Genomic DNA, 72,089 nt, shown 5'->3' with positions numbered 1-72,089 from the left:
GGATTTGTCAAAGAAAACATGACTGGATTAGATTACTAAGTACATTACTTACTTGAGGTCCAGTAAGGTACCAGATTATTTTAGCCAGAATAAGCAGACACCAGGAATATTTATTTTTAACCAAAAGTAAAAATTACTATCCTCCTTTTTATTTTTTTTTAGATGATTAGGTAGCTCTGTTTTCCATTTGATCTCCAAAGCAGCCTCACAAATGAGGTGATGTTTTGTTATTTCAGAGCACCATTCCTAAAAAACAACACAACACAAAACAGAAGAAACCCTGTGTTTAAAATATTTCTTTGCAGTTCAGAAGCAATTTAATGCAGTATTTTTAGTTCTGTTTTGGTAGGTTCCAAGCTTTGGGTTACTTACTGTTGTTTCCAATATTGCCCCACAAATTTATTTTTATCAGATTCTGCTTTACCTGTTTTTCTTTGGTTTTGTTTTTTTTTTTTTTTTACTTTCTCACATTGTTGCTAGTGTTGGGAATAAATCAGAACAAAATCCACTTGCAAAATACAGCAAGACACAATGGATCTCTATTCCATGTTTACAAAGTAAAATCCTGATATTCATACTGTGTTAAATTTCTTCTCATTCTTCTACATATTAATTTTAGCAATATTCACGAAAGATTTTGAGACAGGAGAAAGGAGTGAATATTAAGATTTCTGTTAGTTAATATATACTAACATTGCAGGGGGCATTTATGTTTTATACTTTATAAAATGGGAGGTATTTCATGTTTCGGAGTTCTATTTTTTGAATTTTAATATAACTTTCATATAGATTGACAGTTTCTCATTTGTCATGTGCTATTTCATACTCCACCTTGCCCAAATGACTGTGGTTATTTGTCTTCAAGGTAAGTTCTGTTATAATCCCATGTTCCTTCTTGATTTTCCCTTTTCTTTTGCTTTTTTCTTTTTCCTGATTGGTAAGTCTCATGATTCCTCCAGTTAAGAAGAATCTTTCTTTCTATTTTGGATTGGAATGTCAAAACTTGAAAGAACTCTATTCTGTATAGAAGCTACAGCAGATGTTCATGTAGTACAGCTGTCCCTGAAAGTTAAAAGTATCTATGACAAAAAGTACTTGTTACCTATATTTTATATTACGTTGAACTGAAGAATAGCTCGTACAATGAAATTACAATCCTGGAAGCCTAAATTTTATAATTTCTCAGAATTAATATACATTTTCCTCTAGCTAGACAACTTCTTTAAAGCTGAACTGTTGTGAGTCTGCTTCCATTACTTATCTGACAAGGTATATTTAATTTTAATAGCAGAAAACTCTCCAGACATAAATAGAAAGTAATATTAAAATTTAATACAGCTTTTACTGGTAAAACCAACCTTAAAATGATTCTTTTTCATTATGATGCATTGTTATTGCTGTCACTTTTAGCCTTGTTCTTCCCATTCTTTCTGATCTTATTCTTTCTTGAAAGAAAGATAGTCTTTCAGTTTGGGGCTAACCTCTGCTATTCACAAATTCACCTTCTGGTTTTCTTCCTCATAAGATCTAAGTGTTTTGGGACATATTTAATAGAGTGCAAGACTAAAAAGTGACAGTGCTGAATCTGTGACAGTTCAACATATTACTCAGTCATTAGAGGACTCTTAAATCTTATTTAAATACTTTGACAAATTGAACAAATTTTATGACACATTCCCTGCCTTCTGCTGTGAGTCACATATAATCTTTTCTCTTGATGCTGTTACATTTAATATTTGGTGACCTGAATGTAGAACAGTATTACATCATACAGATGAGGTCATTAAGACAGTAACTTATTTTGAATCCTCTTCATACTTAACTCAGAACAGAAACCTAAATTCAGTTTCTGTAATTTTTAAGAGAAAACACCAAGTTCTGATTTAATTTCATACTGTGCAGGTAACCAACAAAATTCAAATTGAGATTGGTTAATTCATGAGGAATAAAGCATAGACAGAATATATATAGAGTGGTCCACCATTGTTTACCATAGTAAGGATTTTCCTTAGTGAAGTGTTTGACATTCTTATAACATCTTCATAGGCAAGCTGGAAAAACACAGGTTTTTCCTGATAATAGGCCAATAATGCACCCTTCTGTCAAAAAAGGCCAATAGAATCCTGAGTTATATTAGGCAGACCATTTCCATTCAGTCAAAGGAAATGTTCCTTCACCTCTGCTCAGCACGGGCAAGGTCACAGCTGGAGTGCTGTGTCCAGTTTGGGGTGCTCCAGCACAAGAAAGGTACGGTGTCCTGGTTTGAAAAGACAGATGTGTGCTAGGGAAGAGCAGGACCTTCCCTCGAAATGGAGCTAATAAATCCCTACCTCTGAATTAGTATAATTTTGGAATTAAGGGGCTCTCAGGCAAAGATATGGAGGTAGGAATAACAGTTCTTTACTAATATATAAATATATATACGTATATCACAAGGCAAACAAAACGACAACAGCTATGAAATGAAATGACCAGCAAACAGCCCAGGACCCCAGCAGCAGTTCTTCTGGCTGTGCACACCTTCCCTTCCCTTCCCTTCCCCTTCCCCTTCCCCTTCCCCTTCCCCTTCCCCTTCCCCTTCCCCTTCCCCTTCCCCTTCCCCTTCCCCTTCCCCTTCCCCTTCCCCTTCCCCTTCCCCTTCCCCTTCCCCTTCCCCTTCCCCTTCCCCTTCCCCTTCCCCTTCCCCTTCCCCTTCCCCTTCCCCTTCCCCTTCCCCTTCCCCTTTCCCTTTCCCTTTCCCTTTCCCTTTCCCTTTCCCTTTCCCTTTCCCCTTCCCTTCCCTTCCCTTCCCTTCCCTTCCCTTCCCTTCCCTTCCCTTCCCTTCCCTTCCCTTCCCCTTCCCCTTCCCCTTTCCTTTTCCCTTTCCCTTTCCTTTCCCCTGTGCTGCAGTTCCCATCCCACTGGCAGGCAGTGCCAGCAGCTCCCGGGGGCAGGGACAGATGCGGTGATCCCGGGGGGCCGCGGGAGCGCTGGGGGTGATGGAGGCTGTGTCCCCATGGGAAGGCTGGAGGAGAGGCTCTGCTCACGGATCCTCGGGGCGGTGTCGGTCCCGGTGTTCCGACAGGATGCTTGGAGGGGGCTGAGGCAGGAGAGCGTCCGAGCAGGGATGCAGGGTCCAGCACCAGCAAAGGCAGCTCCTGGTGTTGGGATGGCAGGCGAGGTTTTCCAGCAGCCGTCCTCGTCCCAGAGCCAAAAACGAGTGAGTGTCAGCAACTGCCCCCAGCTCTCCTTCACCTGCCCCTGATCTTGCGGTGTCCATCCACCTCCCAACCCCGTCCTGTGAGAGAAATTCCGAAAAAGAAACAGGGAGTGTCCTCCTCCCCCTGTCACTAGCCATCAGTGCTAGGGCCCAGCCATCAGGGCTGCTTAGCATGTCAGTGGGAAGAAATTCCACAGGCAGGGAGAAAGGAAAAAAAATAAAGAACTCGCAGCATATGGATATACAAACACAGTAGTAGACCACAAAGACAGTTAAGAGATTGGAACATAGAGGATAGCCTCACTCAGCCTGGACACAGACAGGGTTGGCAGATAGTCAGATCTTTCTCAGCTCTGTAGGTGGTGGAGCAGTTTGGTTAATTCCAGATGTAATAAACAACACATGATCTACCCAGTTATGGATACCTGTCCAGAGGTGAACATGCAACTTCTTCAAGGGACAACTGGCATTCAGCAACACAAGCTAGAGTAACAGGTCTGTGATGCCCTTCTTTAAGATTAACCATTCACTGAAACGGTTTGCCCACAAAGACTGTGGAATTCCATCCCTGATGAAATTAAAGAAAGGAGAGTTGCACCAACTGGCCTTTCAACCTTAATTATTCTGTGGGCTTTCATATGAGGAAAGGCTGAGATACTTGAGATGTCATAGTAACTTTCTAAAGAATTTCCCTCTTTGTTATCAACTAACTGTTTTACAATTTTTTTCTATTTAAGATTTACATATGACCAGGGAGGTCATTCTCCCCCTGTACTCAGCACTGGTGAGGTCGCACCTTGAGTGCTTTGTCCAGTTCTGGGCCCCTCAGTTTAGGAAGGACCTTGAGATGCTTGAGCATGTCCAGAGAAGGGAACAAAGCTGGTGAGGGGCTTGGAACACAAACGCTGTGAGGAATGACCAAGGGAGCTGGGGTTGTTTAACCTGGAGAAAAGAAGACTCAGGGGTGACGTTATCACTCTTTATAACTCCCTGAAAGGTGTTTGTAGTCAGGTGGGGATTGGTTTCTTTCACCAGGCAGCAACTGACAGAACCAGAGGACACAGACTCAAGTTGCCTCAAGGGAAAATTAGATTGGATATTAGGAAAAAGTTATACACAGAAAGAGTGATAAAGTACTGGGATGGTGTGCCCAGGGAAGTGGTGGAGTCACCATCCCTGGCTGTGTTTTAAAAAGACTGGATATGGCATTCAGTGCCATGGTTTAGTTGAGGTGTTAGGGCATGGGTTGGACTCGATGAGCTTGAAGGTCTCTTCAAACCTAGTCATTCTGTGAATTCTGTGAATTTTGTGAATATTCAAAATTCAAAAATGTTCATATTCATATAATTTGTTTTATTTTGTTTTAAATTCTGAAGGTGAGCATTCAGTTCCCAAAAAAAAAAAAAAGAAAGCAAAACAAAACCCCAAATAAACAAGTTTGGAAATGTCTCTTCTCCTCCATTTCTGAGACATAAAGCATATTTTCAGTGTCCTAAGAGATATTCATCACCCTCCCCTTGAAACAGCAGAAATACATATTTGAAGTAAAAGTCAACATTTTCTACTCTTAGAACGTCTTCTAACTGTGTAAGTCCCAGTTTATATATAATTACATTATTTCTGGTCTTATCCTTTCCTGCATTAAAATAAATAATTTCTGTCAGAAGAAAAGCATTCAAACTTACTTCATATATTTCTTAGACATAATTGTCAATCATTTTCTAAATCTTGCCACTTCTAAATTTGGTAAAAATACATTTGTCTACAATCATACTTTCTATAGTTTAAAAACTAAAACTAATATTTCAGCTCAAAGTTTGCCAGCCTTCGGTTCTACATATGATAGTCTTTAAGATTTACACAATAGTGAAATTTGACTATTGTTCAATAAGATCACACTTGGCATGCTTCAGTTTATCACCCATCATATATTTTGAGCATTTTCTCCAATTGGTTGTTTCCCATTTTCTAGTTGTGATTTTGATATTTCTTCACTGACCACAGAACTCTATCCACATCTTTATTAGATTTAATTGATTGGTGATTATTGATAATTGATAATTATAGGTTTTAATCATTCCTCCAATTTAATCAAGATGGTTTAAATTCTAGTTTTGTCCTCAGAAACTGCAACCATTTCCAACTCTGACCAGCAAATGGATTTTCAATGTCCCCTTTTTACTGTATTATTTAAATAGTTCAAACAGTTATTTAATTGAACCTGCTAGATGTACTGCATTTCATATAGAATGTTCTGCTAGTTTTCCACAGTGACACTGTTAACTATTCTTCAAAATACATGCTTTAAGTGATCTCTACAGTCATCTTAGTGCTGTGCCACCTAATTTTCTAAGTCTAATTATGAAGATGCCGTAAAAAACAAAATGTCAACCGGACCAAGTAAGTTACATTTTTCCATTTCTTCCTAAAAACTAAGCCAGACATTTTGTTGAAGCAAGGCTTAAAATTGTTTGGCTTGATTTGCTCTTGACAAATAATCAGTATAACTATTACTATAACACTAAACCAGCCCAAATTTGTCTTAGGATCTTAGAGTTCAAACAGCCGTGTAAGCAGGAAACAGATGTATGATCCCTGCTTTATGATATTTGTGAGTTAAATATAGTACAGAAGATAACAGATGCACTCAGACAGACCTGAGAATAGTCAGAAACAATAAGACAATATTGGTCAGTAAGAAAAGGAATTATCTGTGTGCAATAGCAGTCTAAGCTTAGTATTTTTTTCTGGATATATACTAATTTTTGTAATACATACTCACTTTTATTCCAAAATATCTGCATATACTTTTTAGTATTTTTTTTTTAACTTAAACACACTCCAAGACCTTTGAAGCCCAAAGAGCTGCTGCCAAAATTATTTCTCTTCTCTGTCATTCTGCCCATCTCTCTCCCCATACCCTTTGAAACATGTCAGTAATTTCCCATTATGCTCCAAGTCAAACTTACATCAGTTACATGGTTAGATTACTCCACATTTCTTGACACCTTGTCTTTACTTCCCACAATGCTACTCAAAGGATGGCAGCCTTTTTTGTATCTCTACATTTCTATAACAAATGTTACTTAACAGGATGTAGATTTCTAAATATATATGGGGAAAAATGTCAGAAGTGAAGCACTTGTCTACAGAAGAATGATCCAAAATGCCTAAATTTTTTATGTATTTAGTTGAAAAGGGCTGCAGCTCCTTTGTGCCTCTAAAGGATATTATTTAGATTTTCTGCTTTCCTTTGTCTCCAAAGGATATTTTTAGACTTCTGTTTTTCCTGTGTTTCTCTGAAATCCGGCTAATCAATATGGGGAGAATTTTGAATGACTGAAATTATTTTCTAGTGATCAAATATAAATAGATTTGTGGTTTTACCCCAATAGAAAGCTAAGCACCATAGAGCACCTCATTCATTCCCCCCGATGGGATGAAGGAGAGAATCAGAAAAGTAAAAGTGAGAAAAGAAGTGGCTAAAGACAGTTTGATAGTTAATGCACAAGTTGCACACATGAGCAAAGCAAAGAATTCATTCACCACTTCCCAGGCAGACAGGCAGGCAGGTGTTCAGCCATCTCCAGGAAACCTTACTGAACCAAACATCTCGTTCTTCCTTCTTTTTCATTAGCTTTTATTGCTCAGCACGATGTCATATGGTATGGAATATCCCTTTGATCAACTGGGGTCATCTGTCCCATCTGTGTCCTTTCCCAGCTTCTCATACACCACCAGCCTCCTCGCTGGTGGGGTGTTGTGAGAAGCAAAACAGCCTTGAAACTGAGAACTGCTTAGCAATAAATGAAGTATGAGTGTGTCATAAACGCTGTTTTGGTCACCAATCCAAAGCATAGCAACATACAAGCTTCTATGAAGGAAATTATCTCTATCCTATCCTATCCAAAACCAGCAGAATGCTATCTTATCTGTTAACTTTCAAAACGTACAGAAGTTAGTGGTATTACTTCTTGTTCCTTCCTTCTTACTTTTTCATATAATTCTTACTTTCTCTAAAGGATAAATTGCACTTTAAAACTTTATGGATTATATAGTCCTTCCTAATATGAGAGGCTCTAACCCTCATCTCCATAATCCTGAGGAAGGCATCTAGTCTCTTGGCTCATATAAGACTGGAATTCAATTTCATATGGATTTGAATGCAGTCAAAGTCGAAATTGCTCCTCTTATTCAGATGCATTGTGGACTTCTCTTTCATAATTAAGATAATTGAATCATGTTCACATTCAGTACTGGAAGCACTTTACATATGGATTTGGAGACTTTGTGTTTTTCCTTTCTGCTCATCAGACAATTATGAAGAAGTCAAGGAAGGAAAGCACATGGGGTGGTAATGGAGGCAAAAGGAAATACGTTTTTCCTGCTAAAGAAATGAGTTTTTCCTGCTAAAGAATTGTAGAACTGGGAAAGATTCCTGAAATTTTATAATTTTTACTTTTATGTCTTGCTTTAGACCAAAGATTTCTCTGTCAGCTCTTTTCTAATTGGATTGTGTCCAGAGAAGGACCATGAAAATGGTCCTGGATGATGACTGGAGCACTTATCCTATAAAGACAGGCTGAGAGACTTGGCAATGTTCACTCTGGAGAAGCAAAGGTATAGAGAGAACCTTCTAGGAACTTCCCAGCACTTAAAAGGAGCTATAAGAAAGATGGAAGTGTATTTTTACAAGACCTTGTAGTGATAGGACAAGGGGTAATGGTTTTAAACTTGAAGAGGGTATACTAAATTAGATGTTTGCAGCAAGTTTTTTACAGTAAGAGCAATGAGACACTGGAACTTGTTGTCCAGAGAAGTTGTGGATGTCCCATCTCTGTAAGCAGTCAAAGCCAGGTTGGATGGGACTCTGAGCAACCTAGTCTAGGAGAAAGTGTCTCTGCCCATGGCTATTATGTGCCTTAATTACAGTAATTGTTTGCTCAGACTGACCCTTAAGAATGGTTTCATGAGGAACACCATTTTCTACATGTTGCAGGGATGATGTCAAACTTTCCTAAAACAAACAAAACCTAAGAAAAATTGTCGCTGACTGCAGGGTCTCCTGAACTTGAGATCACCCACAACAGGACATTCAGGTGGTTTAGAATTCAAGTCTTCCCAGCTCGAGCACCAAAGAAGAGTCAGGAAGCCGTTTTCTGAGGTTTCCAAGGTTGTTTATTCTTTCTTATCTAAGAAATTCCTTCTCTAAGTAACAGAGGTCTGTGTAGCACGTCGATCCAAGGCACACTCTCTCTGCCCTTGGCAGGACTTATCTTTTATACCATAAATTATGTACCAAATGTTTACAATTACTTTCCAATACATGACACTTTTATTACACTGTCCAACTTTGTCCCAAACCCATCCAGTGATGCCATCCTGACTCAGAGGATGGATGACATGAAGAAGAAGAAGAAGAAAAGATGTACCATGCCCAAAATCCTCCATCTTAGCTTTAAACCCCCTAATATAAACATTTCTAAAAACTCACTTTTCTACCTTCTAACAATCTAATTTATACTCTACTTAATTTTTCTGACTTGTAATTCTTCCTGCAATGTTGATAATTTTTTCCAGGGACTAAAATCCAGTCCCAAGGGGTCTTTGGCACTATACCAAGATCTCTGAACTCCCTGCCTTAGGGGTCTCGAGGCACCCAGGGAAGCCAGGGGAACACCCTGGACTCCCACAAAAAAATGAATTAATTATAATGAATTATTAAATGCTAAAATATTTTGCTAAGCTTTGTCTAAAATGTCAAATAAAAGATGGTCTAGAAACAAAACTCTAACACTGAGGCTAAATGGCTCTGTCTGGCTTGCATCCATTCCATTAAGATGTACCGCTAAAGCAGATTCATTCTGCAGAGTTAGTTGGAGATTTCCTGAAGCATGGCAAGGATTGAGATAATAGTGGATAAGTAGGTGTCTGAGTTCCCAAATTCACCCCTTGATCCTCTACTTATGAGAAGAACTGAAGCATCATTTTATGCAGTAAAAATATGAATAACATGAGCATTAATCTGGAAAAAGTTATATTAATGTAGTGAAGTATTTTTTTCTATAGTAGTATTTTATCTATAAGAAAAGTGACGAAAAAATCTTATTCATGAAAGTTTGAGATTTTTTTGGGTTTTTTTGAAGAAACAGTCTCTAAAGGGCTTTTCTGTTACTTTTTCTTGAACACTCTTAACTGCTCTGTTTAATGCCCTTAGTATCCCCTCTGGTAAACACACCATGAAGAACTGTTTCAGGATGGGTACTATAGGTAAGACACTTCTTTTTGGAGTTAGCTCCATATATAGGTTTAAAAATCAGAGAGAGGTGGTATTTCACAATGCTGTAAGTTAAGAGTATGTGGAAAGCTACAGCTTTTCATTTTTTTTCAAATAGAGGGATCCTTGGCTTCTGCATTTCCTTTCCATATTTCAGGTTTAAATACACCAAAGTCCCATGTCCTGGTCAAAGCAGTGCAGGATTTTATTCAGTTAGACCACTGAAATGTCCACGATTTATTTATATATATTTTTAGGCAAGTGAGTAATTTATGGGCAATTTTTGAAGATTCGTGTCACGTACTGATATGCTATGATTGTTGCGACTATATTTCATTTTCTACCCCCTATATATGACTCTGGCTTCCTTTTCAGGAGGATGTTTCTACCAGGTTACAAGCAGTGTGAGGAAATTGAATTGGTATTTATAGTGATATGGACAAAAGATTCATAAATCTTATTAAAACCTATCAAAAAAGCACAGGAAATACCATCTCTTCTCTGAACTTCAAAGCCTGTCAAATTGACCTCTATGTATTTCTAATCCTAGAGTGTAATAAATGCCATTGAACATGTGGCTGACTTGTGACTGTAGGGAATCTCATAAAATAACTATTGCAATGGCCTGACACATCCAGAAAGTATCATCTTAGCCACTTAATCTAATATTTTTTTAAAAATATTTTAGAATCAACAGTATTAAAGAACTTAACTGAGGTTTAATGGGTATGCTAGGCTGTAGTGTCATCTAGATCGCTACACATGACTATTCTCATTTTTAAGTATCAAAATATTTAAATATCTTTCTTAGGAACTTTTGTGCTTGCTAGGTTTACAAGCATCTGAAAATGTCCCAGTCTAAAGCAGACTGATCTCTCCAGTAAAATGTTCCATATGAAAATATTATTTTCTGCCTAATCTGATTCAAGTCAGTTCATGTCCTTAAGCTGTGCAGAGAATTATTAAAATAGTATGATTAAGGTTTTGTTCAATTTGTCAAGTAGCTCAGTGTGATAGATATAAATACTGCCTGTTGGAGGAAGGAAATGAGTCGCATTGAGGTTCTCACTCCTTCAACAAGGATGTGGCCAATAAAATGCAGTAGATGAACCCATGTAGAATCCATTCTTCTTAGTTTAGATGTGGTGATGGTGTTAGAGTCCATCCTTTCAGTAAAATTTCAGCAGAATCATTTAGATGCATAGCAATTATTTATTTTCATATTAGGAAGTGGGTCTTTCAAATCCACAGTGGTTTTCAGATTAGAACCTGTTTCACAAAAGCACTTCCTTCTCTATGTTCATTCTTCATAATTTGCTTTTAAATTTTAATACTGTTTGTGTAAGACTATGTTCTATAGGAGCTGGAGAAGAACAATGGAAATTGTAACCTAAATGTTATGTAGGAAAAACCTGAAGTTCAGTCCCTGCTTATTTTATGCAACAATTGTAGATCCTACTTACAAATTTGCCAAATTTGTAAGCCAAATTTACTAAAGCCTTAGATGATGAACCTTCACCTAGACATCATTTACTTAGTTAAGTAGAAGGCAGACCAGGAGCTGGCTCAAGTCAGAAGTTAAGGAAGCTACAATCATCAGCAGAAGCTGCAACCTTTAAGAGATAAGAAAAGAAATACCTCACCCAGACATGACGAAAAGACCTAATGAAGAAAGGAAATACCCCTGACTCCAATAGTACTATTGATCAGAATTCTTGTGTGATGGGTGGGGAACTTCAGTTTAAGGGTTTAATTGCTGATGACTTTCTTCGTTCAAGGTCCCTATGGAGGAACACAGTTCAAGCTGTAATGCTGCTAATAAATTTTTTAAAAGTATTTTTATAGAGGAATCTAACTTTCAACTTATTGATTCTGTGGAATCCTAGAATAGTTTAGAGAATCTCACCAGCTGTTGTTGCTCTCATGGCAACTTCCATAGTATAATGTTGAAAAATAAATACTTGAGTCCCAGAAATGGGTTATCTCACTCATTCCCTTCTACTTCCTTATTTCAGCGAGTTTTTTGTTTTCCTAGTTTATTTCTTCCTTTTTTTTTTTCTCCTCTCTCCCTCTTTCCCCATCCCCCCACCTTTTATTTTTTTTTCCCCTAGCTATAAACACAAAACTGCGCAAAAAACAAATCACATTATTCTGAAACTCTGGATTTCTGACCCTGTGTGCAACTAAAATCAAACCATGTGAAATGACAGGTAAAGCTTGAAAGTATTTTGTAAGATTTAGCCATAATCTTTGGACATCATGGCCTGCTCTGAGCTTTGTAGAATAATGTGTGTGAAAAAGTCTTAACATAATTCATTCTAAATTGATGCATTTTTCTAAAAGTAAATATGAGAATTTTAAATAAAATCAAGAATATTACAATCTTAGGTAGTTCAGCAAGTCTCAGAACTCACAACTTTATCACACAAAGAAACTGCACATTTCTTACTGTGTACTTTACTAAAATCTGTATACTGAGACACTGAAAAATCAATGATACTGAGCATTTTATACAAAAAAAAATCTTATCAGTAATGACCACAGGACTAAATTAAAAAAAAAAAACACTAACATAAAAAGATTAATTTTCAAGTACTGAACGTACAAATGCAATATCATCTTGCTGTTTATGAAAGTGTTTTTCATACATTTATGTAGCTCTTTTGTAATGAGACTGCTGATGGGAATTCACGTAGTTGCAACTTGTAATTTATAGACTTTATAGATTCCCAAAGTTTAATGGGAAAAGGGCAATCAGGATATACAGGCAAGTCACTGAGTTTCAGCAGCTTAAGTTATGAAAGTGATTATGCACAAAGTTTGCAAAGTAGAATATTACTAATTCTTTCAGATGCATTTTAGGGAATGCTGAGGAAATTCAAATATTGTCTAAATATTTGACAAGGAAAGGAGAGCATTGAATAATTAGCATGAAGTAGTAAAGTGTATAATTAGGATGGAAATCCTCAGCAGTCTTACTGATAGTCAGGTAGATTTTCTTTGCTTGTGTTATACAATATCCATTTTTATATTTCTTTGATATCACTAATCTGAGTTTGGTAATACCTTGATATTTTTGCTTGTTATCACTTGAATGAATCTGTAAATGAATGCGTAAATTTAGGTGAAAATCTGATTAGGTATAGAAAATCCTGCAATGCATGATTATTACAGTTACTTTTTAATAATTTTTCCAATAAATTTTCAAACACTTGCGAAGTTTAAACTACAATATTTCACAGAAAGTTATTGACCTTTTTTCTCTTAACATAAAAATGTTTTATTGACAGATTAATAGGAACACATATTGCCAACTGCATCCTGCAGTGTATTAAATACAGTGTAAGAGGCCTGCCAAAAGAGGAGGGTAACAAACCATGAGAGGGCTGGAAGAAATGTCTCACAAGGAGTGTTTGAGGGCTCTCTGTTTTCTGATTTGGAGAAAAGGAAGCTGACACGGGACCTTTTAGCTCTGTACAGTTTCCTGAAGAGGGGAATTGGAGAGGGAGGTAGGTACTTATCTCTTTTCCCTATGATCCAATTGTAAGGACAGTTCAAAGCTGCATCAGGGGAGAGTCACACTAGGTGTTAGGAAATATTCCTTTACTGAGGGGAAAGTCAAATCCTGGAAGAGGCTTTCTAGAGAGGTGGTTGATACCCTAAGCCTGTCAGCGCTAAACAACATTTGGACAATGCCCACAGCAACATGATTTAACTTTTTGTCAGTCCTGAAGGATTCAGGAATCTGGGCTGGATGATAACTGCAGAACTCTTCCAACAGAAATATTCTTTCCTCTCTGCCCTTCCCCTCTTCTCATCCTTTTTAGATTTCATCCATTGATTTCAGACCATTTCTTCATCTTACTAAGATAATTTTGAAGTAAAAACTACACTTCAGAGAGCATGCACTCCCTACTGTTTCATATCATTTGGAACTTTTTAAGTGTGCTCTTCAGTTCTACCAAAACTACAGCTGAAAACACTGAACAAAAAAAAATTCCTGCATAGGTCCCTGTGAATCCTCACTAGAAAGACAGTCTCATAACCAAAATGTAAAGTTATTTTCTTGATTATACGTGCAGATTCTTGGTTATTTTACCTTCTTCATTATTATTTTTCATGAAAATATAATTTAAACTAAAGTTGCACTAGTCAGAGTGAATCAGTTTTATTACTTCTTTTATGAATTCTGCCATGTTTGATGAAAAACTAAATTAAATTAGTTTGACACAGTCAATTCTTAACAAATCCCTACTTGATGATTCCTGACAACTCTATTGTCTTTGTATGTTTTTTATCAAATTTAGATATTTAACTGAATATTCATAGGCTTTTTCTCATTTTTCACAGTGTTGAAGCCAAAGAAATTTGATACTAATTAATTGCTGAGTCCTTTTTTCTCACTTTTATTTATAGATTTAATACTACTCCTAAACCTGTTAGAGGAGAAAAGCTGATCAATCATCACTGGTGGGTAAAACAATATTTTAAGTTAGGTTTTTACATGCCACACCTTCACCAAAGCATCTTAAAATCTACTTTAAGTAGTAATTTCTTCTTGCTTAATTTTGGTCTATGCTACTATGCTACTGGCCAGTCACAATGCAGTTCCTATGTTCTAGAGATCAGAACATCATAACTGATTCACTGATCTTTTCTGTATTACCTATTTTTAAAATTTAATAAATTAAAATAACCATTATTTAAAGTCCTGATAGTTTATTTTATCTTATCTACTTACATTCTCTTTATTTTATTCTGCATAAGTTGCAGCTCATCTTTCAAACTCTAAGCTTCTTATGGGCTTGTTTGATATATTCAATTTATTTATTTATTTATTTATTTATTTATTTATTTATTGAGTCTAACTCTATTTTTGTTTTTCTATGACTAAATTTTATATTCAGATTATTAAAAGTGTTTGTGGCATAAAAGTTTCTTACCACAGGTCCTAACTTTATTTACCACTAAGAAAAATCTACTGCATTCTCTTTTGAGTCATCTTTAGCTCTTCTTTTATTTGGGTGTAAGCCAAGGAACAAGTAAGTGATATGATGCAAGAACTACAATTACTGAATAACCACTCTGCATCTCCATGACCTTGGTTGTCCTTGATAGTAATCAGGCAAAGCAACAAAGTGTTCAGAGAATGAAAAAATAAGAGATTTGCCATAAGGGGTGACTATAACAATTCAGAAACCATAAAGAGGCTGTCATGTTGCAAAATTAAATTTATATTTATTCAATGGTATGTTTTTAATAATTCCTTATATTCAGAATGATTCCTTCAGTAACACTTTAAAAGTATTGCAATGGGAATTTCACACCATTCAGCAATTTTGTATTCCACACTTAAAACCTCACGTAAAACAAAGGTAGTTTATATATATAATTTTTAATATTCTCTGGCATACCTTTATATGCCTACCTGTTTACTGATATTTCTACCAGGCAAAGTGTGTTCTAGCACAAATTTTAAGTGCAAACTCTGCTGTGTAGTGGTAGCTTTATTGTTTTTGGCTTGTGCTTCCAGGTCACCATATGGTTGTGGAGATATACAGTCAAATTTTCTGTTGTTCTGAACAGTATAGATGAATTTGATTTCAGTTATTCATCAGATCTATGCTTTTTAGTTATTTTTGGGCTTTGAATTCAAGAGATTTTTATCATCTCTTTGAAACCTGGCATTCAACTCTCAAAGGCAGGGAACCATCTTTAAAACGGCCAATTTCAGTCTAAAATTCACGTTGTCATATGAATATGTCTCCAGACTACTGACAGTGCTGCTCAGAGCATCAGCGATTCTGTAAGGGAACTTCAGAGTCTTGTTCATGTCTGAGCTCTAGAAAAGTGTCATTTGGATACATAGATTTGAAGCTGGATAAGTTTCTACTTTCTTGCTACCTTAGAAAGCAGCGTGTTTTGTATGGCATGATTATTATACCGTTTTCTGGGACTCTAATACCACAAATGAATAAGATAATAGGTTGGCACAGCAGCATTTCTGTTTCCTACATAATTAAATGAACCATAACAGTTTAGTGTTGTTCTAATTTTGTTTGGCTTTGCAATCCAAAGTACAGAATATGTTCTTATGGTAAATCTTTTATATGTGTGAGCAATTTCTAGAAGTACTTTTCCATCTCTTTCTTTTTTGCCTTCACTCATCTCAGAAATATATTTAAACTTTCTAGGTAGTAAAATATTGCTTACACAAACTTGGTAGAATGCCCAGATTTTATAAAGGTCCCATATGTTTTCTTGTGTATGACAAAGCAATAAATATACTTAAAAAGTCTTATATTCACTTAGATGAATATACATTTTTACAGCTTTATACATTACAAATATGTAGATTCTTCTAGATATCATTTTAGCTTCCTGATTTGAAAACAAAAAGATTATTATAAAAACCCAAACAAACCAAACTCAAACCCCTATTATTTTTTTTTAACTTCAGGTTAGAAATTTTGTAGTAATTTTGAATTACACAAAAATTGTAAGTAAGTGGAAAGAAAAATCCTTTTGTTAGACATTTCAAAAGAAAAATACAGAACTTAGTGCAATAAGCCATTTCACATGGAGAGAGCAATTAAAGCAAATGGAAAAAAATCTTAAACTTGCTCGCAAACAAAACTTTACTTTAGTTCTCTTCAACTATGACAGTTCCAATTGGCCTGAAAAACATGATAAATCAGAATTGGTTTTATTTTTGAAGTCTTAGCAAAATAATAAATCCAGAACAAAAACTTTCCAGAGATGCAAATAAGTTGTAAAGTAGAAGAAAAGTAGTGTTCATTTCAAATTTGACTTGAGTTGGAAAGAGTTTGGAAATAAAGCAGTTTCCACAGATTTAAGCATTAGGATAAGGTATTTGCACATTTTTAACCAAGAAAAGGCACAGAATGAAACATTTTCAATTAATTAACTAGGGTATTCATTTTAATTCACACTTTTTTTGTCACTTTTGACTGCTTTTTTAATTTGTCCCCATTCAATGAGAACAGCTGTCTATACTATTATTATTATTATTATTATTATTGTCATTGTTATTATTATGATGTGTATGTTTCTTTTAGGCTGTGAACTAATTTAGGAAATATCAAAGCTACTAGGACTCATCCAGTATGTGAAACATTTTAAGTGTAGTTGTAAACTCATTAGTTTCCATGGAAACAGTTGCTGGTTTATAGGACATAACAGACTATGTATTTACAGAAATGAACATAAAATATTATGAACTTGACAGATTCATAAAAGGTACTCCGCTCAGAAAGATGCTGGTTGGAATATAATTTTATATTGGAAAGAATGTCATGGTTCAGTCACGGTTAGAAGAGTTGGTAGACAAAGAAGGCTGAAAGAATAACGGAAGATATGGAACAATTCAAGCATAGAGATTTGTAGTGATCACTGTAAGGTTAATATTTCACAAAATGGAAGTACCCGTACAGCTCCTTTTTAAACTACAGAAAGTGAATTCTCATATTAATTCATCGGATAACACACAGAAAATGGCAGTCCAATGTCTAATAATTATAATTCTGGCAGTTAGGATAGTACTCAAAAAAGTGATATTTCTTACCTAAATGTGTCATTTTGCTCATTCATTTGCTCATTTACACCTATCTTTCCTCTTAGAACCATTCCATGTTTTTATATAGTTTCATGATTACTTGAAAAATGGAGAGCAAGATTCCAGGTTCTTCCCCTGAGGTGAAACCTCAGAAACAGCTTTCAGGAATATACCCTTAGAATATAAGAGTTGTTGTTCTGAACCATCAAACAGAAATAGGTTTAGTAATCAGGAGTTATTATCCTTTAGTAAACAATTTAAACATTAAACTTTTGAGAAAGTGTATACTACCATTTACTCCACTTCATGTTAAGGAAAATTTCTATACCTGAAGGGAAATTCCTTCTCAATTGTTTATTTTTAGAAAAATTCAATGATGTCAATATGATTGGATGTGCATACTGCATTGAGTCTCTCAGGGAGTGTAGATGAAATGGGTATCCTTCTGTTTAAAGTAGTCAGACATTTACAGACAAGATATTTCCAAGTCTCCTGAGATGGCAGTGCTTTTCAACTTAAGCTGCAGCAAAACCATGTGCAAAGTACACTTCTGCCCACCCCCTCCCTTCCCCAGATATTTACAGACAGAAAACCTCATACAGTTTCAATCTTTTTAAATTCCTCATAAGTACTCACTCTAAGTGTTATTTTCCCCGCAGGGGAAAAAAAAAATTATTTATGTACATGAAACTGAATTTTTTCCTAAGGTCACGGGTATTTTGATGAAACAATTCATAGAGCACACAGAGTAATCAGTTTATCTAACCTAAAATCTATTCAAAATTATTAGAGTAAAATGTTTTAGTATTTTATTATTTTCTGGCTTAGTTATCCTATTGTTGCCATACAGTTATGCTTCTTAATTATATTCCATATAATTTTATTAGCTAAATGTAAATACTTGACATAGGGTATTTTGAAATTTCTGCCCTATATCTTGTTGTGTTATAAATAATTTTCTTAAAACCTTTTTTTTCTTATGAGTGTTTTATTTTTTTTCTTTAAATCTCGAACTGAACTGAATTATGTATACATTGCTTAAAATACAGCATTTATTTTCTGTCTGTTTAAACATGTATACTTCCTGTATCTCAGTTTAGTTATATTGATGCAATATGTATAAATAAATAATAATGCTGGGCCAATCCCCAGAAAGATATGTTGAGAAAAACAGGTGATCAGATCTTCTTGACCACATTTCACTATTTTCCAACTTGCCCTGGGAATAGCTGTGGTATTCACTGCAGTTTTTGCTACTGATTTCATGCTAACCTGTTTTCAGGTCAGACAACTAAATCATTAGGCAGTTATTTCTCATACAGACCTCTTAGACCACTTAAAAATGCTATAATAATTCCACATTTCATATGAATATTAGAAGATAGGATTAATTTAATATAAACTTCAAAAAATTGGAGCCTAAAATTATAATAAAAAACATTTTGCAATCTAAATGTACAGGACATCATTAAAGCACATAAACATTTTACTGATTCATACTCATGAATCTGGATCCAATATCAGTGATTCCATTCCCACATTAACATTAAAAAAAGTGCAGGTAAAGGGAGCTCCCTCTTTAACCTGCTGGTTTCCTTCTGCTACCCTTAGCATTTGTGCAGCTGCTTCATGAACTAGATCTGTAAGTACATGGTTTCTGAGAATTTACTATTTTATTTTATTTTATATTATTTTATTTAGTTTGGTCTAGTTTAGTTTAGATAAGTTTTATTAATTTGTTGTTGCAATAATTTTTGAAACAAATTCCCTGGTTCCCAGAAAAAGTAAGGTAAAACAAGGGAGGATTTAAGAGCAATTATACCTTATTAAGGAAAACAGGCAACTTCAGCATAATTCAAGTACATTTATTCTTAGGGAAGAATCCTGGTCTCATTAGCCATAGAAACCAAGGAGTAATTATTTGTAATTGCTTCACGGATCAATCCCACCTTCATGTTCTAGCAAGTAGAACATTGAGCAGTTAAATGAAGTATAAGCTTTACTTTATGCTTTAGCTGTGTGATTTTTTTCTACAAGAGCAGAATACAGCACTTCAAACTACACGAAAAGGAATTTTCGAGAGACGAATATGTAAAATAGTCAGAGACAAGAGATTAAACAGGAGGAAGAAATTTTCAGCAGAGGGAGCAAGCATAGCTTTAACTTAAGTTCTCTTAATGGCAAACAGTGATTCAGACATCTCTCTTCCACTTTCCATTTTGCTTTTATTTAGATAAGAAAATGCTACTCAGGCATTCAGAGTTTTAGTCTCTGTGTTTGTTTTCCTCCAACTCACTTTCCAAATTGAAGAAAGGGTAGAGAAACCTGACATTTTCTTAAGAAAGTGGATTTGTTTTTGTAATTTTGTAGAAATCGAAACTGAAGTACCATGAATTCAAAATTCCTCAGCCGAATAGGACTACAGCAGCCTTAAGCTCATTAGTCATTAGAAACCCTAATTCTGGGTGTACTCTCCTACAAACATTAATTCTCCCAGGCAAATAATTAGATTGACTCATCCTCAATGTTCACTGTAATACAATATGAATAGATTATTTGTCTAATATATCAAATTCTATCAGCCTTCAGGACCTATCATCTTTAGAAGATGGCCTTCCTCATTTCTCTAAATCACTATGATGTATTCCTTATTCTTTTTATGTCTTTAGCTCGTAACTTACCTTCCACAGTCATTCCCAAATATTTCATGTTGTCTTTCTCTCCCTATATTTCCTACAGCATATCAGTACTTTGGGATGCTTCTCTTTAAAGGAAGAAAATTTTATATCTTTTTCACAGAGAAAAACTTCATCTTTCCAGATTGCAAAAGTTTTCACCAATTGCTGGTCTCTGGTTCAGACACAGGTACATTCCTATCTGGCTGCAGACATGGGACAGAGGCTAAAACAATCTGAATGCTTTTTAAAATTGGATAATTGCTCAATGTAGGAAAAAATCTTAAAAGTGGAAGTCAGATTTTTATTCAGAAACTGTATCATTTATCACATCTCACAACAGCTGCAAGTTTCTATAGCTAATCTAATAGCTACATATTTATTTTCTATTCAGTGTCTCCGTGTTTTAAACACAAAACTACATTTATATATATGTAGAGCACATTAAAAATGTAGAACAACTATACATAGCAAGATGTGTTATTTTTTTATATAAAGAAAGATCACACAAATTATTTTAGGTTTGCATTCCTAATTCCTTAAATTTCTCTTTCCTTCTGTTTTCTGGTACTTGACATTTTGCTTTTGTTATTAAGGTGTCATCCATGCTGAAATTATATATGAACTTGTTGTTTTGATATGGTTTTGGTGCCTGACCCTTCAAACTGTTTGTTGTTTGTTTTCTTGTTTGTCTAAAGTCCAGTAGTAATAGGTAAATAATCCCTGTATTTAAACAAAAATCTAGAAACTAAAAGTTTCTAAAACAAATATAAAAGGTTTCTGACACAAATATAATTGCTTGGGAATATCATATGCAAGCTGAAAAGAGTACTGAAGTTGAGAAATCAACTGTTGAATGATTTAAATGCCTATATTAAAAAATACCTATACTATTTCCCAGGTAATTTAATATGGCTTCCCTTTTGAATTATTTCTTGTGCAGTCTATAACAGTGCTGCTATGATACTCTTCTACTGCCTTGTGGTCACAATACTTCTAGGTGTTTTATGAGCACTTTCTTTACAATAAAATTGATGTAGAACTTTAGCATGAGAGGCATTTAAGATATGAATCCCACATTCACAGTTCCTACACTGTACCTATGCAATAATTTGTTTTAAACACATAGGTGTTCCATCTCCAAGTATACTTGTATGTATGTCCTTCTCAGACAATAATCCAATGTGCCCAAGTACTTGGGCTGTAAGGCAAGGTCAGTGTTGCTTTTAGTATTTTGAAAGAAATTTGTAATCCATTGATGAGATTTGTTTTGGAATGGGGAACTTAACTATTAGGCTTCTTTACATATATTGCATGTATTTACATGAATTTAAGTGCACACTAAGTCTACAAATTCTTATTGTAGTCACTGTAGATTTAGTATACAGATATTGGATGAGAAAATAATTTAGCCTAAAAGTTTAAAGGCTTGACTCAGTTGCCTCTATATAGGATGAAGTTTGAGATACCTTTTGACAACTTACCTCACAGTCAGCTGAGGCATCAGGAGCATGATGATTTTCTAAAGCATATCTACTAGATCAAGAGACATTTCTCAGATACTCCAGGACAGCTTAAAATGTCAATACCTATTCAGGAAGTTTAATCCATCCCCTAATAGCTGTTAGTCTGATCAGTCTGTATTTTCTACTTCATAGATCCTCGTCACAAATTCACAGTAGGTTGTACAGTTTTCAATCCTCATTTCAGATAAGTGGTAGCAACAGAGACACACAATATAATTGTGTTTCCTGTGTATTAATAACTACCTTACTTTATGTAATAGATTAATTATAGGGAATCCTTGATTCTTAGCACTCTGAAGCCACTAAGGAGACTCTTATGGGGATCTGTATAACATTTGCATATTCTATTTCATAGAATGGGGTCTTTAATTTAAGGAATTCATGTTTTAGATAATGTTTTAGATAACTATTAAAGCATTCCTCCTAAATTAACTGTTTTTATTGTTGATGAAATAAAAATAAATCATATTGATTGTGGGGGCCAGGAGGCTTCTGCTTACTTAGTGCCAATCTATGTATACAGAACTTCCTAGTGGGTCCATTAATATTATATATATATATATATATATATATATATATATATATATATATATATATATATATATATATATATATATATTTCTCTGCATGTGCAGAAATCTAGATGTTACCTTCAGAAGGAATAATTCACAAAAACACACAAAGATCACTAAGGAACTTCATTTTACTTGAGTCTCACTCTGATGTTTCACAAACTTTTAAGCTGTACTCAATTATTTTAATGTCTATATTTTCCTAGGAAATTCACAGAATCACAGGATCACAGGATGGGTAAAGTTAGAAAGTTTTAATGACCTCAGGACCCCTTACAACTGAAAGCTTGAAGTGAAGAAGGATGTTGCTGAACCCATGGCTGCTGACTACCTTTTGCCTGGTCTTTCTCTCTCCCTCCTCTTTTCTATTATTTTTTTCTCTCTCTCTACTTCACACATATTGTTAAATAAAATCTGAATTACTGATTTTCACATAAGGTCTTGTTTGCACCTTAATTCAGGCAGAGACATCTCTCACTAAACAGATCTTAACAGGGGCCACAGTGGGACATCTGGTCCACCTTCCCTGCTCAAGCAGGGTTATCTAAGAGCACATGGTGCATGGTTTTTTCAAGATGGTTCTTGAATATCTCCAGTGAGAGAGACTCCACAACCTCTCTGTGCAATCTGTTCCAGTGCACAGTCACCCACACAGTAAAGATGTTCTTTCTTTTATTCAGGTGGAACTTGTTTCTTCCCATTGCCTCTTGTCCCATTGCTCAGCACCACCACGAGGAGCATGGAAATATCCTCTTGACACTGTCCTTTCAGATATAATTAGACATTGATGAGGTCCCCCCTCAGATGTCTCTTCTTGATGTTGAACATGCCCAGCTCCCTCAGCCTTTCAGCATAAAAAAGATGTTCCAATTCTTTAGTCATTTCTGTTGCACTCTGATGGGCTTGGTCCAGGAGCTCTATCTCTCTCTTTTACTGAGGAGCCCAGAACTGGACAAAGTACTCCAGATGTGGCCTCACTAGGAATGAGGAGGAAGAGAATTACTTCCCTCAATCTGCTGGAAATGCTCTTCCTAAAGCACCCAGGATACCATTTTCCTTCTTGGCTGCAAGGGCACTGCTGACTCATGGATAGCTTATTGTCCATCAGGAGCCCCAGGTCATTCCCAGCAGGTCAGCTCCCAGCCTGTGCTGGTGCTGGGGATTTTCCCTCCCTAGATGCAGGACTCTGCATTTACTTCTGTTGAATTTCAGATGGTTCTGTTCTGCCCATCTCTCCAACCTGCTGCAGCCCTTCTGAAGGGCTACACAGATCTCTGCGGTATTGGTCACTACTCCCACCTTTGTGTTGTCAATGAACTTGCTGAGGGGGCCTCTGTTCCTTCATCCAAGTCATTGATGTGTAAGTTAAACAGTACTGGGCCCAGAATTGAACCTTGGGAGACACCATCAGTGGAAGGCCTTCAACAAGACCCTGTGCCACTGATTATGACACTTTGGGATCTGACATTCAGCCAGTTCTCAATCCACCTCACTTCTCATCCAGTCCACTCTTCTGAGTTGCCTATGAGGATACTGTGAGAGACAGTGTCAAAAACTGCTAAAGTTGACATAGTCAACACTCTGTTCTCCCTGCATCCGTCCACCCATGCAGCTGTTTTGATCATAGAAGGCAGTCAGGTTGGTCAAGTGTGATTTATCTTCATCTGTGCTGTCTACTACTGGTCACCTTCTTGTCATCCTTGTCAATTGAGACAGCCTCCAGAATAAAGTGTTCCATCGCCTTTCCGAGGACTGAAGTGAGGCTGACTGGATAGTAGCTCCCTAGGTCCTGTTTTTTCCCCTATTTGAAAACCAGAGTGACATTTGTTTTCTTCCAGTTCTCAGGTACCTCTCCTGATTATCAGGACCTTTCAAAGATGATTGTGAGTTGCCCAGCTACTGTCTCTCCCAGGTCTTTCAGCACTCATGGATGCATCCTGGCCCGTGGACCTGTGGATGTCAAGTTTGCCTAGGTTTTATCTAAAATTATTCTTCCAACTTTCTTGGTCACATGGGTCAGAGATCCCTGACAGTTGATCATCAGTGAAGAGTTATGCAAAGTAGGCATTGAGTTACCCTGTTTCTTCTGTGTACTCTGTTACCAGGGTCCCCTCTCCATTTGTTAATGGGTTCCCACTACTCTTCATTTCCTCTTTGTTATTGATACATTTGAAGAAGCACTTCCTGTTGTCTTTAATATCCTTGGCCAGACAGTTCCAGATGAGCCTTGACCTTCCTTGTCTCATTTATATGTTGTGCATGTAAATATATGCATTGCATATAGCTAAAGAAACTACAATATAAAATAACTATACAAATATCCCTAAAAACTCTATGAAAAATTTTAACAATTTCAAAATTACATCCATCCCCTGCATCTTATAGTATGTGCATGCAGCATGGCAGCTGGGCCTTTCTGGCAACAAGGTTAGCACATGAACTTTACCTAACTCTGTTGGACAAGGACTCATTTTTTAGCAGAATAAAGTGTCTTGACCTTAACCTGTCAATCACTGTGAAATTGCAGATAAGATGAAGGGCTGCCCAGATGGGCAGATTGTGACTACAAGTGACAGAGACAGCCACTCATTTGGTTCTAGGTGACAGAGAAGCAGCCTGTGAGGAACCACATATTCCCTGATGATCTTCAACTTTACAGTCCCTAGTATGACTCCAGGAGTTATCAGGAGCAAGATCTGAGATTCCAGAAACACCCAAAACACACCACAGAGATCCTTGGCCCAGTCCATGACAGTACATCCCACAGCAGCACAGATGCTCTTGGCTTTTGTTCTAAACCCTGATGTCTGGTTATGGAACAGGCAAACTGTGTAATTTGTAAAAAATTAATGTATCTGTGACTAATGTATTTTGGTGACAGATCCATTTAGTCTCCACACTATCAATTTCATCTAAAACTACAATGCTTCTCCTTGAGACAATAGTGCCTTTTATTTTTTGTGGCATCTCAGAGAATTTGTTTAGTTGCATCAACCTTCACATCAAGGACAATGATCTAATTCTCTTCTATAATCATCTAAAAGAGTAACCAACTCCAGGACCTAGGTTTGCAATGATTGGGTTAATATGGTTTCTTGACTGACACTGTTCCCTTGATCCTTTCTGGTCTTTGTGTTTATCCTAATTAGCCTCAATCAGATGAGGTTGTACAAAACCACACCCCTCACAGGAAACAAAGAGTAAAGACATAAGAAGTCTTTGACTTTAAATGCTCTAAGTCTATTGGTAACTACTAAAATGCAGGATTCAGTCAGAGTCATAGAAGTTTTCTTTGACAGATTTCAAAAACAGTTCTTGGTAAACAGTGCTGCTTTTCACAAAAAACACAATTTAGGTGTTCAGAACAGTGGACAGCTCCTCTTCCCTCCCACAAGTGGTTAAGTATATTTGCTCCCTCTCTCTTTGTATTACGGTCCAAATCAAAATTAACTCAGTTCAGTTCTCCAGTTATGGATTTTAATTATAGAAGCATAGAATAGAATCATAGAATCATCAATTCTGATGAGTTGAAAGCAGCCGATCAGGATTATCAATTTCAGCTCCTGGCTCTACACAAGACAACCCTAGAGTCACATCATGTGCCTGAGAGCATTGTCCAAATGTATCTTGAACTCAGACAGGCTGGTGACCTCTTTCCTGAGGAGGCTGTTCCAGTGCTTAACCACAAAGGGTGAAAAACCTTTTCCTGGTATCCAACCTAACCCTTTCCCAACTCAGTTCCATGTTGCTTTTTTGAGTCCTGTCACTGGTCATGAGAGTAAAGACATCTGTACCTGCCTGTCTGCTTCTCCTCATGAGGATGTTGACCCAAATGAGATCTCCCCTCAGTGTCATCTCTAGACTGAACAATCCAACTGACTTCAGCCACTCCTCACAAAGCTTCTCTCGAGATCCTTCACCATCCTCTTGGCCCTCCTCTGGACACTCTCTAATAGCTTAATGTCTTTTTTAAATTGTGGCATCCAAAACTGCACACAGCATATTCAGATCTGGTGGAGAGTACAACACACCAAGAAGGAATTTCTCTGTATTGAGGTACGGTAGTTTCTAGCACCTTCTTTCTTTCATAGAATCATACAGACATTTTCCTTGATCTGTTTGAATTAATTGAGGATGATTGCTGTTACAAGCCTCTCTTGGTATGATTGATCATTGCAAAACATGCTAGTCTTGGATTGCTGTGCTATCTTCCAGAATGAAATGCATTTCATGAAGAGCAACAGTTTCTTGTCTGATGTAAATTTCATTAAGTGATGGAAGGCATGGATACCACAAATCATTTTACAGAGGCACATCTCCACAACATCTTAAGGTGAGGTATTGCTCTAATATAAAGCAAATTCACTGTAAATTGGCTCACTATATGGAATATTAGGTTTTGTAACTAAAAAGAGATGCTGAAGAGTCAAGAGCCTGAACCATAAAATGCATGGCAAAAAAAAAAACAGAAAGAGATTGTACTAAAGAAAAGTGGAGTCTGCCAGTGTGGATTATGCAGGAAATGTATGGCTTCTGGAGACAGAGGAAAGATTCTTGTTTTGTCTCCAGAACTGCAGTTGGCAAAGAGATAGTGTCATAGCAATAGGTGAGACAAGATTGGTCAAATCTATCATCAGACCCATGTGAGCCTCAGTCAAGTATGGCAGACTAAGAAGGAGAGGCAGATGACTCCAAATCACAGGAGAGTTTTACTCATTTGCTGACTTGACTTGAACAGTTCCCTTCTGACTTCAGATATTCTATGAATTTCACTGCTTACAGGAAAGGTATTAAAAATGTCTCTTCTAAATATTTTTAAGGAAATATTTTGTATTTTTATTATCCTAATACTTGACCACAAATTTAAACAACCAAAAAATTGAAAAGGACAATACACATAGAGTCTGTGGAGTGTGTATCGTCTTCATGACAGCCACAAATTTTTAAGTGTCATAGAAACTAGAAGAAAGAACGGCCATGGATGTGCCATTACTATCCAATAACCATTTGTCTTGTTGAGGATTGCAAGTTGAATTGATAGAGCTGCCAGAGATTTTAGGCTGTAAAATAGCTCAGATGTTATTCAATGGCTTGCAAGAAAGGTAATGAAAAGATTCCTTGCCTTGTTAATCAGCTCCGATATGTGGGCAATGTTTTCTGCAGAGAGAGGTGGTTTTTCAAGCCATATTCTCTTTTTGTGGTTGTCTCTATTTTTCCATTTCTCAGTACACATCTGACAACAAAACAGCATATGGACTCCTGCCAATTTTTAGCTACATACATACTGGCTCTGAAAGAGTCATTTGTTTTTCCTGCTGTATTGTTCAGCATGTTGCAATTCCAGAATCTTCAAACCGAATTCAGCTGGAAGTCTGTAACATATTTCTTACTGTGTGTACATGTTTTTTGAAAAGTAATTAAATTGACTGTTTATTCTTGAGTCCCTAAAAGCATTGATTCTGATGGAAACTGAACAATGAGCCCTTTTGGAGAGGTCTGGAACATAGTCCCAGCTTCCATCTGGAGAATGAAAGTCTTGATCTGGGATTAAATCCACATACATCTGTCAAGTGTTTGGATGTCATAGTGGTAAAAATCATTAAAAGTCTAAAACAAAGCAACTAACAATGGGAAGTAATGCTGAAAGGATTTACAGTAAAATATAAATCTTGTTGACTCAGAAAAGAGTCAAAAAAAAAAAGAAAAAAATGCCCAAATAACAGTTGTTAAAGTTAAGCATCTTTATGAAAGTTTGTAGAATAGAAAAGTGTTCAATAAAAGAAACACTAGTTACACTTTGTAGTCTACTTTATGTAGAACTGGCTTCAAAAATGGTAATATGAACATAAAATACAACCAGAAAGCTACTTAAATGTACAATTTTCAGGGGAAAAAAAAAAAAGAATGCCAACTGTTGGGGTTTTTAATATTTAAGGTGCAAGACTCGAGGGTAGTCTCCCCAACCAACCTCTAAGGGTCCCCTGATATCAGGGCAAAGGTGGCAAAACGAGGAACAGGTTCACACCACAGCTCAGGAACTAAATACTTTAATAACCATAAAAGAAAATGTGGGACGAGGCCCAAAACACATACATGCACTCTAAGAGTTAAAGGTCTAAGACAAGGTTGAGGGAAAATCTAGGGTGTGTATAAAGGATGGTGAGAGGTGGGTCCAGAGTCAGAACCCAATGGGTAAAGGGAAAAGTGGTGCAAGGGAGGAGCAATGCAGGGCAGGGGCCAACAAGGTAGGATGGGTGGAACAATGCAGTGAACATAAACCAATGGGGGTACATGGATACAAGAACTGTCCAGAACTGGATGGAGAAAAGGGATGACATAGCTGGGAAGAAAGGCAACCAATAGGAAATGAGGGTTATAAAGCACTACCATAAACAGTTTAAAACCTTTTACAACTTTCTTAGGAACTATTATAAACTTAAACAAATGCCCTCCAAAGCCTGGGGCCGAGGGGAAACTCCTCATCAAAAACACTGGTCTGGCTTGGGACGTCAGCCAAGATTGCCACAATTTTTAGAGACTAGATGCTAGAGTGCAATGTAACTCCAATTCACTGTTTATGTATTGTACATGTGTTTATATATGAAATGAAAGAGCTAGCCATTAAAAAAAGCACAAAAAATAGCAACAAAACAACCCCTCAATTTTTGAAGTTAACTTCAAACTGTTAAACATATAATTAAAACACATATATAAACAATAAATTAATAGCCTTTAGCCCTAAGAATATGATTTTATTCCATTAGGCCCTGTAGCACCGCACAAATAATGGAAACACTGATAGTCAGCTTGGAGTTCACTTCAATAAATGGTAGATCACCCAGAATTTGTTCTCTACTGCTTCCTGGTTTCTATTAAAATAATGTAGTTTCTCTAATTCATTTCCTGGCTAACAGGGGTCTCAACTTTCAGAATGTAACCTTGACAAAATATATCCTGAAAGTAAATTTTCTTTCATCTGATATAATCAAACAAAAAATGGATGCAACTTTTTTTGCCATGTTTTCTAGCTTTAAAGCAGGATTTTCCTTATTGTCTATGAAGGTGAAAACAATTATATGCACAGGGTTATTTCAATGATAACATGTAGGGGAGACGAATCCCTCTGCAGACATCCCTGTGAGGGCCCCCTGGAACTTCCTTTGAGATAAGAAAAACTACTTGCTTAGAATGACTCATGTTAGAAAAAATGTAAGCTCTTCCTCTTATCTTTTTAGAATATTATTGGTTAGATTTGATTCTTTATAATAGGTTGTCCCAAACAAAGAAAGATAATGTAGTTGGCCAAAATGTGTTAACCCTGTTTTCCATTGGTTTACTTGTGATCCCCCCAAACCTGATAAAATTACATGTGTGATTCCCCCATCTTTGGATTTGTAGCCTGACCCCTACACAGACGATAATAAAGCCTGTGGAAAAAGTCTAAGCTGCTCTCCTGGTCTTTTTATGCCGGCAGGAAACCATAGGTTTTTGTGAGAAACCATGAAGCTAGCGCTCACAAACCCTGCCCAACAACAACAGGGCAGAGGACACAAGAAAAAGTTACAATAATATGTGTTTTATGTACAGGGTTATTTCAATGAGATACTATGCAAAAATGTCATGCAATGCTGTATGTGAGAAATGCACTGCAATATTTTAAGTAATGCAACTTAGGGCTTAGAATTTCTGTTTCTCCTTCGAAAAGAATGGCTTTTATAGAAAAAAATTTCACAAATATTTAATCTAGGAGTCTTTTAAAAAGACATAAACATTTTTTATTCTTAGAAAATAAGAATAGTAAATAAAATTATTTATACTGTCAGAATAAAATTTAAAATACTTTATATCCTTAATATGCCATCCTTATCTTTACTGAATAGAAACTCTTACTCAAAGGAATGCAATTGGTCTCAACCCTTCCACAGTCTGTTAAAGTGGTTTGGATATATGTCATCTGACTTTTAAAACTATAATGGAATATTTGAGATAAGAGTGTGGTTGTCACAATTTCACTATTGGGTAAATGGAAATAATTAATTTTTACTTATCTGAAATATGCTCCGCAATTTACCGCCTCCAAGCATAAAATATAGTCAAAATATAAGTACCTCATTTATGAACCTAAAGTTAGGTGGCCTAAATCCAGATCAAAATAATTTACTGCCTTCTGCAATGATTGTAGCAAAATGTTACTGTAATGTTTATTAGGAAAAAAAAGAAAAGGGAAAAACAAAGAAAAAATAACATCTCAATGAACTTTTAGTAAATAAAATTCACTGCTATTCGAAAGGAGAAATTAAACATTAAATAGGGTGTTTGATAATAGCAACATATGTTCAATATTTTACCTATAAATAAAGTTGTAACTAACTGTTTTAATTTTACACATTAAATCCCAATAGCAAAATTATAAGAGGAAAAAAACCGAAATTTAAATAAGTATCAATTATTATTGTAGTTTTAGATCTCTAGAGACAGAAATTGTGTTGATTTATCATGAAGGTGCGACTTAATAGTTTACACTTCTCATAAGTTTTAGCAAATATAAGGTAACAACTTTTCTGTATGTTGGTAGGACTGAAAAAAGAAAAAAAAAAGTAATATTCTGTCATTCAAAATGTTGTTGAAAAATGGTATGTGGTTGCTTTATTAGGTACATATCTCAAGTAATCAAAAATGAACAAAGAATGGAACATTACGTGGACATGTTATGTATGTTATGTATGTTACTTGAAAGCATTTAAGAATAATCAGACAGTTATTGCAATAAGAATGTTATAAATATCCATATTGTTTTCATAGGATTACTGAGAAGTGGTAATGGGAACACAGCATATGGCTCTTTCTCTTCCTTTTCCAGTAGATTAATTCCCTGAAACAATTTATTGCAGCAGTATCTGTTTTTTTTTTTCTTAAGACCAGAGGTCTGTGACAGAACTAGACGTTATACAGCTAATTCTTTGTTTCAGGACCTATCTTGCCTAGAATTTGTTAATATTGGTTACATACTTGGATATTTTCTTCTTCATTCCAGTTGTATCAATTCTTGCTTCATATATTTGAAATCGCATATGTTTTTCTAATAAATAATATCACTGGTCACTATTTTTTATTGCCTATTTGTTATAAATGTTTTAGGAAATTGTCTAAAATCTGGTACTTTTAGAATTATCTGTTTTTTTAAAAAATACTGCAGTATGAGATCATAATATATATAGAAACGCTCCCTCTGAGTGTTTACAGGAATCAAATTTATACTGGGTTCCATGATGGAATGAGGTCACTGAAGATGGAAGATGAAGAAAATGGCCATAGCTACTATGTGTTCATGAAAATAATGTTAATATATGCCACAAATTCAGCTTGTTCTTTGAATTTTGGGAAAATGCTCTAATATGAATCAGAAATATGAAGCCCACAGAGGGAAAATATCCTAATGTTTTGAAATTAATTAGACTAGACTAATTAATGATATCAGACTAACTCCTTAAGGCAATGGCTTATGTGAGTTCAGATAGAAAGTGAGTTCGCATAAGTAATTCTGCTTACATAAGTTAATTCTAAGTGATGTTTACCTGCTAGAAATATTGGTGTGCTTAGCAGTTTGGGTTTTTTTAATTGGGTAATACTTATCATATAAGGACAGCTATGTTGCTCAATAAAGATGAGTTGATCAAGAAAATATTTATCTTTCGTTATTTTCTGCTTCTGCAAGAGCTTTGCACATAAGATTGGCTTAGAAGAATATTGTTTCAGTGTGGCTATTCAAATCACATGAGGTTCAGATTCCTTGAGTTTTATGATAATTTACTGTAAGGTTGATAAAGGCAGCTACCCATTAAATATCTTAAATTTGAAACAGAAAACTCTCAGGAATATGGTTGATTATATATATTCTATCTCATTCGGTGTAATTTTGGCACATATCATGTTAGCAGTTGTCCCCCCGTTGCCTGTTAGGAGTCATTACATATAGAAGAGATTTAATAAAATTGAACACTTTAAAATAATTCAAAATACTGGCTAGGGAAAAGTGTGGAGAAAAAGAGGTAAAATAAAATTAAACCAGAAATAATTTTTGTGTAATCTGGTACATCTAATTTAAGTATCTTTTTGAGACTCTAATTCACAAAAGATATGCTCCATTCCTTCATCTGAATTTATACTTCTAGCATTGATTGATATATCAGTCTCTTGATTTGAGAAAAGATAAATTATCCTTTGTGTAAAGCTGTAACAAAAAGCTATTCTTAGTACCCTCATGCTGTACAAATTTGATGGCTAATGCAGCAAAAGAAGTAAAAAAGGTAAATCTCAGTCCTTTCTTTGAAAAAATTGATTCAACCTGTCCCTCCCATAGCTGAGAAAAGTTGTCTAAGTACTAGATGAGGTAGCTGAGGCCACCTGAGGATCCTCATAACTCTGTTCTACATTCCTTATACTGTCTTACAGCTAATGTGGTTTCAAGAAAATTATGACTACCTGAAAGAATTCAAGAAATAGCTGAAAAAGTTTTACTTTGGGGAGCACTTATCTGAGAAATTTCATCTGTTCTTCTTATTTCAAGACCACAATTTTTTTAATCTGACAGGGGTTCAGTGATTTTTCAATTTAGGAATGGAGTGCAGCTTGTTAGCATCAAGCTTATAATAGCTTTAAAAAAAGCAAATGATGGCATGGGAGGAAAAATTCAGACTGGGGAAATACTAGCTGGCAGCTCTAATGAAATGTCACTGATCCTTCAAAAAAATATCCAGAAATCAAAATTTAAATCTCTTTTTAAAATTCTGTCATGCACAAAAGGGAATATAGGTTTTATGAGTGGAGCTGAAGTTTATTGTTAAACCAGAGAATGCTTTAACACTTTAATTACCTGTATGCATTATTTGTATCTTTTAGCAAGCTTATCTATTTGCAGAGCATCTTCACTAAAAAGGCCTTAAATAACTTAAATTTTAAAAAAAATCAAAAAGCCAAAACCCAACAGCGAGAATTTATTCTCTTCCTTTTCATTGTGCTTTTCCTTTGAATATCTGTCTTCAAAAAACAGTGCCAACAGATCTAAGGTGAAGTAGAAGGCAATCACCGAAATCACGGGCATGACCGCCTTCCATCATCCATCTGAGAGCCCTCCTCAAGGCTTTGGAATGGCATTTCTTCTTCTCTGTTACCAGCTCATCTGGAACCTCTGGGGGGAGCTGTTGGTGTTCCCTACCCTGTAAGACAAAGTGTTGATATTTCTCCACCCCATGTCTGTCAAACCATTGGCATCAGCCATACAGAGGCAGTCCCCAAGCCAGCTCCCATTGGGAAGCAACATGAGGATAGTGAAAAATCCAACTATCTCTGTCTTTAACCATCTCCAGTCAGATCTAGACAGCTGATGCCACCCCTGACCCAGAGGAAGCCCTGCCCTATGCTGTTCCTACTGGGGCTGCTGCAGGCCCACAGTGCATTTAGCTAGTCATTCCATTTTCTTTCATTTCTTTCATGTATTACACATCCCCTCCAAATATTAATACGTTCACAAACAACTGAACCCCTTAACCACTACCTTAATTCATGCTGTGCTCTACCCCTCCACACGTCCCCTTACCCACACTGTTATATACCAGCTAGGCTTCAGGAATGGGAAACTGCTGAACTCAAAGTCAGTGACTCTCACTCTGTCCTCTCCCCTTCTCCACAGACCCAGTTATTTTACAGCAGAAGATAATCAGATTGTCTAGGTTTAGTTTACCATTTACTCTTCAACTATTCCTGAAGTCTTATCCTCCATGTATTCAGAAATGTGCCCCAAGGAAAATCACACAAAAGTTTTCCCAGGGACTGAATACAGCCTAGAAGTAGTGCCCCACTGAAGAGCTATGAGTAGGAGCCAAGGTCTTCACAGACCTGCTTGGTGGTAGGACAAGAGCCTAAGTGGAAAGAGGAGAGGTTCTGACTGGAAATAAGAGTCATGAACGCAATGAAGGTGCTAATATTATCTGATTAGTGGGAGATGCCTCCAACCGTATTATGGTGCAAATGAGATCATCTTCTGAAGTCAATAACATGGGTCTTATTTAATAGTAAAGGTAAGATAGACAGAAAGACATAGAAAAGTGGGAGACAGTGGAGAGAGAGAAGTATCCCATTGGTCCTTCTTCACCCTGAGCTTTCTGGTGGTGAAGGTTCCTGAGTTGTTCTTCTGGTGGTACCACCTTTACACAGTCCAAATTCCAGGTATCCACGGGGCACATATGCCATTCAAATAATTTAAGGTGGTATGTGTATGAGCAGTTGTTTCCTTTCCCACTGTTTACCACAGAGGGATTTTTTTTTTTTTCGGGATGCATTAACCAAGATGTGCTAAACACATATGACTTCCATTAGGTCTGGAATTAGAGCCAGCCTTCCTGATGTAAATCCCTCCCTTCTGTGCTTATCTCATGTTCCCTCTGTGGTGGTTCATTTTAGCTTTAGCAGTGTTTTGAGAGGGACAACTGTGTACTCTAATGCCTTACAGGTGCCCACAGAGGTAGGCTTCATCCTTTGGAGTTTAAAAGATTCAATGGGACAAATCGCCAGGCATCCTCAGAGCTTACGCTGCTCTGAGCAGGAGGTTGGACTGGACATCTCTCAAGATTCCATTCAACCTGATTTTTTTTGTGACAACATGATTTTAATTGCCTTTCCTTCAAATAGAGTGGGTGTTAATCTTCTCTTTTTGGGGAAGAAAAGCCCCAGATGATAAACAAGCAGACATAAAGATAGCTGTACCAAAGGATTTTTCGACATCTTGCTGGAAGCGCCTTCTGCTTTCCAGTCACACACAAAAAAATAGTTTTTATTCCTATAATAACAACCTGAAATTCAACCCTATGGGAATTCTTAAGCTTACCTTAGCACAAGTTTTTTGCTTATTTACTTGTTTCCTTTGCATGAACTTACTATGATAGTTTAATGTTTATACAACACTGAAGTTCTTGTTAATAATAATAATAATAATAGTGTGTTGCATTTTTAAGCACTTCTTGCTTTCACATAATAGATACTATGAAAATGCATCACAAATATGATTGTTGAAATTAAAATTTTAAATTAGATCTGGTCAGATTTACTCTGACAAAGAGTCAGGAATCATTCAAGTGGAAATAATGGTCTTAAGTGCAGCCTTACAAGGCATCATACAATTCCAAATCATTCAAACAATGAAAAGGAGACTTGTTTGGATTTGTTTGGGGGCGGTGGAGGGGTGGGATTTTCATGGTCAGGGGTTTTTTTCTACTTCTTGCTTCAGGAGAATAATAATTAGTTCCTAATTTAGACCAGCAGCAAACTTAAAGCCCCAATAACCTTCACTGCTTTCTAGTCCCCATACTCAGGGGTATATATTAACCAAGGAGGCACTCCTAGCATAGTTTATGGTTTTAGTATGGGACAGGATACCACTCTAGTGAAATAACAAGTAGAACAAGTAGTAACAAGTAGAACAGGGAGCAGTCAGTTTTAAACAGCAGTAAAAATATGAACAGTGAGAAATAGAAACAAAACCAATATATTGCTGTTGGGGGTTGGTTCTTTCCCTTTTCCCTCTGTGGAATTTTCCCCATTGTCATGCTAAGATGCCTGTTGACTGGGCCCTGGTGGCAAGGGGGAAGGGGAGGGAAGAGGGAAACCCCTCGATATCCAAACATCCAGAAGAGCAGACGGAAGGCTCTGGCTCGGGCCATTTTCCTCCGCGGAGTTCGTTCGAGAAGGACGATCACCGCCTGTGCCCCATCGCTGCCATCCCAGCGCTGGGAGCCATCCTCACTGCTGTCAGACCCTGCCCTGCTGCCTTCTCACTGTAACCCGCCACCATCCAGCACTCTGCTGAGCACCAGGACCCACACCGTGAGCGGAGGGCTCTCTCTCCATCTCTCTCTCCCCCTGGGACAGCGCTGCCATCACCCCCAGCCCTCCTGCGGCTCTGCGGGACCCGCCCGCCCCCAGCACCGGGAACTGCAGCTCAGGGAAAAGGTGCCTGCAGCCAAAAAACACTGGGACTGAGTTACTGTTCTGTTTGTGGGTAATTTCATAGCTGTTGTTGTTCTTATTTGTCTTGTTAGATATACTAGTAAAGAACTGTTATTCCTACCCCCATATCTTTGCCTGAGAGCTCCCTTAATTTCAAAATCATAATAATCTGTAGGGAGGAAGGATCACATTTTTCACTTCAAAGGGAGGCTTCTGCTTTTCTTAACAAATACCTGTCTTTCAAACTAGGACAATTGCATTTCAGTTAAATGAACAGGGAAACAGTTATCTTTATGTTGGAGTATATATATATATATATATATACACATATATATATATATTCTGGTTCCTTTTAGTCTCAGTGAAACACTGCAAAAACCTGCTCAAAACAAGTGAGATGCGAAATATGGGGAGAAACTCCTAGTAAGTAGGCAATTATTTGAAGAAAATTGTTTTGTTAAGGATTACATTCTGTCTTCGGTCCTTGAAACTAAAGAACCTATTTCACTCTCTTAGAAGCGCTAAGAAAAACAAACTTTCAATATGGCATCAAAATATTAAAGTGTAAAATCTGAAGAGCTATATTTGAAATAGAAACCTCTGCCCTTAATTACCATCATAGTGATGTAGCTTTTGACTGGTAGATTAAAGATGGATAGTATTTTCAGTGGAAATAAGGCTTTTGTTGAAAATTAGAGCTATGTCTTCCCCAGTTTAAAAGCAAAGAGTAGTGTTAAATAAATTCTGCACTTAACTCTCAAATGTGGAATTTCCATTACCTGAAACATCTTTAGAGAGTGACCATTAGAAAATTATCTTTAAAATTATTTTATTTTCACAGAATCTTGAGGAAATTAAAATCTAAATATTATAGATGTTACTTACCCCTGTGGTAAAACAAAGGTTTGTTTGTTGTTACCAGTGTTCATGTTGTTACCAGTGTTCATGCTGTTCACTGATTAAGATATTTGAGAGAAAAATCCTGATTACCCAGTCAGGTAACTTGCAAATGTAACTTCTATTAATGAACAGAAGCCCAGGAAATAAATGTGAGGAAAAATGATCTTTTCTTTTTCCATTTTTTCTTTTTTTTCCCATAAATTGCTTTATTCAAATGAAAATTAAAAAAAAAAAATAGGCCAAATATCTTGCTGTTCATAAAACACACAAAAAAAGAGGTAAGTATGAGAAAGGGAAAATAAACCATGTCTGTACTAAATGATTTCATACTGGATTATAATGTATGTCACCAACTTAAGACCTCAGCTACAGCAAGAAACTGTGATACGGTGTCTGAAAACAATTGTCTGGCAGTCTAGACAAAACCAAAATAAATGTAAGGGAGACCGAAAGAATTAGGTTTCTGATGGTTTAGAGAAGACCAAGCTTGTCACAGGACATGACAAGTGTTTTAGGGAAGGTTGCCACAAAAAATAAAAAAATAAAAAATCAATAGTAGTGTTTTCCTCATCAAGAGGAATGAGACATTAATTAATGCCATCAAGACTTTTCCCTAGACATCAGTGAAAAAAAAAAAAGTCTAAATGGTGCAATAGACTTCAATGGGAAACTGTACAATTTTAATAATCTTTTGTTTGTTTTTTAAGCAGATTAAAATCTCTCATGAGTCTTGCAGTTCTTACCATTGTGCCTGGGCATAGTCTGGATGAATTTTGCTTGTCAGTTCCAGCCTTATTTTTTAAGATTCCATTTACAAATTGGCAAAGTTCTACTTTAAAAATAACTATATTTTTTATTCTGTTCTTGCTCAGAAAATCATTAGATGTCTGATTTTCAGCACAAATATATTCTTGTGTGTCTGTAATCAGTGCCACTTTAAACTTTAGTAAACTGTGATCTCTTAAAATCTTCCTTGAAGTCAGAATATCCATTCTTTTGGCTGTTCTAACAATATTCTTGTTTATTCACTTCTGTTTGAATGAACTGTTTTAAGCACAGGTTAATGAAAAACATGTTCTTTCCAATGTTTTGTACAATCACAATGATACTTTCCAGTTCCTATCACAGAACTTGAATTTGATGGACACTAACCACATGCGACTCTGAGTCACTGTCTTACTACAATGGGTTTCATGCCCATTGTGGGCTCCACTCAGGGAGTTTGGAGCATGCTGGCGTTTCTTAGATGGATGCAGGCACTTTTCTTGTGTCTAAGTCAAAGAAAGCAATAAAGAGTTTGCAAGCCAGAATTCAATTTCTTCTCATCATATAGTACAATCAGGTCATTCTTTACCTCTTTTTTTTTTTCCCTGATGAACACTCAGCATGTAAAAGAAGTTTTTATCATCCCTGATGCAGTCTACATTTTCTCTCACTTTAACTATCTAAAAGAGTATTTGTCTTGTTCCTTCTTAAGGAAGAGTAATGAAAAGACATTACATAAGAGTAATGAAACTAACTCAAAAACAAATGTTTTGTAGCTGTAATAAACTTGTCCTTATAATGAATACAGAGGAAATCCAAACTATTTATTTCTAAAACTTCCAAGAGTTTTTGATATCTCCATAGAAATTGTGGGAGAAATCGGCTGTACCTCCTCTTGGTAGTATGTTTCTGAGTAAAAATATCTGATAAGATAGAAACTAAATCAGATACCATACATGAATGGAATACCCAAACCTGCTTCTTCTAGACAGTTTTTTCACCAAAACCTGGGAGAACTAGGAAAAAGATAGTATCACTTTTAAACAGATATTAGCAGAATTAAAAATCAATGAGGGAATTACCTGAAGACATTTTAAATAAGGATGTCATCATACTGTGAAGAAGTTTCAACTGATCAGCTGCAGCTATCTGAGAGATCCCGTCCCCAGCAGCAGTACCCTGGGGCACCCTGAACCTTGCCCAGGTTGTACAGCATAGCTGCTACCCAGCAACAGGCTGGCAATGTGAGGCAGTCTGCAGGGACCCCAGTCTGGGGAGCAGGCACATCTCCTGAGGCACTTCCTCACTGGTGGGTGTATCAACAGCATGTCAGGAGCAGGAGGGAAGGACAAAAAAACTGGGACAGTGTACAGGAGACAAATCCCTCTGCAGATACCTCTGTGAGTCCCCCTTGGCATTTTCTCTGAGATAAGAAAAACTACTTAATTAGAAATTACTCATGTTAAAAAAATATAAGTTCTTCCTCTTATCTTTTTAAAATATTATTGGTTAGTTTTGATTCTTTGTAATTGGTTGTCCCAAACAAAGAAAAGATAATGTAGTTGGTTAAAATGTGCCAACCCTGTGTTCTATTGGTTTACTTTTGATGCCCCTGAACCCTATAATAATACACGTATTCGCCCCCCATATTTGGAGATTTGCTGCCGGACCCCCTTTTATGGGAGAAATAAAGCCTGTGGAAAAAGTCTGAGCTGCTCCCCCAGTCTCTTATGTCAACTGAAGAAGGCTCTGTAAGCAAAGATAGAATCACATAAAAACTGACTCCGCTGAAGGGCCAGCACTTACATACCTTGTAACTTACCCCTGCCCAAGAACATCAGGGGCAGGGGGGACAAGAAAAAGTTTCAGGGCAGCATGTCTCCTGCAGGCAGGATGTGCACCTAAGGGAGATCTCAAGGCTGTGGAGAAGGATGAGCTTGTAGCTGCGTGCTCATGTGTGTAAGATCCTTAGAACTTCTGGGCATTGGTTATGGAGTAGCAGTGTCAGGACCCTGAGGGCAACTGGCAGGTCTTATTCATCCTGCCCAAACTTTCCTAAGATCTTCCTACTATCTTCCTGTCCCCAATGGCCCTTTCAGCATGCCCTCAGTCTGAGTGCTGAGAGAGATCCTGCTGTTCCACCTAGGGACACCACATGGCTCCCAGCACACTTTCCCTTACAGAGCATCGCCATTCCAGGTAGATGGGACTTGTAGATAGTTACTAAAATTTGTTAATTGCCTAGTATGTGATTTAGCAGTTTTATTGGTTGCATTTGCCCTGCATATGTAGTTCATTGATTGCTGTTATGTCACTAATCAATAAACCATTGTGATTCTATGTTTATATAAACCACAAGAGGCAAATAGTTTTTCCCTGAAACAGTTGAAGAAATAAAGTTCATACTAAGCACATGGGTTTGTATTCTGTACCACTGAATATTATCTTATTATTATTCTGCACCTCAAGATCGTCCAATTAATTTTTTGGGGATGGAAAGGAAGGAGAAAGTCCATGTATGCAGTACTAGTATTTGACAAGTTTATCAACTATCAAATTGCATTAGCAATCATCTACCACCAAAAAAAAAAGGCAAAAAAACCCAAAACAAAATAAAGCAAAACAAAAGAACAAAAGCCTCTTAAATAAGAGTAATTGCATAAGAGTAGTAACTAATTCTTCCCTGGTAACTTTCTTCTAATCTCCACTTCAGGTTTACTCCAGGGTAGCCACCATCTCTTGCTTTCAACCAAATGTCTCTTTAGTTATCTTATTATCTGTATATTACCCAGCAAATCCTGAGGTAAAAATAGATAAAAAATTCCCTTTTAAAGACAGATACCCATAAAATAAAAGCACTGTATTAATCTATGATAATATCTACTAAGGGATAATCTTATTCTCTGTTTTATCCCATTTTACTTGCAGACTTTCTGGATGAAAAAGCAAACCAAAATGTCCCTCATTTTTGTGTCAATATATGATATTTTTTTTGATCTGTACGTCTTGATCATAAACCATAATAATATCACTGATTTTTTGGATATTTTTTTAACAAAAGCTCTAATAGAGGAAAGAGAAAGAGAAAGAGAGAGAAAGAGAAAGAGAAAGAGAAAGAGAAAGAGAAAGACATTTAGACATTTTGAAAGTACCTTGCCCTGCTACTGAATATTACAGAAACGTGTAAATTTTCTCTACAGACATTTAGGGCATACATAGGTTAGAGATTTATCTACAATACTGGACCTCCATCATTCACACTGCTGAACTCTGTCCATTCATGATTTTTTCAATCTTTTTTCTCCAAACTAACCAGAAAATAAGTAAACCACTTAGTACAGCTCTGCTTCAGGATGAGAAATCCTCTTCATTAAGCAGTATTGAGCCTAACTGTATTACTTATCCAAACTGGATGATAACATCAAACAGATCAAAAGTAGATTAGAGGAATCCTACCCCCCACCATGATTACTGGTGTACTGGTTTGAAAAGCAAAACCAGTGAGACTTCAAGTCAGTAATACATTTTTTAATAGGGAAGAGAAAAAAGGAAAAACAAAATACATGCAATAATAAAAAAAATACTGACAGAGTCAGAATACAACCTGATACCCTGTCAGTCAGGGTGTTGGTGCAGTTTTCCTCCAAAGGGTCCAGCGATGATGCGGAAAAAGCCTGGTTCCTCCTCTGGAATCCAGCGGAAAAAGGCTGCCTTTGGCGTTCTAAACCTCAGTTTTTATCTAGGTAGGAAAGGCTTGGCTCATCCTCCTGGCTGGAGCATCTCCCAATGGGATGATGTAATCTTATCAGTTATACAGTAGGACTCAATGGCCCATTAACAGGAGATACTTCCCACAGAGATAAGGATGATCACCCTTATCAGTTATGGCCCATCAACAGAAGACATTTCCCACAGAGATAAGGATGATCACCCTTCTCAGATGGTAATAGAATATGTATCTTGTATTGTAAACCAGGACAACTGGATAAAATAATTGCATGATTATACAATTCCTAATTGTTCTTTTGTTCATAATGGCTGTCCTTCTCCACCCCTGTTAGTAAAATTAAGATATTTCACAAAACTTTTTTTTTTTTTTGCAAATGGAATTTTTAATCTGCACTGATAACCAAGTAACATAAACAATACAAGACACATGATATTTCTTCTAAAAACAACTTTTCTCTGTATATCTTATATGTAACTGGGTGGTTGTTTCCATTGTCCCCACTTCATGATCATGGACCGTTAGAGACTCCCTAGTGATCTAATACAACTGAATGGACTGCCAAGACTGAGGCAAATTAATGTCTTTATTTGGGAAGATAACTGAAGAATTAGAAGTTTCTTCTAGGGTGCTTCAAATGTCATGAAACACGGAAATTTAGGTGAGTGTGTAGGTCTGTAGGACGACTTGACCTTGACCTACATTTTTTTTATCCAAAACTAAAAATAGAGTGAGGTTTTAGAAAAAAATTCAGAAGGAGATTAATCAATACTAGCACTTTTTTCCTACACTGATGTCAAAAGAAGTTCAAACACCAATTCTACTTACACCTTAGAAGATTAAAGACCACCTCTGTATGGTAGGACTTCTAGAAAGAGAGGTAAGGGTCATGCCTAGGCTAAGGGTTCAGAAAACCACAAAGCCCAGAGCTCCAAGCACACTGCAACCACAAAAGCCATGCCACAGCAAGCACAAGACCGACTGCCACAATATGGCTCCCTCAACATCTTGCTGCTTGGAACCAGCTTGAGCCCAAGACTGCATTTCACGATCCACCTAGGCTTAGGGTTAAAGTAGGATTTGGATTCAAAAAACCACAAAGACCAGAGCCCCAGGGAATGTGCAGCTATAAATGGCATGTCAAGGGGAACACCAGATTGCCGCAACACGGTACTTTAGATAGCACTCTACTTGCCACCAGCTGCACACACGTCAGAGTAAAAATACTCCACCGAAGGTTAAGGTCATGTCTAGGGTTATGGTACAGAAAAACAAAACCCCCAGAGCTCTAAGCGCTCTAGAGCATAAAAAGGCTTGCCAAGCGAAAAAAAAAAAAAAAAAAAAAGACTAACATAACCTGCCTCGTTCACCAGTTGTCTGCATAGAAGAAGGCCAATCATATGTGGATTTGCATCTACACCCAGAGTGAGGGATAAGTCTAAGGTTGCTAATAAAACAACAAACCCCAGAGCTGCTAGCAAACTGCAGTGTAAAAAGGCATGCCTAGAAGAACAGAATACTGCCAAATCTTCACTCAATTCACATGCATTACCTTGGCATCAGCCTCACATCATGAGGCCTTTATGGCAGCTATTAGGGTCAGGGTTCAACCAAGGATAAAGATCAGCCTTAAGTTAGGGCCCAGAAAAACACAATGACCAGAGCATCAAAGACACTAAAGTGGAAAAAGGGATGCCAATCAGAAAACAACACTGCCCCAATTTCATTCCATTCACATTTCTCTGCTTGGCACAAGCTTCAATCCCCTGATAATTTTACACCTGAAACTAGAGTTAGGTTTCCACCTAGATTAGAGCACCACCTAGAGGTAGGGTCCATAACACCAACTACCACAGATATCCCAACCAACTACAGCCAGAAAAAAACCCCAAAGAAGAACACAAGCCAGGCACGACATGGCTCCATGGATGCATTTCTTCTTCATACGATGCTTACGCCCATGAGGATTTATTTCTCAACCTTGGGGTAGGGTTACGCCTAGAGTCTGGGGGGTGCCTGGGGATGGGGTTCAGAAAACCACAAAATCTGCAGCTCCATGCACTCTGCTGTTTAAAAAGGAATGCCAAGTGGATGAAAATGCTTGTGCAATTTGCCTTCATTCATATCTGTTCTCCTGGAACCACCTGCACCCCATGATACTTTCACAGCTCTGCCTATGGTTCGGGCTCCACCTAGGGTAAGGGTTCCACCTACAGGTAGGGTCCAGAATACCAACTACCCAGAATCTTTCAACCTACTGCAACCAGAAAAAGCCCCTCAAGTAGAACACAAGCCTGCCACAACATGGCTCCAAGGACATATTTCTTTTTCATACACTGCATACTCCCATGAGGATTTACTGCTCAGCCTAGGGTTAGGGTTTCGCCTATGGTTTGGGGTACACCTGGGGTTGGGGTTCAGACAACCACAAAGTCCATAGCCTCAAGCACACTGTTCTAAAAAGAATGCCTAGTGAGACAAAACTCTGCCACAACTTTGCTCCATTCACATATGTTACCTTGGCACCACACACAACCCCATGTTACTTTCAGAGCTGTGCCTAGGGTTAGGGTTCCACCTAGGGTTAGGGTACAGAATAACAACTACCTCAGATCTCTCAACCTACTGCAGCCAGAGAAAGACCCCCAAGGAGAACAGAACCCGTGCGTGGCTCCACGGACACATTTCTTCTTCATACAATATGGATTTACTGCTCAACCTAGAGTTAGGGTTACACCTAATCTTTGGGGTACGCCTGGGGACGGGGTCCAGAAAACCACAAAGTCAACAGCTCCAAGCCCCCTTCAATTCAAAAATAAATGCCTGGTGTAAAAAACTCGGCTGCAAATTCAATCCATTCACCTCATGTTACCTTGGTAGCAGACATACCTACATGATATTTTCAGAGCTGTGCCTAGGGTTAGGGTTCCACCTAAGGTTAGGGTTCCACCTAGAGGTACGGTACAGAATATCAACTACCTCAGATCTTTCAACCTACTACAGCCAGAAAAAGCCCCCAAGTAGAACAGAAGCCTGCCACAACATGGCTCCATGGACACATTTCATCTTCATAGACTGCATACTCCCATGAGGATTTACTGCTCAGCCTAGGGTTAGGGTTTCACGTAGGGTTTGGGTGCCACCTAGAGGGAGGGTCAAGAATTCCAACTATCCTAGATCTTTCAACCTACTTCAGTCTGGTAAAGCCCCCCAAGGAGAACACAAGTCATGCACAACATGGCTCCAAAACCACATTTCATCTTCATACAATTCATACTCCCATGACGATTTACTGCTCAACCTAGGGTTAGGATTACCCCTAGGGTTTGGAGTATGCCTGGGGTTGGGGTTCAGAAAACCACAAAGTCACAGACCCAAACACCCTGCGTTTTCAAAATGAATGCCTAGTGGAACAAAACTCTGCCACAACTTCGCTCCATTCACGTATGTTACCTTGGCAACCGATGCACCCCCCCCCCCCCCCATGAAATTTTCAGAGCTGTGCCTAGGGTTAGGGTTCCACCTAAGGTTAGGGTTCCACCTAGAGGTACGGTACAGAATATCAACTACCTCAGATCTTTCAACCTACTACAGCCAGAAAAAGCCCCCAAGTAGAACAGAAGCCTGCCACAACATGGCTGCATGGACACATTTCATCTTCATAGACTGCATACTCCCATGAGGATTTACTGCTCAGCCTAGGGTTAGGGTTTCACCTAGGGTTTGGGGTACGCCTGGGGTTGGGGTTCAGAAAACCACAAAGTCCACAGACCCAAGCACGCTGCGGTTCTAAAAACATGCCTAGAGGGACAAAACTCTGCCACAACTTCACTCCGTTCACGTATGTTACATTAACACCGGAAACACCCTCATGACACTTTCACTGCTGTGCCTAGGGTTAGGGTTCCACCTACAGTTAGGGTTGCACCTAGAGGTAGGGTACAGAATACCAACTACCTCAGATCTCTCAACCTACTGCAGCCAGAAAAAGCCCCCCAAGTAGAACACCAGCCATGTACAACGTGGCTCCATGGATGCGTTTCTTCTACATACAATGCTTACTTCCATGAGAATTTACTGCTCAACCTAGGGTTAGGGTTACGCCTAGGGTTTGGGGTATGCCTGGGGTTGAGGTTCAGAAAACCACAAAGTCCGCAGCTCCAAGCACTCTGCGGTTTAAAAAGGAATGCCAAGTGGAATAAAATTATAGCACAATTTGCCTTCATTCTCATCTGTTATCTTGGCACCACCTGCACCCCCATGGTTCCTTCAGAGCTGTGCCTAGGATTAGGGTTCCACCTAGGGTTAGGGTGCCACATAGAGGTAGGGCCCACAATACCAACTACTCCAGATCTTTCAACCTACTGCAGCCAGAACCTCCCCCCCCCCCCCCCCCAAGTAGAACAGAAGCCATACACGATGTGGCTTCGTGGACACGTTTCTTCTTCACACAATGCTTACTCCCATGAGGATTTACTGCTCAACCTAGGGTTAGGGTAACGCCTAGAGTTTTGGGGTATGCTTGGTGTTGGGGTTCAGAAAACCATAAAGTCCACAGCTCCAAGCACTCTGTGGTTTAAAAAGGAATGCCTAGTGGAACAAAACTCTGCCATAACTTCGCTGTATTCATGTTTTTCTGCTTGGCTGCAGGTGTAACCCCATGATACCTTCAGAGTTTTGCCTTGGCTTAGCATTCCACCTATGGGTAGGGTTTCACCTAGGGGTAGGTTTCACCTAGGTTTAGGGGTAAGAATACCTTTGGAGTACCAACAATCTTGGATCTTTCAACCTACTGCAGCCAGAAACACCGCCCCCCCTCCCCCCCCCAGATATAGAATAAAAGCCTGTTGGAACATTCCTGCATGGACACATTTTTTTGCCTTTTGTCTCTTCTGTGTTCTTGGAGGTCTAGTCTTTTCGTATTTCTGAAATCTTAATCAAGGCGTAACCCTGTTTGTAGGCTGTGCAGTTGAAGCAGCCTTGTACTGAGGCTGATGCTAAGGAGCAAAGTGTCGACTGAGCCATGTTGTGGAGATCTGTGTTCACATTGGCATGTTTCTTGTAGCAGCAGAGTCTCCTTGGAGGTCTGGATTTTCTGTTTTTCTGAACCTTAATCCTAGGCTCTAATCTAAAGCCTCTAACTCTGAGGCTGGTGCCAAGCAGAAAGCTGTGGTGGGAGATATGTTGTGGCAGTCCTGTCCTCCCCTTGGTTTTTCTTTTATAGCTGCAGTGTGCTTGAAGCTCTGGGATTTGTGGTTTTCTGAAACTTAACCCTAGCCATAACCCTAACCCTCGGTGTAACTCTAAGCCTAGGTGGAGCAGGAAAAGGTGCTGTGGGATGAGACTGGTGCCAAGAAGAAAAGTGTGGTGGGAGCAATGTTGGGTTAGCACCATGCTGGCCTTGGCAGGCCTTTTGCAGCTGCAGCGTCCCTGGAGTTCTGGACTTTGTGGTTTTCTGAACCCTGATTCTACAATTCTGTGTTTTCCAAATATATAAATTTTAAGTTTTAGAATTTTACAGGAATGATTCATATACTCCTATATTCTTAAGACAAACTACATTTACAATGTTTATAATATGGATTCAATTTTTTTTCCCAGATCTATAGGACATGTTTTTTTCTTTTTCCTAAATCCATGCTAATGTTTCAATTATATTAGAGTAGACTAGAATTGTGATTTACATTGCATTTACTAAATAGTCCAAACATTCATATTTCAATGTCACGGGTTTGTCTCACATGGAAATGTGAGATCTTTGCTTTTTTTTCAGCATAGAATAGACATTGAAACTGCCATGAAGAATGTTTTGTCAAGGAGTCATTGTAAGAACAATGGACATTTTTTATTTCAAAATCATAAAGGTAAAAATATTCCATGTATTCAAGAATTTCTCACAATTAGAGTAACTACAAGAAGCAAAATGTGTGGATTTATGTATTACTTTTAACAAGACACCAATTTGGAAGCTGTACATTCATTCCACTAGTAAAAATACATTGGTATTCTACTCTTTAGTAATCAATTAAAAAGCACATGCTGAATAAATTACTTAATTCCTAAGGAACTAAAACTTGACATAAACATCTGCTTTGTTTTATAAAACCAGACAAAAATAAGGAATAAAAAGCATTTTTTACATGGTCTTATTTAGTCTTAGGAAATAAAGGAGAATATATACTTTCTGACATCACAAAGTAATTTGTCTTGCAGTAATAGCAATAATTTTGAGGTTTGGACGTTTGACCACTCTCATGACCTGATGAAAAAAGAATATAAAATAATATTCATAATTTAAAATGTTTGATATCATCTCCTTTTTTTTTTTTTCCCCCAATTTTCCATGTTTTTATTCAGAGGAAACTGAGCAGAATATTCTGGGCTTTTTTTTTTGTCCTAAAGAGAGATGCATTAGATAGACTGATACTGAGAAATGCCACCTCAAAGTTCGCAATTGAGATCAGTGCATTTACCTTGGGATTTTTTATGTTACCTTTCTTCTTTAGGAATTTTTTTTTTTTATCATTGAAGGTAAAACTCCTGATGTTTTCTAAACTCCCAATGGTTGTAGATTTGTTTTTGTTTTGGGGGGGTTTTTTTGTTTGTTTGTTTTGTTTTTTTTGGGGGGTTTTTATGTTTTTGGGTTTTCTGTGGGGTTTTTTTTGGGTTTCTTTTTTTTTTTTTTTTTTTTGGTTAATAGACTGTTACAAAAGAATGTGGGGTTTAGATAAATCCCTGTCTTTTTCCCAGGCCTGCAGCAACAGACAGTAGCTTTATTGGTCAGCACCCCAAAACCCACTCTGGTTCACAAGTTCTTTAACAATGGCTGATTTGGTCTATTATGGAATGAATTTTTTATTTAATAGACACAAAACTGTCAGACATAAGACTTAAAACAAACTATATCCTACACAGGGATAAGGACAAAAAGGAGCTACTAGTAGGTATATACAATGTGAAGATAAAGGCACCACTAATTTTACAGCTAGAGAAGAAACAATATAACTTAGGATTCAATGTGTCTTACCATCCAGTTGCTGGTGGTGATCACGATACTTTCCTTCAATTCCCAGGAAAGTAACCCTGAAATCTGCATCCAAACTCCAGGGAGAAAGTCCTGAATGCTTGCTAGGGTAAGTGTGGGTAGGAAACTTCTGCCTCTGTCTCTTTTATAGTATTTGTAAAACAATGTCTCTCAGGAATATTTATCTCTTCCCACACCTGGTCTCAAGATTAAGATGTTGACTCTTAGCTGGGGCCTGAGCCCTTTTGGTACCAGATATGATCCCTTGTGTCAGGGGACAGAAGACAAATCTGAGGCCTGATGTATTTGATCCGCAGTTGTGCACTTCAACAAGATAATGTAGAAGAAAAACTTGTTGTTAGGTGGTAGGACTAACCTTCAGAAATGAAACTATGGGTCACCTGGTGGGATTCATCCTGTGAAAGGATGAATAAATAAAGCCATTGCTGGCATGGACGTGTGATCATGGGCTGTTGTGACCTCATCTCATCCATTGGCCACGTGTGACATGGTGTTGAAACTGGCCACTCCTGAGGAGGAGATATAAATTGTGATCCTGGGGTAGAGGAAAGAGGATGACATGCTGCACACTGTTTTCAGCTGGGGACAACACCCTGAAGGTGAGCTGCCCTCCTGCCCCTCCTGCTCAGGAGCTATGCTTTTTCTGCTCCTCCTGCTCGCTGGCTTCTCCAGTACCCAAGGGTCGGTAAGGATTTAATTGCTAATGCGACAAATAAAATTGACTTGCTTTGCTATTCTGACTGTGTCTGGAGTTATTTGTGCACGGATATCCCCCCAAACCTGTAACACCCCTTGCTTGTTCTTTCATATGCACCAGTGATCTGTGGTGGTGGGTGGGGGGACACACATGTATTGTTAGAATGATTGTTACAATGTTTTATATTACAACTTAAAAAAGGAAAGGGATGAAAAAAATACTAGCATTTTCATGAATGTTGATTTTGTTCTTAATAGCTACTTAATGTTTCAGATCAATAAATTTGATTTTCAAAAAATATTTTTTTATGCATTGCAGAAGCCTCAATCTTAACACTGCAATGCAGTTTATTAGCTTCTCTAATGAAGGGGAAAGAAGACAGCAGTGTATCAGGAAGTTGTATGAAACATCTTTATTTAGCATCTGAGCCCTACATTTTGATATTTTGAAAATATTTGAACATTCTGTATTGTATCAGCCAGTATTATAAGTCAATAAAATAGCAAGATGCTGAAGTAATTTTTAGGAGAAATCATAAGGGAAATACAAATATATCAATAAAAACAAATTCTACATCTGAAGCATCTTAAAGTTAAAAATGAATCATTTAAGTCTTGTCTGTAAAAGGAGTGAAAGGGAACTTCCTTGGGAACCTGAGGATGAAAGCAGAAAAACAAGAAAATTAAATTAAAAAGACCAGTTGCTAACAGACCAAACCATGTTTGTTGTATCTAATGGAAATCTGAAATATAGCAAGAAGTATAGTAAGTCGACATGAGTATGTGCTTTATAAGGATTGGTAGAAAACCTATGTTGATAGAAGAATAGACTGTAAAACTCAGAGTGTATGAGGGATTCTTATATCATTAATTTGAAGCAAGCCATAGCTCTTTGCTACTTCTGCTGGATGAACAATTCTGAAAAGCTGTAAAATTATTTTACTATTACCAGGTGTTATAGTTTGGGTTTGCCAATTGTAACATATTTACCTTTTGCTGTGAAATAGAATTAGGAGTAAAAGTAAAGCAGGCCTAAAACTTAAAAGGGAATAAAGAAAAAATTAACAACACAAAGAAAAATAGTAATAAATTCAGAACAGATCTTCAGACCACTTCCTCTTTGCCCTTTGTCACATCTTAACAACATACAGAGACACTTCAGTCAATTCCTTACTTAAATAATCTTTTTCAGTTCACTTCAGGGAGTTTCTTCTTTTCAGCTATAAGGATCTTTTTAAGAGAGGAAAAAAACAGTTCTCTTCTGACTTCACTTTTTTTATGAATAACAGCCACCCGGGATCTGCCATCATGGAACTTCTCCCACCCTCACAGCCTTCCCAGAGCTGTGTTTGTGGGCCATGTTAAAGTCATGGGGTGTTACTTTTAAGGATGAGCTACTCAAAGGCAAAAGTTCTCTTTAGCTCACTTCTCTCTGTTCATTCTTCAGTCCTAGGAAGAGAGATCCTCCTCTTTCCTTCAGGGCAAAGGATTTTCCAAACACTTTACACCTCACCCCACCCCCCCATGTCTTTCTCCATGGTTTAAAGGAATTCTTGAGTGTAGCATAGTCCACCCCTATAACTTACAAAAAGATATTTCAGCCAACCTTCACGGCGTCTCCTCATTCTCCTTCCATTTAGAAACTTAGCTTTTACTTCATTGACTTTGGTGTATCCTTTCTGTTCTTCTCCCTCTCACCCAAGGAAGGATGGAAAGTCTGTAAGTCTTATCTGAGCATTGGAAAAGTTAAAATCTCCCACAGAAGTTGCAGGGGCTGTGCCAGGCCATGCCGGAGCTGTGTCAGGATCTCAGGGGCAGGACGAGAACTGCAAAGTGCAGGCAGAGGAGAAATGGGTGCCAAGGCCGTGTGTCCATGGCTTTCCCCCGGCGCTGCCCGCCCCCAGCTCCAGCCGCAGCCCGGGGGTTCTCCCTCTGCCCTGCCCAGCACACAAAGCCCTGGGGGCTCTCCCGAACCGGGCCCGGCTGCCTCCCCCCAGCCCGTGAGGGCGGCCGGGCGGGCTCGGCCACCCCAGGGCTGCTCCGAGCCGGGGCAGGGCAGGGCAGGGCCCCCCGAGACACGGACACACCGGGAAAAGGGCCAGGATCTCAGCAATGGGCTGGATTTTTTGATTATGTTAGTCTAAGTGATTGGCTAGATTTTTACCACATAATTTTACTACAGCTTTATTTTTATAGTTTACACAGTACTCATTGCAATCAAATTTAGTTTCTCTCATTGCACACGTGAGATTGATTTTAAAAGGGTAAAGTATTTTAAAATAAGACCTTAAGAGATTAGGCTCAGCAGAGCATTTAATATTATATATTAGCTCTGAAATACAGGAGAACTCCTTGTGTTCCTCTTTTGCATTTGTTAAAAGTCCTGTTAAAAATACCCTTTCTATTCCTTCTCCTTTCTATATTCACCTGTATTACCAAGAACTACAGCTAAAAATAATTGTTGCATGATTGCATCTTTTTTTTCCACAGGACATAGAACACCTTCAAATTAGCAAGTTATCTTGTAGTCCACAGACATTCATAGGAATGTAAAAGTAATATTTTATTAGAAGCTATTTGATCGATATACCAAATGGAATTTATATCAAACTCGTCTGGGAAGAAACCCCAACAAACAAACAAACAAACAAACAAACAAACAAACAATTTCAGCATTTTCACTCTCACTTCTCAGGCAAAAGTAGAAGTTTTATATTTATAAAACTTAAACTTGTCTGGCAGTATCTTGTTAAATGCATACATCTATATTTTGAAGTTAACATAGCTCCAGGCTAATGTTATGTAACACTGTTTACTGGCATAAGATACTTCTCTTAACATGGTTGGCTGCTTTTTTTTTTCATTCCATTGAGTTTCTGTAAACTTCCCATGAATCCTTAAAATCTGTTGCTTAAGTTAACTGCTTTAGAGATGACATTTTTCTATTTTTTACATGACAATTCAAATTGTAAAACAGAATATTATCTATGAAAAATTCACCATACACTTCAAAATGTGAAAAAGTTTAGCACAATTTCTAGAAAAATCATAAGAAGTCATGACAGCAAAACTGCTTCAAAATCCAGTGTGTTTAGAGACAAAATCCTTATATTTCAGGGTTTTTTAGGTTTATTTATGAAAAACTACCTATAAGGCCAAATTATTGTTCAGAGAATTTTCTTGTGGCATTTCTTTACATTCACACAAGGAGCAACAGTACTCTAAATATTGCTCTAGGAATGTAGAGAGACAATTTGTAACGTGGATGTAGGGTTTTATACAAATACATTTAAACCTCTAGATACATAGGGAAAATACAGAATCACAGCAAAATAAAACCAGTCATAGAATATATTTCAGTTTCTCACAGCTCCACTCCAAGAAATAAATATCTGAAAAATTTGAAGTGCCCCAAAAGAAAATTCCATTAGGAAATGAGAGAAAAAGATTGCAGCATGAGAATTTTTGAAGAATTTTTGATAGTATGCATCTGGCTGTGGATTGATGCAAATTATCACTACATTTAACTATGTTCAAGCATCCATATTCATGATCCAACACTTACATTTGTATGTGTGCACTGGACTTCTTCAAAAGATTGGAAGTCCTGATATAGGCATCAGGACAAGTGGAGGTGTGGGGAACCCTGTCCTATAATGAGTGTGTGCTTGTACTACATGGCTATGGCACAGTTATTTACTAGGGAACTTTTCCTATAAGGGAACCTTATAAAGGAATTTTTCCTAATTACTCTCTCCTGCTTCTTGGGCTGTGTGCCAGGTGAGATATTTGAAAAGCTCACAGACCTACTCGTCCTGTGCACCCGTGGTATGGAATCACAAAGCAAGAATGCTGATCTGAAAAATGTAATTCAGTCCATTAATGGGGTTATATAGACTGAGCCTCACATTTAGTGTATGAGGTTTTAAGAGACTTTGTCCTTTTGTGTGGCATTATCTTCCATCTCATACAATCGCTGAAGACAGATCAGTGGAGATTTTTCTATTTACTTATGCTCAGTCTCATTTCAAACAGAGTAGGTTATCTCTACAAGGTCTGATAGGGCTTGTGACAATAGTTTATTTAGAGCTTTTGATAGAAAAAATAAATACATAAATAAATGCATTCCATATTTTTTGTTTCATTCTTACCTCATTTAGACAAAAAAAAAAAGTCTGTCAAGAAAACAATCAAAATTGAAGGGTTTTTCTGGGCATGAAATCTCATTTTAAAATGCTGTGTTTCTAATGTCGCTATCGATCTTTATGGCTAAAAAAGCACTACTAGAGCTTTGTGACTTAAGAGCTTTGACTTATCAACAGACAACAGAAGAAATATTTGGAACCTGCTACTACTATTCTTTAGAAATTTGCTGTGTCCCTCTCAGCAATGGTATATATATAATTTTTTTTCCCCTCTATGGTCCTGAAATAAATACTGTAATGCTTTTATTTTCAGTTCTGTATGAAAATGTGACATAATGAATCTATATGTAATTTGAAGAAGAAAGAATCTAATTTTATTTACTCATCTGCATTTTCTATAGCAAATGGAGATCTTTTAATGAAAGATAAAATCCTGATTTGCTTTTTCTATGTGTGTTTCTGACATTAAATTTTCTTAAGCATTTGTGGTGATATATAAATTCTTTGGATTTGTTTTAGGAACAAATTCCCTTGCCTCTGAACTACCTCTTCCTGGTACACATGAAGTTTCAATTATATTGACAATTTAGAATGAATATTAAAAAAATTCCATGCAATAGAATTAACATTAAAGTTTACTAACATGAAAAGCAGAGTGTCAAGATGATGTTAATATTAATATGGAATCCTGGCACTTTGAAAACCCTACTGTATTTATTGAAGACAGCTTTTGATTTATAGGAACATACTAATAAATAGATCTGTAATTTTATCTACTAACTTTTGCACTATAATGAACTTAATTTGATAGAAATTGAGTTTTGACAAAATATTTCAGGTAATTGAATATCCAGTTTTCTTTAGGCTCAAGTGAAGTTATTAGAATTATATAAGTGAGATAATTAGAACTTAGCAGGTTGAGAGAGACAAGGGGTGAGAGATAGATGAGTTAGATGCACAGACTAAAAAAGCTGAAATAACTGGGATATATTATCAAGATCTGAAAAAGATCCATAAAGTGATATAATCAGGAAAGATCAAAAGACAAACAAAGAAGTTATCCAGAGACCAGCAAAGTAAGAGGGAGAAGAGACAGGACAAAACTTTTTTTTTTTTTTGGAGGTGAGAGGAAGTGAGGGAAGTATATTGAAGTATATTGCTAAACTTTGCATAACAACTAATACCTACTGTCTTCAGTGTTTTAACACTTCTAGTGTTAAAAGCAACATAAAGGTGTTAATGTCTTGTTTCCATCATTCTCTCTTTATTTTGGTGCTCTCTTGCAACTAGTATAACCATGCTGAATTATATTTCCACTAAAACTATGAGGTAGATACTAGAAAGAAATCAACCATACACACAAGCAGAAAAGCCAGTGAATCCACCCCACTTCTCCCACTAATTCTGACTATATTTTGGGTTCTTCATTGATGCATTTGTTCTGGATTTTCTTTTTCCTGCATCATATCAAGTGCAGTTAAAAGGCTGGAGTGTGACTGTCTTAGGCAACTTTCACTCTAAAGTTCAAGAAGTAAAGTACTTTAAAGTACATCAGATCAAAGTGTCATCCCTGAAGTATCCCATTAAATAATCCTCATCAGTTAATAAATCTCCCAAGTACATCACTTAGGAATTGTTTGCATTCAAACTCAGTATAATCACTGTGACACAGAATTATTAATTCTGGTAATATACTCCAAATAGTCCTAAATCAAATGTTTATATACTCATATGTATAAACTATGCCTCCATTTGATCATATTCCCAATTTAATGTACATAATTCAGAGAACATTGACATCAAGGTCACACATTCACTTCTATAAATCAGTTATATTTGATGTTATCTGAAGTGCAGTGTTACACATTTAAATTAACAACAAATTGAAGCTAATCAAAATTCATTATTCCACGTGGTGTATTTTTTTGCTGTTATGATATAAAAATATCTTACTTTTGTAAACTGCCCTGTACTTCAGTTTTAGTTTTTTGTCTTATGAATGAACAACTAATAGATACCTTAGATATATTCCTGAACAAAGAATACATTTCTTTACAGTTCTCTTGGTAGTCTTACTTCCAAATATATTTTTTAAAAGTATTCACACTTTAAAATATATTTTTGATGTGAGAGATACTATCAGAATTTGTTTACTTCCATAACCAGAGTTTAAAAAGAGAGGTGACTAAGCTTCTAAACACAGAACATTTGAATTAATACTAATAATTCTAAATTAATTAACTTTATTGAGTTTTTCATGTTAAAGCTGGAATCTAAATTGATATAAATTCTTAATAGATGAATCTTGCATTATATTTCTTTATTGTTGCTTAACTGTACTTTTTCCCCCCGATCTTATTTCTACTACTAACTGACAAGAGAATCCAAAGTTAATGTCCAGAAATATATTTTATATTTGACTATAAGATGTATGAAAGGGAAATAAATGTATAGGCAAATGAAGAGTTACATCAAACAAGAGTTACATCAGCCAGATTCCAGAATGGTTGCAGCCACCACAAGAGGAAACAAGCAGAAGAACAGTGGTTGAGACTTGGAAAAAAAACCCCACAAATATTTCAGAATCTGACAGGGAAGTACCATCAGTTCAGTGCAGCTGCTAAGCTTCAGTCCTCCATCAAATCAATGCATCCTACAGTCTCACTGACCAGCACTGAAATGCATTTCTCTGTTCATCAGGTTAATAGAGTCAGGATGATGATGTGTGTTTTTCAGCTATATTAGCAAGTACTATGGAGGGAGTAGGGTATAGCTGTCTCTGCAGTTAAATTGTTAGTACTGCTCCTGGGCTGATTTCAGTCCTGTGCAATTTACTGCCTTCAGTAATTCCCAAGTACAATGGAGCAGTTAGCAGAGACCAGAAGCAAAAATCCTGAGCACAGCTATTCTATCCTAAAGGAGAATACACTAACTGTGCAGTTATGGCTAAGACTTGTCATTTAGCATCTGAGCCAGTAGAATGTCCCTAGCACCATTTAGCTTATTAGTATCAAAACAAACCAGAATTTCTAAAATGTATTGTCTGAGGAAAAAATGAATAAAATCTACTCCTACAAACTAGTAAAGAGTCATGAAAGAAACAAAATTCCTTAATGTGTGCTGCATAACTCTTTTGAGGAGCTGAAATAGAGTCAATTTTTAAAATTTGTGCTGTTTCTTCTGTGTTGCTATATTTCAGCAATGTGGAATTAAAATATTGTTCAGGCATCAGCTATGGACCGAAACATAAGAGTAGTGGAAAAGAGGTTTACACAGTTGCCAAGAATGAGAGTATTGAGTATTTCTATTTGAGAAACTACTAATGAGAGAGGTACAAATATGAATTAAGAAGGATGTGTCTTTAAGTTATTTCAAAATTTCTTATTCTTGTGCATACATATTATGGCAATTAGTGACCAAGAAAGATCTAGGTAAGCATTAGTGTTTTGACAATATTTCCACAATGTCTAATACTTACTGAACACCTTAAACTGAAAATCAGACTTAGTCATACCTCGCAAAATAATCTTGTCAGACAAAGTATTTTATTTGTCATCCTACTTCCTGTGCCATTCTCCCTTCCTTCTCCTTATATTTTGTTTTATGATATGTTATATAGTCACACCGCACCAAATCAGAGTTCAAACAATATTTATGCTAAGTATCTTATAGACTATAAAATAATTTGTGATTTTTGTAAGTGGAAATATTGATTATGATGATCAGTATTGTAAATCTTTAAAATACTGTTCTGTTATACCTCACTTTTTCTGGCAGCTGAAATTTGTTTCTCTTCAGAGCTTTTGTGGAAGTTATTAGGCCTATATTGGCCTAATATAGTTATATAGGCATATATAGTGGTTTAAATCAGTCTACTTTTGTCAGTGGCATAAGTAAATCTTCTGTTCCAGGGTACAAAAGATGAACACATTTACATCTTCACCTAGAGACCTAAATGTGTTTCCTGCATTACAGGTGAAATAATTAACTGTAATAAAGTTTTCTTCTTCTCGAAGTGTCTTATTATCTTTCTAACTGAAGCGTGATAATCTTCAAAATATCAAAGAAATACCAAAATAATGTTGGAAAAAGTATTTGAAAATCAATGCCATACTATTTCTGACTTCACAGAACTTTTGTGTTTAATGTATTTCACAGTGACATTTTCTTAGTAATACTTTTAAGTTCAGAAAAACTTTAACTGTCTTGACAGCATCCTAGAATACATATAGATACATGTGGGGATAGTCAGAGAGCACAAAACTGGGAATTATTAATTTATTAATAAATTAATAATAAATTAGCTTATTAATAAATTAGTTTATTAATAAATTAATAAATTAAACCACTGAAGTTAGACCTCACTAATCACCCAGGTCCAAATTATGAACTCATTCAGGAGACTAAAGTTGAAATATATATATTCACTTAGCTGCAAGTAAGCAATTTTTCTTTCAGCTGCACCAACAATTCTATTTTCTTCATAAGCCTGATACAAAAGTTGCGATATTGAAACACTTCTATATTGTGTCACACACAACATGATAATTTAGGGCTATTTGTGTGTGTGTGTATATATATATATATATAACAAAACCCCCAAAAGCCCTGAACTTGGGGGATTAGTATACTTCTGCCTGCCTTTCCCATTCCTCCACCACTCAAAAAGTAATATGAAAAGAGAAGTGGAATACGAAATTGCTGAAGATGACAGAAATATAGAAGCCACAGAAAATCAGACATTTCTTGCTGATATTAAGAAATTCACATTACAATATGAAAGGGTCTTTTTCGGAAAAGATACATGTTTTCATTAACAGAGCTTTAGAAGTCTAATACAGTATCCTTTCTTTCCCACTTGTGACCCATCTGTTACATGTTCAACTCAGAGTAGTTAAATGGTGGGGATAGGACAGAGTTGCAAAGGCAAGGCATGATTTTGAAAAGGAATGTATGATCAGTCATGATAAAAACAGCAGAGTTCAAGTATGGAGCAAAGGCCCTGAGACTTGACATGGAGAGGTCATTGTAGGCCTTGATGTTAGCATATCCTTGGTGCACAATAAAAGACAAATTAGAGACGATCTATGTTAGCTTGACAGGAAAAGAACTTGAGGCAATTGCTATAATCTATGAGTTCAAGGAGTTCACCGATGAAGGGAAGAAGTGATACAGAAAAGAAAGGGGGAATGGAAGGGTAGACTTTCAGAAGCTGCTGGATATTACAGTATGATTATATTGTTAGGAGAAGGAACAGGAGAAAGGCCAGCAGGGCTTGAGAAGTCATGGTGTTGAAGTAGGAAGAAATGGAGTTGCAGGCAGCAGAAAGGGCCTAAAGATGGAAGGAGGATGTAAGTAGAGAGGTCACGTTGGATCTCATACATCTTTGCTAGCAACGACAGAGATTATACAGATAAAAGGAAGAATCTATTCTTTTATATGCCATAACAAAAACTGTCCCACCTCCTCGTTTGGGCTGCATGCTAGCAAAGATTAAACATCAAAACGAATGGCATTTTATTTGCATCCTGTTAATAGCCAGACTCTATGTAAATGTTATAGCTATGTTATGACACAAATAAGCTAATTTTTGTGGGGGAAAAAAAATTAGCCTATAATCTAAAAAAGCACTTCTATCTTTTCTGTAGTATTTGAATGCATCAATTTATGTTGGGAGATGGAGGTAGAGAAAAAAAGACAAACAAAGAAGGAAAAAACAATAAGATTTCCATCCTAACTAAAGAAAATATGATATTACAAATGTTGCAATGTTTCACCAAGATAGGAGTAGGTCAATTTTCAAATGTTCCTACAGTTATATAAAAGCTCATTTCTCCAGATTAATTCTTGTAAATAATATATTTCACTGATTCTTGTCAGAAAGTGGTACCAAAAGGGATAACTAATGGTTAAAGCCAACAGTTATACTAATTCAAGTATAGTGTAAATATTGAAACTGAAGAGTGATAACTGGGGGAATAGTCCCAAAGAGTTCTAGATATTCAAGTGCTGGTTCTTTTTTATTCAAAATAGCAAGCTCTTCTCAAGCTAAATAGTGTGATCAAACCCTTAGAGTCTCTGAAGTACACAAAAGCTCACAGAATTTGAGGTATTGTATACCCTATTCTGACACAAATCTGTATTAAGGGAATATTGCAAGAAATTAAATTTATTTTCAGCACAGTGTGCACACTTATAATGATAATGAATTTTATGATACCCATCAGAAAGTATTTCTGAAGACTTTACTGTTCCTATTCCCCACCAGAGTGCAGTTTATTGCGAACTCCAATATTTTTGTAAATTATTTGACAGAAATAAATTCCCCAGCAGATATTAAATAATTTTATAGAAATTTGAAAGTTTTGCATTAAACAGAAATGTGGAAGGAATTAAATTCAAATAATACAGAATCATGTTAAATCATGCTTTATTAGATGATGGTGTAGATATTTGGATCTGCAGTGATCGAATGGAGCATTGGAATACTTGTGTTATCTGTTTGATTTCTTTAGCCTATGGAGATTTTGCTGCAGCAGTTCTGTTACATAATGATCTCAATTTACACAATAAATAGATAACTACTTTCAGTATTCTTTCATGGAAACAGCACTACCACTCCTCATAATAACTTCACATTTACCATGCCTATAGCACAGAATGATTAACTGCTGCATTTTGCAAAACTGAAGATGACAAATCACTATTCTGTAGAAAGTAACATTTAAATAACACATTTTGGAAATAATGGTGCTAGTGTATAACCATATGCATGCATCAAAATAAGTGCAACAAATAGATTTAGTTTGGTGCTAATTGTGAAATTATATATATATTTTCTCAATTTTTGAAAGACATATAATTCAGTTGTTGCTGTTAGACTCTTCCTTCGTCTCTCTATACAGTTAATCTTGAGGGCAGGAGTAGATAGACTTAAAAGAAGTGCTAGAATCCAAACTGAAGGGTACCAGATCTCTTTTGATAAACTACATGCCTTGTCACATGAAAAAAGACCAAATTCTTCAAAAAGAGACAGTGCAAATCAATCCATGTCAGATCCTCAGAGAAATCAGGACAAATGAAGAAGCAAGACAGTCTTCTTCTCCATACTTTCTCTGAGAGACAGCAACCTTTTAAAACATGTGTCTAAAAATCCCCTGTGAGCTTCCTCAGGTGTGCTGAGCTTCCCTACGTGAAGCAGAAACTGATGTGGTACCTTAAGAAATCATATGCTTGATTGTCTATTAAACACTTTGAATGAAGAATATCCCCGTACAAACCTATGGTTTCAGGAACTTCTGATCTCACTAATGCAGTTTTAAAGCGATCCATTTGGGAGTCCTACAATTGCAATAAACCAGTATTTCTGGCAACCTGCTGATTCCTATTGAAATGGATCACTAACAGAGGAACATTTATGAATGACACCACTTGCAGGTGTTTTCTGAAATAAAAGTTCCCTTTCAATGGTGACTGTTTTTTCAGAAATATCCTAAATTTTTCTGAAAGCCAGGAGGACTGGGATCAAATCTGGTTAAAGGTATAGGCTTCAGATTCCCTATTTCTGGTATCACCATGGCAATTGAAAGAGTAAATCCCTACCACAAAATCTTTGTGGGCAAGAAAACTTACGTTAAACTTTTGCTGCCCCAAATGAAAAACTTTCAAATATTTTCAATTGTTGTATTAGCAATTTCCAACGAAAATGAAGGTCTTCCTTTCTCTGAGTTTTTTTGTTTGTTTGTTTGGTTGGTTGCTTTTTTTTTTTCTTTTTTGTTTTCCTTGTTTGTTTGTTTTTTTGGCTTAAACATTCCTGCTGATGTACAATTACTTACCTAAAGTCATGGATCCTTCCTTCTGATGTTCAACTGTGAGCTATATGTGCAACTGAAATTTGATAAATGGCTGACTGTTGCCTTTCACTTTTTGTCTTTTCATGATGTTGCTGCAGATGTGCTTATGTCCTAAGTCATTAGTCAGTGCACTATTGCCTTGATTTATTTATATGGATTATATGATGTATTTTTTTAAAAATAAACATGACTCACTTCCTGAAGAAACCAGTGATAAAATACAAGTCTGCAAGTGTGGAAGTTTTTCATATTTCCCTCTAAGATGAAGTTTAATAGTTTTCCAAACTTGTTTGGACTCCAGTGGAACACATTATTTTTTTCCCCCTCTTCTCTTCCCTTTATGTTTATATGTTCATTCTAAGAAAAGTGTGTCCTACCATCCCCGATAGGATGCCACTAATGTATAAAAAAAAAGACTCCATTCTTTACTTAAAATCTTTCTTTCAAGTAAATGTTGAAAACAGCCTTTTTTACTCAATGTCACTGAGTCGTTGTCTGGTGTAATAATCATGAAATTAATTGCTGGGCACAATTACATAGTCATGATCTAGCCACAGATTTGACAAGGAAACTGAAAATATTGCTGAAAATTCACCCAAGTCCATAGTGTAGAAATGATACTTGGTGATTTCACTTTTTTTTTCTCCAACAATAATTTGGGCAATGTGCTTGTGTATGCAAAATAGGAATAAGAAGTTTGGCAACTATTAAATTTTTTTCAACAATAACTGGAAAATATCTAAAATAAAACTTCCTAATTTTAAGTAAAGGGGGGAAAAAAAAGAAGAATATCCTTGAAAAACACCCACTACCTTGGCTTACCCATGTTAGGCATTTTGAATTAAGATGAAATTTCATGTTTCTGCAATAGACAACTTCAACTTTATTATTTTTATAGTGAATTCTACTGAGATAAATACAACTGAAATGAATCTCAGGCACTATTAGATAATCTTGGAAGTATTTTAGGAATCTTGGATTAAAATAAAAACACAAACACAAAGTGTGTTTGGCCTGGAGACTTAACTTGATATGTAAATACAATAGGCTGTCTTCTTTTACTATACTATGTAGAATGATTAAGAATTTAATCATAGTGTGCCACAGGAGCCAAAACAGCTTTTGTTGAGACTTTTTACTCAACACAGTCATAATATCAAAAATAAGCAATACTTTTTAAACAGCTTTGGAATGTTCTAACTTTCTTTTGAATTTTTTTTCTTCTTATTTAATTTCCATATACCAGTTTGTTCTCCTCTCTGTACTAACAATTTATTAGCAATGAAAAAAATTTGCTGTCTTTTTTAATCTGTAAAAACTAAGCCAAAGTGCTAACTAAACGTAAATTGATTTGAATATAATGTGAATTCTTGTTTAATACTCAGTATATGAAATGTAAAAGAGTAGATTTTAATTATTTAATTTACAATCAATATATGAATTAACAGTAGCATGCAAGTTTATTATAATAACATTATTGCTCTTGTTAGTGGTTGATTCTATGCAGTTAATCTCATTTTTTTTTCTAACTTATGTATATACATAGAATTTTTCAATTTTCATTTTAAACTAAGTGAAATCTAAAAAACCTAAATGGTCCTTGTGAAATGTCCTATTATCTCCATAAGTGAAAATAAGGGAAAGTCTGTCAGGGATAGTTTGGTGCACTGTGTAAAATTAAACAAATTAAAAAACAGACAATTTTTTTTTTTTTAAAAAAGAAAGGAAAATATTTCAAGTCTTCATTTGAATGTATTTGTTTGAATACATATTTTAAAATGAATCTCTAGACATTTAAAATTTTCCTGGAGTGGAAATGAGAACTATCAAGTGTTTATTCTCCCTACTCAATTAAAATATTTACCTGTCTAATTAATAGGGTGTAATAATTATGTGCAATATATGTCAAAATCATGGCTATTATTATTTATCAAGTGGAGATGACCTATGCACTATTTATTTGTTGTGTTTAATACTTCTTTGCTTTTAATTCCCAGAACACCTCTGACATCAGGTAGTCATTTGGAACAGTGTGCCATGCATTCAAGCATGCAAAGAATAATAGACTTGATGTCGCATCATGTGTTTTCCTAGTGTTCCATTATGTGACACAAACCAGCTTGCTAATTATTACATACTTTATTAAGGAAAAAAAATAAGAAGAAAACAAAAAAAACCACCCATGAAGATGAGTTTGAAATTTATTTAAAGCATTCATAGTATGCTGAAAAAATATCGTAATGATTACAGGGACCAAAAAAACCCCCTCTCTTTCACAAATAATGGTGTGTTAATAGAAAATATAAATAAATCAATTTTTTTTTGGTGTCAGAAATAAACGTGTTAGTTTGAGTCAAAAAGTAAGGGATAGACTGAACTGCAGAACTTTAGATGACATGGGTATCCTTTCCTTTTGCTGGTTTTGTAATGAGCCAAATGCCTGTTCAACACTGTACAGATGAACACCCTGTGTCAAAATAAGACACAAATTCTATTAATTAAAAGAAAACCCAGTCCATATTATGCTATTTTAAAATTATACTTGGCATGCACAGAGGGTAGTGTGCACTTGTAGGAGTAGAATTGAATGTCAAAAGCATTGGACTTTAGCAAAAGCCTTTTGAGAGATCACAAGAGCATAATATTCTCCAGTTTTGTGAGCAACAAAGAAACTAAGGAATAACTTTAACAGTTATAATGACTATTTTTCTGTTACAAGTATTATAAATATTTAAAATAAATATTTGTACAGTGTTTTTACTATATAATTAGATATTAAATATACTATAAATATATAGATATGGGGGAAATTATGTTAATGTATATAATATATTAATGCTCTGTATAAACATCCACAAAATCAATCTTCTGGAGAAATATTTACATTTAGTTTTGCCTTACAGTTTGTAAGTTGTGCAACTTTGTTGTACCCATTACTCTTTTCAATGAGGTTTAATCTGGATATGGGACTTACTCCATTGAACATATTTACATTATCTATTATTTTTTTTTCTATTATTTTCTTGCAGAGCACTCAAACCAGCATTTTCTTCCAGTCTACTGTTGTCATTATTATTAGTCTAATAATTTTCTCACAATCCATTCAATTTTATTGGTAGATAGAAATACAGTTTTTCTCTCTTTTCTGTTTTGAAGAATGCATTTTCACAAGGCCTCTACGTATAAAATTCTAGTTGCAAAGTCAAGGAAAATAAATAATATAATCCAGCAAAATGTTTTGTACTTATTAGGTATCATTTTTATGCTGCTCCCAAGTTCAATGGCTGGAGATATGAATATAATAGTTTACTACTAAAAACCAAACCAAACAAAAGACAACAACAAAATAAAAGCAACACAAAAAAGTCAAACATCCCTCTCCACATCAGCCTTGGAGTGGAATTAATCTACACTAATTTCAGTAATAAGCAAATTCAGTAGGTATTCTTAGGTAAATACCAATCATTCTTCAACAGTTAATGGTGTTACACAGCAGAGATACAAAATACACACAGAATTAATAACTTGCTGCAAACTTTTCCCTTCTTCAGTGGTTTTACAGCTGTCCTGCAACAGGGGGCTAAGCTGCCTGAATATCTGTGTCTAGTATCACGTAATGTACATGAAGGTGTTACAGAGTTCTGCATTAGATGTGTTACACAGCAGAGGCCTTTTACTTTGGTGGTCAAGGGAAAGCAAGGGGGTTCTGGAAACTAGATGATGTACCCCATCATAACAGAAATTACACTGTATAAACTTTGTGTATGTCACTGAATCCTTTGGTTGGATTTAACTGGATGTACTTAAGACCTAGATGCCATTTACTGAAATTTGGTGGAATGAATTCCATAAGTGGAGTGTGGCTATCCATGTCTGCAGTCTGCTGAGAAGGCACAGGGGAAGAAGGAGGGGAGAAGGGGTTTCCCTCTACATCAGGAAGTGGATAGAGTATGAGGAGACCTGAAGGTAGTACTTGATTTTATTGCAGAGTCCTAAATGCAAACATTGGTCTAGAAAGCAGTGCCACCCAGATCTTCAAAACAGTTAACATAAAGCAGGATATATCTACCCTTATCTTTAAAGCCGTTATTTACATATGGAATATGAAAAGTGTTTTGTCATAGACTATTAAGTAGGACTGGTAGTGGAAGTGAAATGCCATTGCATTACCTGTGAGATGGCTAGCATTATCAGAATTCTACTTTGTAAAGAATTACAATATCTCTCTACTGCACATTATAAAGTTTTATTTCAGAGTTCTTGGCAATGGTAGAGAATTTCTCAGAACTTCTGTTTTTAAGAATATGCGGAGCATTTTTAACTAGAGTTTTAGACTGAGAAACTAAAGGTTAAAATAAAAAAAATCACAATTAAATATGAAATATTGTAGAAAGAATAAAAGTGAACCCAAAGCTCAAAGTCACATCTCTTCTATTCACTTACAGTAAACAAATAAAGGTAATTTTCTCTTGATTGAAACAAATAAACAAAATATGAATTAAAAAAAAGAAAATGGAACAAAGATAGAGACATTAGCTGTTTGTTACAACAAAATATATTTTCTATTTCTCTACAAATACAAAACTCTTGTTTCTATTTTTTCATGACTGATTCAATCTGTTACAAATATGCATCTGAATGAAACGTTTATTTTCATATTTTTAACAGAAGCTAATAATTTCAAAAAGAACAAGTCTAACAATAAATAGCAACACAATTTTCTTAGTAATCCAGAGTATTCTCCTATATTGTTCATGCCTCTAAATAAAAAGGCAGGTCAGCAATGATGATTTAAAATTACAGTTTGTTTCCAACTGTGCCTTCACATTGACTCAGTGGTGAAGAGATTTTCCCTCTTGTTTTCTCTGCCATGACAGGCCAGGGGTCTGCTGTCAGATAAAGTGTCAATGAGAGTAATGCTGACTGACAGAAAACACTGTGGCAGCCTAAGAAAATTGTAATTATGATTTACATTTAAATAACAGAAGAAAAAAAAATCCTAAATCACCACATTGGATTTTTGGCCTATGGGGCAGCTCTCATTCACAGAACTGCAAAATTATAAAAGATGTCAAAATCTGAAAGACAGTTCATAACTGTTCATTGAATAAAGGATGCTAATCTCTATAGCCTTTATTACGATCAAGAGTGAATAAGTTCTTAAGTGAAACCCAAAGTTAAACACTTAAAATAAACCAGATGGATCTAAAGCATTTTTAATTTTGTATTACTACTTTTGTGGATTACTTTATAGATTACTTAAAGGTCACTAGTGGTCTTTTGTATTTCCTTGATTTTTCTTTATTTCATTTATAACTTACTTGCACCCTTAATTTAAGCAATGCTTTTCAGCTAAGTGAAAACCATGTTTAAAGGATTTCTAAAATGTTACTTGATTATCAAATAGACCACACAATTTTTCAAACTGAAATAACTACACTACCTGACTTCCTATATATATTTATACTTTAATGATGTCAAAGACTAAACGGCATGGATCTATTAATGTTAGGACTTGTTAAGTCCAAAGTCCATGAACTTCACACACTTTAAATATTGTGTAGCTATGAGAAGGAGATTCTGACTATCTTTCCAGAAAAAGCAAAATCAGCCTTCAGAAAACTTGTCAGATAGATGATGAGATCACCCTAAAATAAAGATTATGGCTATCTTTAGCTAACCTAGAAGCTCCCCAGACATTGCTGGGTGTGAACGAGACAAACAGATAATTTGTCCAGCTGATGTATAGCAGGGTGCCCTGGTCTCTGGTGCCCACTGTAGATGTATGAATTCTCCATCAGTCTTGCATTATCAGATCTGCCAGCACTGCATGGATAATACAGCTCATCTGAGATATCTTACATAGTATCAGATATTCAAATATAGGCAAATAAACCAAGTGTTTTTATTTTGGTTAGGTGGCCATAATTTCTAAGGGGAACTTGAAGATCTAGTTTAGGCATTATGAATTTAGACACCACTGTCTGCATGAAAGGCAGAGGCACTTTTTTGGACAGACTGATTGTGCTGGAGGAAAACAAAATGCTTAAATCAGGCAAACTGCATTGATTTTCCGATTACTTCTCTCTGTCACTAATAATTCATAAGGTGACTGCTAATAAGACTTATTCAGAATACAAAAAAGTCTTAGATTTTTAGCCTTGGATCTGGACACATAACACCTTTGATTAATTTCAGACCTTCATCAGCTAGGTTAAGCTGAACTTTGGACATATTTTTCTCAAAGAAAAATTCCTCCACCCCCCAAAAAAAAATTAAACAAAAGATTACCAAAAGTTACCCCAAAAAACCGACCCTATTTTTTAAAGAATAAGCTCCAAATTCATCAGTAATTCTGTAGGTCATCTTTATGATCGAAAGAAAATAAATTTTTTGAATGTGAAAAAAAAATTTAAAAATATAAAAGATTGCTGGAATATTGGCTACCCTGAGATATGCACTTCAGTAAGCAAAGAATTAATAAGGTTTTTTTCTTTTTGTTTTCTTATTTTTTCTCCTTACCAACCATTCAGCTATTGTGAAAGAGCTTTTGTTTTTTTTTTCCATACTATACCAGTTAATGTAGTCTCATTAATTTATTTCTGGCAAAAAAGAAGAGAGGATGTCCTAAGAAAAAGAGAAGATAAAATTATATAACTTTATAAATGTAATGCTATATTGATATATTTAATTCTCTACATGTTATGCACCTAAGTAAATAAATTTATGCAATAAAATAATTTGCTAACAAAAGAAAGAATGAAACAAGCCAAAAAGTGCAACAAATATAAACCACCAAACCCCAGGTTTTTTTATATCATTTATACAGAGTTGCATACATTCCTATCTGCCTTAAAACAAACAAACAAACAAACAAACAAACAAACAAACAAAAGAAAGAAAAAAAACCATCAAATCAAATGCATGGAGAGCACCAGAAATCCCATAAATCGTTCCCAAACAATTCATAGGCAACATTTGCCATGATCCCGGTGAACTCTGGTCATCTATGGCGCTTCAGATAACAGTTGATAATTCTTCAAGATGCCATAAAATTATTTCTGTTGTTTATATCTCTGTTCTTCTCAGTGGAAGAGTCCCATAAATTACAAACTTCCCATCATGAACTATTTAAATGGAAATCAATAGTTCTTAAATCCCCAAAAAGTATAGCAAGTTTCATAACAAAAAGAATTAAAAGATATAAGAAGCAGGATAAGCAACATACAAGTGAGAATAAAATTAGTAGTGACTATGAAATTAAAAGGCTTACTATTATAATATTTTGTTAGTCTGAATAATAATATGCTAACATATTAATAATAGTAGGAAAACAAATCACAAAAAATCTTATTCAATTAAATCAGATCATTTTTAAAATCAGGATTGTATTGGCAAGATCCACTTATCAGGCAGAAAATTATTATGCATTTCTTCAGTGAGTAAATGGTTTTCCACAGATGTATCTTCCCATCTAAAGAAAATGATAGCAGCATTTCACTGTCCTCCAGATATTTTAGAGATTGACAATAATCTACAATAAAAAATGTGAAGAGCACTGGAACATCTGGATTTTATTGACTATATTAACTAGTGGAGGTATTCTAGAAAATGTGGAGTATCTAGTGACTCATATCAACTAGCTTCTTCCTGATTAGAAATAACTACTTGAAAACAGGTAGTCCTAATTCACTTGTTTAATAGAATAATTCTCTTAAAGAATAATAATAAAAAAATACTTATTTTTTCTAGGTTAAATTGATCTGGGACAAGGAAGTCTACTTTTTCTTATTTGAAGCAAAATACGAAGAAATTCCACACTTTTGTTCTAACTGATTTGAACTGTTACAGAGGAGGAGTCAGAGATTGTTCATAATACCAAGAGGAATTTAGTCTTTATTCTTGTGAAGAAATATCCAAGTGGATGAGATATACCTTCTCACTGGAACACTTTGACATACTTCTACACAAGTGTCTGTGATAAAGCAAGAGTGCAAGTATTAACCCTTTGTTTCCACTACTTAGCTACTTCTTTCTAAACTGTCTGCAGAACAATAACTGCTCACCTAAAAATGGTTCTTGCAAAAAACCCTCATCCAATCCAATTAAACTCCCCCATGTTAAAATGGAAAATTCCATTGTCAGGTTGTGAATATTTTTGCCTATTGATTATTTTCAAGGTACACTGTCAGTGTGAGAGGGACAGAAATTTTTAATGAAGCCATCTATTTAAAACTGATATAAAATTATTACATATTCAGTTTACATTGTTTATCTTTCATATTGCGTCTCTCACTCCCCATTTTCATTTTAGCCTTACTTCTTGTATGCATGGCTGTTCTGCATAAACTACCATGATTATTTTTATTGGATAATTCTACTATCTATCTTACTAATTTTGAGCTAAATGCAGTGAGAACAAAACATCCACAAGGAACATGTACAGTTTCATCTTTGGAATATGAATTTCTTATAGCTGGGAAATAGTATTTAATTCTCTTTGAACTTTCGCTTTTTCTTACTTTTTGGCCTCCACCTCACTCAGTTTTGCCTCAGAGACTTCTGCACATCATAAATTATTTTCCTCAAGATGTCTTGATATAGAAGTTTTTTCCATAAAGTTCTTGATCTAAGAACATATAAAGAACAGATCTGAGTTTAGGGTATCTTTAAAAGTCTTTGTTAAACAGCAGGTATCCTTTTGTGGGAAAAAAGGCAGTTATAAAAGACATAGTTGGAGACCCTGAGGTCTTCCATGTTGTCTACGTGATTGAACCGACACAAGTAAAATATTATGAGCACAGTTTCAGTAGTAGTATAAAAGGTAACCACAGGGCTGGTCATACGGCTATGCCATAATCCAGAATGGATATCACTGTGGAAATTTTGGAGCAGCTGGATAAGTGAAATAGTCAAACATACACATCTAAGGAGAACAGCAATTGTACCGTAATGATATTCAACTATCTTGGCTGGTTTTTATTTCCCTTTAAAACAAGTTTGTAAATATTTTGCCATCAGTTCTTGCTGAAGAGTATACTACCAAGGTAGCTAAACCTGTTTAACACTTGAAACTTATTCTTAATGACTTTGATTACTGTATGACTTTGAAACTGTTTAGATGAAGCTGAAATAGAACTTCTGTGCTATGAGTACTTACAGGTTGAAGGGGAAATTCAATCTGTAAATGCTCAGAAATGGTAACTCATGGTCAAGGAATGATTTGGCATGAAGGGCCAGAACACCTAATGAGATGATGAGAAAAGATACACCACATTATTTTCTTGCAGCAATTATGGAATATAGATGTTCAAAGTTGTACTCTATGAGATGGAATATATTTTTTTAATAATCAATTGACTACTGTCAATAATAAATAAATAAATAAATAAATAAATAAATTGCAAATATATCTTGTCATGTGCTGTGTGTTTCCAAATTCTTTTCCTCGCAGAAATGTAAAACTAAAAAGATAGGTTTGGTTGGTCTGGTGCTTTTCTTAAAGAATAAGATTTGTTTCCCATATTTGAATGCTTATAATTTAGATCTCAATTTGCCTTACAATCAATAGTATGAAACAGAAACTCTTAGTAAATTATCTATTTGACATAATTTGGACAGTCATTTTGGAATAAGGTGAATCGCAATCTACAAATAATGAATTTTGTTATGGTTTGTAAAGGGAGTCACATGTCTAGCTCAGGTATAGACATCACATCTTAAATTATTTGCCTGAATAGATTAGTCTAATGCCATAATATTTCAGATATCAGACTAATTATATTATTGTTTCCTTTGATCAAATGAGTGCAAATTCATGCTTAGAATATATCAAATATACTTAAATCTATATAAGGCCTCTTTTGCACTGTTAGATGAATTTAACAATATGGATCAGATTTCTGAATCCTGAAGTGCTAATTTTAATTTCAAATGATAAGAGTTCTCTTTAATTGCTCATAAGCAACCTTCAAAAGTGATCCTCTTTATATATATATATTGTTCTATAGTTAAGGCCTACTATTTAAATGAAAATAAGTGACTCTAAAAGACTGTAAATATGCAAAAGACAATATAACTTAAAGTAATAGAGCACAATTTTTTGAAGACTTTTCATTATCTTTTTCTTCAGAAGAATCAACATCATGAGTTTTTATATGCCATAATGCAAGTGTTTTCATCTTATATAGTGATATGCTATCATCTTCTTCAGTCCTTATTTCTCATTATTATCCTTTTTTCATCTTTCAATATTATTTTTATCAAAAATATAATGCTTGTGTATAAGGGTTGATTTTTTATTTAAAATTATTTTACATTAGTGTTGTTAGTACCAGTAGAAGTAGTAATAGAAAAATTAATAATATTTTATTAGAACACTTACAGTTACTATAACTGCAATAACTATTTTAGTATGTCATCAAGGTACCAAAAATAAAAAAGGAAAATCAGATTTCCAAACGTGAAATGCTTTTAAGGATAGCCAAAGGAACACAAAGGAAGTAATGTACCTTAGAACCACAAGTACCCTGAACAAAAGCGAAAAGTCATTATACCTATTGCATACATCATAATTATGCACTGATGCTATTACCTTGAATAGAATATCTCATTACATCCCCTATATTTCCATAGCAGAATAAATAATGGGCAAAAACATATAAGTGCAGATTTCTTTCAGTACATAAAAGATAATTTTAATCAGAACTCATGTAATCAACAGATATAATTCAAAAAAATTGACCTAGTTCAGTGATTTATAGCAGCAGTATACTTCACCTGTTCATTTTTAATTTATATAGTTTCTTTATAGCAACAGTGAAGTCCTTGGCTAGATATGCAAGTCCACAATCTGTAAATGCAGTATTTTATTATCAGTCATTTTCCAAACAAATCACAGAATCACAGAATTAACTAGGTTGGAAAATACCTTTGAGATCATTGATTATTCTATTTGTATTGATTTCATCACAGTCTTATCCTGCTAGTAAGAAATAGCATTTGTAACAAAATATTAGTGAATTAGCCCTAGTGAAATTTAGAGAATTCATTCTTAATGATTGAAGACAGAGATAAAATTTTTTTAGAAATATTAAATATAGTGTTTAATCTTTTGTTCTGTGGATTAAAAA

The sequence above is a fragment of the Cinclus cinclus genome, chromosome 2, assembly GCF_963662255.1.
Source record: "Cinclus cinclus chromosome 2, bCinCin1.1, whole genome shotgun sequence".
NCBI lineage: Eukaryota > Metazoa > Chordata > Aves > Passeriformes > Cinclidae > Cinclus > Cinclus cinclus.
Note: the sequence above shows the minus strand (reverse complement) of the source record.